This window comes from Lolium perenne, chromosome 3 (genome assembly GCF_019359855.2).
Source record: "Lolium perenne isolate Kyuss_39 chromosome 3, Kyuss_2.0, whole genome shotgun sequence".
Lineage (NCBI taxonomy): Eukaryota > Viridiplantae > Streptophyta > Magnoliopsida > Poales > Poaceae > Lolium > Lolium perenne.
In genome coordinates, this window is record NC_067246.2 from 241,777,872 (window position 1) to 241,849,960 (window position 72,089).

The following is a 72,089-nucleotide window of genomic DNA, read 5'->3' on the forward strand; positions in this document are numbered from 1 at the left end:
AGCAGTTTTAATGATGCACTCGCAAGAAATAATATTTGAAGCAAAAGAAAGCATCAAGAGGCGAATTCAAAACAAATTTAAGCCTTACATGCTTCCTATGAAAAGGAATCTTGTACACAAATGAATTCCTGAAGAACAAAGTGACAAGCATAAGAGGATAAAACACGAGTAACTTCAAGATTCTCAACATAAAGAGGGGAAACTTAATATTATTAAGATGCGTATAACCATGTTTCCCTCTCTCATAATAACTTTCAGTAGCATCATTGATGAAATCCACAATATACCCATCACTTAAAACATTCTTATCATGGTTCATATGCATAGAAGTATCATTAATTTTGGCATAAGAAGAGTTCTTCTCATTAATAGTAATTGGAGCAAGATTATTATCAAGAATTTGAACATGGTAAACAAGTTGCATATTAAGGGAATTGTTTTTGGCAATCCAATCATAACTATGACAAGTTTCATAAGGATAGTTATAACCTATATCATAGCATTCTTTATAATAATCATTAAAGGTCGGAGGCACAGTGTCATCATAAGAAATAGAATAGTTATCTTTCACAGTCGGTTTATCTGTGACCATACCATCATTGTTATTAGAAGGAGATGTATCAAACACATAATGATCAGTAGCAAAAGGATTTTCAAACACCTCTTCCCCAAGCTTAGAGCTTTCTATATCATTATGGGAGGAAGCATGGATAGTACTGATACTATGGTAATTATTAACATCATCATTTTCAGAATTAGTTTCCCAGAGATTTGCAATATCAAAAGTAGTGTGCTCTCTCAAATCATGATCACTAATGTATGTAAAGGGCATAGGAAGATCATTGTATTCAGATTCATTATCATAATAATCATCAGGAGCAACATACTTACGGTTACTTATCGTTATCTCATACACGCGGGGATATGTTGTTACCTCTTTCTTTTTATTCCCCTTCTTCTTCTTCTTCTTCTTCTTATTCGTTCCCTTCTTCTTCTTCTCATTCTCCTCGTTCCTTTCTTTAGGGGGGAGAGGCTTGATGAGAGGCTTCTCCTCATAACCTGTTTTATTTCCAGAAACAATAGAAGAAACTTGGGAGGATTCCTCCTTTTCATTAATAAGTTCAAAGCACACAGCGGTCCTATCATATTTTGGCAAAGTGTCATCTTCTAAAATATTTTGTATGTAAGTATTTGTATGGCTATTATCAATGCAATAAGAAAAACACCCATGCAGGACATCATCAATATCAAGATCACTCATATGTAACAAAGAGATTTTCCTTGATAACTCTTCACACCACAAAAATAAAGCAAGTTCATCATGCTGATTAGGAGTAATTTCATCATCACAATACAAATTTGCAGCACTCATGGGGTTCAAATTATCATTGGAGGAGCATTGAAAATTAAAATGTCCCACTCCATGGCAAAGTTCACAAATAAAAGGATAGAGGGCACAAACTTTTTTACCAAGATCATCTAGAGCCCTAAACCACTTTCTAGTTTTTTCATTAATATGATGGATGCAATATTCATCTTTGATTTGATTAACTCCACAAGGTCTATGCATTCCACAAAAATTAACATGCTTATAGGAAATAGCATTCTTAGGAGTTTGAGCATGCTTATTGCAATCATTAACAACAATTTCATTCTTCATGCAAGCCTCTTTAAAAGGTTCATGACACTTATCGAAATTCTTCTTAGGAAATTCAAAATGAGAGGCAAAAGCTTTATAAAGATTTGCAGCAACTTGAGAGTCAAGACCATAAGTAGCACTCATATTTCGGAATTTATCAGTATCCATAAAAGCTTCAATGCATTCATAATCGTAATTTATACCTGACTCTTTACCTTTGTCGTTCTCCCAATCTTCAGCGTTCTCCTGAATCCGATTAAGAAGGTCCCATTTAAACTCTTCTTTATTGCGCGTGAATGATCCAGAACAAGCAGTATCCAGCAACGTTTTATCTTGGAAAGTAAGTCTTGCATAGAAATTATCAATGATGATATTACCAGGAAGCTCATGATTGGGGCATTTGAGCATTAAAGACTTCAATCTCTCCCATGCTTGGGCAATACTCTCTCCATCATGAGGTCATAAATTATATATTCGGTTTCGGTCTTTGTGAATTTCACTTGGAGGATAGAATTTAGAATAAAATAGAGGCACAATATCCTTCCAATCAAGAGAATGCTCATCCTTCAGCAGTTTATACCAATGCGTCGCTTTACCAGACAACGACATAGAGAATAATTTCTTCTTCACTTCATCCATAGAGATACCTGCATACTTGAATAACCCGCATAATTCATGCAAAAAGAGTAAATGATCTCCAGGATGGACAGTTCCATCCCCTTCATAGCGGTTATCCACAACACGTTCAATAATTTTCATAGGGATTTTATATGGAATACTTTCAGTAGGTGCATTTAAAATATCACAAGCATCATTAGAGTTATCGCATATGGGAGATAAAGTATTATCAGAGCAAATTTTCTCCCCTAAAGATGGGAAGCTAAAAAGATCACAAAAACTAGCTTCCCCAAGCTTAGACTTCTCCATAGCATTAGCAGTAATTGCATTCATACTAATAACATCGCTACTAGCATGCAAATAAGGTTCCATAGGTTTTTTAATTTTCGCATCAAACAATTCTAACTCAGGAAAAAGATTAAGAAGCTCATTGTTATTTTCCATTATGCCTTACTAGTGTAAAACAAGAAACAAAAAGATGCAATTGCAGGATCTAAAGGAAATAGCTTCGAACACTCACACAATGGCAACATAAAAGTACTTGGTTACCTGGGACCGGAGTATGAATGCCTTTTACCTTTCCTCCCCGGCAACGGCGCCAGAAAAGTGCTTGATGTCTACGTGTGCTTCTATTCTTGTAGACAGTGTTGGGCCTCCAAGAGCAGAGGTTTGTAGAACAGCAGCAAGTTTCCCTTAAGTGGATCACCCAAGGTTTATCGAACTCAGGGAGGAAGAGATCAAAGATATCCCTCTCAAGCAACCCTGCAATCACAAAGCAAGAAGTCTCTTGTGTCCCCAACACACCAAATACACTTGTCAGATGTATAGGTGCACTAGTTCAGCGAAGAGATAGTGAAATACAAGTAGTATGGATGTATATGAGTGGTAATAGCAATCTGAATAAAATATGGCAGCGAGTAAACATGCAACAAAACAGTAAACAAACGGAGATTCGATGCTTGGAAGCAAGGCCTAGGGATCCTGCTTTCACTAGTGGACACTCTCAACTTTGATCACATAATAAAGCCACTCTACACTCCTTTGTTGGATGATGAACACCACTACTTGTGTAGGATTACACGAACCCTCAATGCCGGAGTTAACAAGCTCCACAATATTCGATATTCATGTTTAAATAACCTTAGAGTGCACGATAGATCAACACAACTAAACCAAGTACTAACATAGCATGCACACTTTCACCATCACACTATGAAGGAGGAATAGATCACATCAATACTATCATAGCAATAGTTAACTTCATAATCTACAAGAGATTACAATCATAACCTACGCCAAGTACTACAGGATGCACACACTGTCACCATTACACCGTGGAGGAGGAATAGAGTACTTTAATAACATCACTAGAGTAGCACATAGATGATATTCAACTAGATCACATAAAGAGAGAGATGAACCACATAGCTACAGCGGAGCCCTCAGCCTCGGGGGAGAATTACTCCCTCCTCATCATGGAGACAGCGATGGCGGTGAAGATGGCGGTGGAGTTGCGTTCCGGGGGCACTTCCCCGTCCCGGCAGGGTGCCGGAACAGAGACTTCTGTCCCCCGAATTAGAGTTTCGCGATGGCGGCGGCTCTGGAAGGTTTTCTCTGGTTTCGTCAATCCGGCTCGAGGATTTAGGTCAGGGACGACTAAATAGGCGAAGAGGAGGAGTCGGAGGGGCCACGGGGTGGTGACACAATAGGGGGGCGCGCCCCCCCTTTGGGCCGTGATACGTCTCCAACGTATCGATAATTTCTTATGTTCCATGCCACAGTATTGATGTTATCTACATGTTTTATGCACACTTTATGTCATATTCGTGCATTTTCTGGAACTAACCTATTAACAAGATGCCGAAGTGCCAGTTGCTGTTTTCTGCTGTTTTTGGTTTCAGAAATCCTAGTAAAGAAATATTCTCGGAATTGGACGAAATCAACGCCCAGGGTCCTATTTTGCCACGAAGCTTCCAGAAGACCGAAGAGTCAACGAAGTGGGGCCACGAGGTGGCCAGACTATAGGGCGGCGCGGCCCAGGTCTTGGCCGCGCCGACCTGTAGTGTGGGGCCCTCGTGTGGCCCCCTGACCTGCCCTTCCGCCTACTTAAAGCCTCCGTCGCGAAACCCCCAGTACCGAGAGCCACGATACGGAAAACCTTACTGAGACGCCGCCGCCGCCAATCCCATCTCGGGGGATTCAGGAGATCGCCTCCGGCACCCTGCCGGAGAGGGGATTCATCTCCCGGAGGACTCTACGCCGCCATGGTCGCCTCCGGAGTGATGTGTGAGTAGTCTACCCCTGGACTATGGGTCCATAGCTGTAGCTAGATGGTTGTCTTCTCCCCATTGTGCTTCATTGTCGGATCTTGTGAGCTGCCTAACATGATCAAGATCATCTATCTGTAATTCTATATGTTGCGTTTGTTGGGATCTGATGAATAGAGAATACTTGTTATGTTGATTATCAAAGTTATGTCTATGTGTTGTTTATGATCTTGCATGCTCTCCGTTATTAGTAGATGCTCTGGCCAAGTTGATGCTAGTAACTCCAAGAGGGAGTATTTATGCTCGATAGTGGGTTCATGTCTCCGTGAATCTGGAGGAGTGACAAGAACCACTAAGGTTACGGATGTGCTGTTGCCACTAGGGATAAAACATTGGTGCTATGTTCAAGGATGTAGTCACTGATTACATTACGCGCAATACTTAATGCAATTGTCTGTTGTTAGCAACTTAATACTGGAGGGGGTTCGGATGATAACCTGAAGGTGGACTTTTTAGGCATAGATGCATGCTGGATAGCGGTCTATGTACTTTGTCGTAATGCCCAATTAAATCTCACAATACTCATCATAATATGTATGTGCATGGTCATGCCCTCTTTATTTGTCAATTGCCCAACTGTAATTTGTTCACCCAACATGCTGTTTATCTTATGGGAGAGACACCTCTAGTGAACTGTGGACCCCGGTCCAATTCTCTTTACTGAAATACAATCTCTTGCACATCGTGTTCTCTTTTCTGCAAACAATCATCATCCACACTATACATCTAATCCTTTGTTACAGCAAGCCGGTGAGATTGACAACCTCACTGTTTCGTTGGGGCAAAGTACTTTGGTTGTGTTGTGCAGGTTCCACGTTGGCGCCGGAATCTCTGGTGTTGCGCCGCACTACATCCCGCCGCCATCAACCTTCAACGTGCTTCTCGGCTCCTACTAGTTCGATAAACCTTGGTTTCATACTGAGGGAAAACTTGCCGCTGTACGCATCACACCTTCCTCTTGGGGTTCCCAACGGACGCGTGTTGTACGCGTATCAGGCCGCACCGCCCTGGCGTCTGGTGGCCCTGTGGGCCCCCTCTGGTTGCTCTCGGGTGTTCTGGAAGCTTCGTGGGAAAATAGGATGCTGGACATTGATTTTGTCCGATTCCGAGAATATTTCCTTACTAGGATTTCTGAAACCAAAAACAGCAGAAAACAGGAACTGTCACTTCGGCATCTCGTTAATAGGTTAGTTCCAGAAAATGCATCAAAACGATATAAAGTGTGTATAAAACATGTAGGTATTGTCATAAAAAAAGCATGGAACATAAGAAATTATAGATACGTTTAAGACGTATCAGTACGCAACTTTCATTAAATTTGATCCTTTTCATCTGAGCAAGTTAAGTACCCCAGAAAAATTCGTCTTTAAGGACTATTCTGTTTTGACAGATTCTGTCTTTTATTTCGCATTGCCTGTTTTGCTATGCTTGATGGATTTCTTTGTTCCATTGAATTTCAGTAGCTTTGTGCAATGTCCAGAAGTGTTAAGAATGATTATGTCACCTCTGAATATATGAATTTTCAATTATGCACTAACCCTCTAATGAGTTTGTTTCGAGTTTAGTGTGGAGGAAGTTTTCAAGGGTCAAGAGAGGAGGATGATACAATATGATCAAGAAGAGTGAAAAGTCTAAGCTTGGGGATGCCCCCGTGGTTCATCCCTGCATATTTCAAGAAGACTCAAGCATCTAAGCTTGGGGATGCCCAAGGCATCCCCTTCTTCATCGACAACTTATCAGGTCACCTCTAGTGAAACTATATTTTTATTCAGTCACATCTTATGTGCTTTACTTGGAGCGTCTGTTTGCTTTTGTTTTTGTTTTTGGTTGAATAAAATCGGATCCTAGCATTCTTTGTATGGGAGAGAGATACGCTCCGCTGTTGCATATGAACACATGTGTTCTTAGTGCTACTTTTAATGTTCATGGCGAAGGTTGGAAACTGCTTCGTTCATTGTTATATGGTTGGAAACGGAAAATGCTTCATGTGGTAATTGGTATAATGTCTTGAATAATTTGATTCTTGGCAATTGTTGTGCTCATATAGATCATGTTTAAGCTCTTGCATCATGTACTTTGTACCTATTAATGAAGAACTACATAGAGCTTGTTAAAATTTGGTTTGCATGATTAGTCTCTCTGAGTCTAGATATTTTCTGGTTAAGGTGTTTGAATAACAAGGAAGACAGTGTAGAGTCTTATAATTCTTGCAATATGTTCTTATGTAAGTTTTGCTGTACCGGTTTATACTTGATTTTGCTTCAAACAACCTTGCTAGCCTAAGCCTTGTATTGAGAGGGATTACTTCTCGTGCATCCAAATCCTTGAGCCAAAAAACTATGCCATTTGTGTCCACCATACCTATCTACTACATGGTATTTCTCTGCCATTCCAAAGTACATTACTTGAGTGCTACCTTTAAAATTCTATTCTTTGCCTTTGCAATATATAGCTCATGGGAAAATAGCCTTTAAAACTATTGTGGTGAAGAATATGTAGCTATGTATCTTATTTCTTATAAGTTGCTTGTTGAGCGGTAACCATGTTTCTGGGGACGCCATCAACTTTTACACCTTTGTTGAATATCATGTGAGTTGCTATGCATGTTCGTCTTGTCTGAAGTAAGGGCGATTTTCATGATCAAATGGTTTGAGTATGCATATTGTTAGAGAAGAACATTGGGCCGCTAACTAAAGCCATGAATCATGGTGCAAGTTTCAGTCTGGACACAAATCCTCAATCTCTTATGAGAATATTATCTGTTGTTGAATGCTTAAGCATTAAAAGAGGAGTCCATTATCTGTTGTCTATGTTTTCCCGGTATGGATGTCTAAGTTGAGAATAATCAAAAGCGAGAAATCCAATGCGAACTTTCTCCTTAGACCTCTGTACAGGCGGCATAGAGGTACCCCTTTGTGACACTTGGTTGAAACATATGTTATGCAATGATAATCCGTGTTAATCCAAGCTAATTAGGACAAGGTGCGAGCACTATTAGTATTCTATGCATGAGGCTTGCAACTTATAGGATGTCTTATACATAACACATATGAATTATTACTACCGTTGACAAAATTGTTTCTATGTTTTCAAAATGAAAAGCTCTAGCATAAAAATAGTAATCCATGCTTCCCTCTGCGAAGGGCCATTCTTTTACTTTATGTTGAGTCAGTTTACCTATTTCTTTCTATCTTAGAAGCAAACACTTGTGTCAACTGTGTGCATTGATTCTTACATGTTTACCTATTGCACTTGTTATATTGCTTTATGTTGACAACTATCCATGAGATATACATGTTGAAGTTGAAAGCAACCGCTGAAACTTATATCTTCCTTTGTGTTGCTTCAAAACTTTCTACACTCCGTCACCAACAACCTTCACGTGTTCCTTGACTCCTACTGGTTCGATAACCTTGGTTTCTTACTGAGGGAAGACTTGCTACTGTACGCATCACACCTTCCTCTTGGGGTTCCCAACGGACGTGTGTTAACTGCACGCATCAAGAGCCTCACAAATTTCTGCTCTAAGAAGGACATTAGTATTTGGAGAGAAAAAAAATACTAGATTTTTCCGAGCTAACCATTTGTCCTGAGTTTTCACAGTACGTATCCAAGACACGTTGTAAGGAAGTTGCATTGTTCATATCAGCTTTCATGAGGATTAGAGAATCATCAGCAAATAAAAGGTGTGAAACTGATGGTGTGAAACTTGATATCTAACCGACCTAACACAAGCTATCATAATAGAAATCCATCTTTCAGAGAATCCCATCTTCTGCATCATATTTTCAAGGAAAACTCATTCAACTATGTCATAAGCTTTGTGCGTATCAAGCTTGACTGCACAGGACCCATTGCTCCCTGATCTCTTATTTTTTATAGTATGAATGCTCTCATATGCCACAAGGACATTATCAGTAATAAGGCGGCCGGGGACAAATGTACTTTGCGTAGGATAAATAACCTCAGGTAAAATTTGTTTAAGACGAAGGGCAAGCATCTTTGAGATAATTTTATAGATGACATTGCATAGACTTATTGGACGGAATTGAGTGATAAGCTTAGGATTTTCTACCTTGGGAATTAGGGCCACCGTGGTATCATTCCATCCATTAGGAATCAGCCCAAAATTCATAACTTGCAATATCTCTTGTGTGATCTCTTTGTTGGAGATATGCCCAAGAGGCAATAATAAAGTGGTTATTATAATATATCTTTGTGTTTATGATAAATGTTTGCATACCATGCTATAATTGTATTAACTGAAACATTGATACATGTGTGTTATGTAAACAACAAGGAGTCCCTAGTAAGCCTCTTGTATAACTAGCTTGTTGATTAATATATGATCATGGTTTCGTGATCATGAACATTGGATGTTGTTAATAACAAGGTTATGTCATTAGATGAATGATATAATGGACACACACCCAAATAAGCGTAGCATAAGATCACGTCATTAAGTTCAATTTGCTATAAGCTTCCGATACATAGTTACCTAGTACTTCGACCATGAGATCATGTAAATCACTTATACCGGAAGGGTACTTTGATTACATGAAACTCCACTGCGTAAATGGGTGGTTATAAAGATGGGATTAAGTATTCGTAAAGTGTGAGTTGATGCATATGGATCAAGAGTGGGATTTGTCCATCCCGATGACGGATAGATATACTCTGGGCCCTCTCGATGGAATATCGTCTGATTAGCTTGCAAGCATGTGACTAGGTCATAAGAGATGACATACCACAGTACGAGTAAAGAGTACTTGTCGATGACGAGGTTGAACAAGGTATGGAGATACCGGTGATCAAACCTCGGACAAGTAAAGTATCGTGTGACAAAGGGAATCGATATCATATGAAAATGGTTCAATCGATCACTAAGTTATCGTTGAATATGTGGGAGCCATTATGGATCTCCAGATCCCGCTATTGGTTATTGGTCGGAGAGAATTCTTGACCATGTCTACATAGTTCACGAACCGTAGGGTGACACACTTAAGGTTTGATGCCATTTTAAGTAGATATGGAATATGGAATGGAGTTCGAATATTGTTCGGAGTCTCGGATGGGATCCATGACATCACGAGGAGGTCCGGAATGGTCCGGAGAATAAGATTCATATATAGGAAGTCACTTTCCAAGTTTGTAAATGATCCGACGCATTTATGGAAGGCGCTAGAATGTTCTAGAACCTTCCGGAAGAAATCACCATGGAAGGTGGAGTCCCGGTTGGACTCCAGCAACCCTAATCAACCAACCAAGTGGGAAGGTGGAGTCCATGGTGGACTCCACCATCTTGGCCGGCCAAGAAGGAGGGAAAGGGAGGAGTCCCTGTCCCTCTAGGTTTCGTCCATATGGAAGTTTTTGAATTGGGGTCTTATTCGAACACTTTGGGCAAACCCTAGGGATTTCACCTATATAAAGAGGAGGAGAGGGAGGGGGCCAGCTACACCAATCCAGCCGCACCCCCCAAGGGCTCCCAGTCCGGCGCCCCCTCTCCCCAAACCCTAGCCGCCTCCCTCCTCCCACTTCTCCCGTAGAGCTTAGGCGAAGCCCTGCCGGAGATCTCCACCGCCACCGACACCACGCCGTCGTGCTGTCGGGATTCCGAGAAGGATCTACTACTTCCACTGCCCGCTGGAACAGGGAGAAGGACGTCGTCATCAACACCGAACGTGTGACCGAGTACGGAGGTGCTGCCCGACTGTGGCACCGTCAAGATCTTCTACGCGCTTTTGAAAGCGGCAAGTGATCATCTTCATCAACAACGAGATCTAATCTCGTAGGCTTTGGAAATCTTCGAGGGTTAGTCTCATGATCTTCTCGTTGCTACCATGTTCTAGATTGGATCTTGGCTTGTTATTCGTTCTTGCGGTAGGAATTTTTTTGTTTTCTATGCTATGAATCCCATCACTCTTCCCCACATATACTCCAGATTTTTTTTTTGTAGAAGATAGCATGCAGCCCATCCTGACCAGATGCTTTATAGTCACCACTACTAAACGCTGCCTTTTTAACATCTTCAGCAGTAAACGGGGCATCTAGATTCTCATTCATTAAGTGAGTAACTCTCGGCCGAATCTTCTCCAACACGGCTGGATCAATATCCTGTACGTCAGAGGTGAAAAGATTAGTAAAATAATTGAGCACAAGCGGTTTTAGCTCATTTGTACCTTCCACCCAATTATTATTATCATCCTTCAACTTCTTGATTGAATTCTTCTTTCTTCTAGCCGATGCAAAATTGTGAAAAAACGTAGTATTTTTTGTCACCATGTTAGATCCAATTAGCCCTTGAACAATTTGACCAATAAACCTCTTCTTGCTCGAGAAGGAGTTCAATAAGGTTCGCCATCTCCTTAGCTTTAGCCTCATTTTTATCCATCAATTGACCTATCATTGCCTCTTCTAGTTCACGTTGAGCTTTACGTAGTCTCTTCTTCGGTTTTTTGAGAACATTCGCATCCCACTCATGCATGGCTGCATGCATGCAGCTTAGTTTGGCTAAAACTCAACCCGGATTTGAGACAGCAGCCTCCCACGCCTGTTCAACCACTTGCCGGAACCCAGGCTCCCGCAACCATTTTGCTTCAAACCGGCGTGGTCCTTCTCTGTGTGCCAGGTTCTCTGGTTTAAACTCCGTATCTAACAGTATAGGACGGTGATCAGATTTTATATATCCAAGATGTTGCACTATGGCACCCAGATGCATAGTAATCCATGCACCATTGGCAACCGCCCGATCAAGTCTTTCACGAATCCTCCCCCGCTTCCAGGTAAATGCATCACCAATGAAACCCAAATCATCCAAATTACAGTCATCAAGGACATCTCGGAACGCCTACATATAGGAGTCAGGCCTTGGATTACCTCCTTCCTTCTCATGAGAAAAAGCTATCTCATTAAAATCACCAATAATAGTCCAAGGAAGTGTAGAATTTTTGTTCAGTTCTCTAATTTTATTCCACGTTTTATACTTGTCCTCCCATCCGGGTTCTCCATAAATACCGCTTAGTCTCCAGACTTTCTCTGGTGATTCAATAACTTTGACATCAATATACTTTGGATCTGAAAAATCTGCTGTATAACAATCTCTTTTCTCCAAAGAAGCAACACGCCAACACTTCTAGTAGAACTAGGATTAACAATTTTCGAGTCCATTTGCATTCTCCTTCTCAAACATTCTTCTGGATAATCATCTAGATGTTTCTCTGACAGGAACATTACATCGGGATCATATTGCCTTCGTAGGTTCGAAAGCGCGTGAACTGTTGGGTCGTTCCCTAAACCCTGACAATTCAAAGATAATATTTTCATTGCGACTAGACAGACTCCTCTCGGGAACCCGCCGATCCTAGTGAAGTGGAGTTAGCTCCTACCTTCTTCGAACGCTTCTTCCTTTAATTATCAGCCACCCCTACTGGAGGTTTCTTGGGTGGTATAGTTTTTCATCTATCAACATCGCAGCTAGTGCCCCAGTACTAGCTCCATTCTTCTCCTGCTCTTCTTCTTCTGTCTCGGTTGACATTTGCAACCTCCTTTTTGCACCGGGATCAGAGATATGATCCTCTGTCATCACCACATCAGGAGTTTTAATGGGGCTTGTTGTTGTATCCTGCAGATTTTCATCTACCTCTTTATCTCTCAACTGTCGAATAGCATTATGCCGCCAACTAGCGGGCAGTCCAGACCCACGGCCACGACTAGGGGCAAAGGGTTCATTGGGTTCCATGGCATGTCCTCCCGCATCATACATCCCACGGCCACCCATCGAACGTCCTCTACCGCCCCGGTTGCCTCGATTACCACCAAAAGCTACCCGGCCATGCCAGGTATCTCTATCAGCTTTCAAAAAGTCTCCCCACTTCAATTTGCTTTCCTCATGTTCACCAGTACCACATTCAAGATAAGTATGACCGACCATGCCAAAAGCCCACAAAACTTAGGTATTTTCTCAAATTGGATCTTGAAAAATTCTCTTTGTCCAGCTCTCGATATGAACCTTGCTAAGGGTTTACGGAGATCAAGTTTTACTCGCACTCTGATGAAATCTCCCAAACCATGCGGTGTTTTGTCCACCTCAGCTTCAGATCCCACTTTACGTTCTACCAAGTTTTTCACCAGGGATTCTCCACGATATCCATCCGGTAATTTATGAACTTGAACCCAAACAGCCAGGAAATTCAGATCTACAGTCAGGCGATGCCAAACCGTCATATTCTTCAAAAGTGACTGCGTTTTGGCAAAACAGCCATGGACATCCATTTGTAATCTTCGCCAATCTCCCAAGCAAAAGCATTGAATTGTGAATAGATTATTCTCTAAAGATCTGAATTTTCCGTTTGATCAGGCAATCCCTGCCACTGCCAAACTCAACGAGTCTCTAACTCATCGATCATCCTGCATGCAGGGTTCGCACAATTGGCACGTGTGGGTGAAGAAGCTACACGGAAAGGCGAGAGAGGCGGTCAAAATACGTAGCCCTCGCAGCAGTCCTCGCAGGCCCTGCTCGTGCAACTCACGTCACATGAGCACATGACATTCTGATGTAAAACCCCGCCGGGCCTACGGCCCTACCACTCATAACTGGGCCGATTGGACCTACTAATCAATGGGGCCGAGTGGACGGAAGCATGGGTCGATCATAAAATTATTTTTGGGCCATTTTTGTAGACAACACACATTTGCACACACCAAAAATCTGATATAATACCACTCTTTCTTGAATACAAGGCCACTACCAAAAATATGATTCTCATCTATACAAGAAAACTACTTCATGAAAAGAATTAATCAGATTTCTCTCTCGTATAATGATGTTTATTAATGTGAAGGTTACATGCGGCCATAGAGATCTAGACACCACACGCATATGTTTAATTAGCCCATAACATGATAGAAATAATAATAGAGATATCTACTATACGAAATGCATGCATTATGAAATATATTTCACGATAATTCTAAAAATATTAGTTTTCATTGTATATAAAATTTGACTTTAACCAAACTTTATATGCAACATACTTCCTCTGTTCTATTTTATTCTATGTTCAACAAATTTTAAGATCATTTACCAAATTATTTAAGAGTACTATTTTGATAAGTGAACAACCAATACCTGCTACATTAAAAGTAATGGCATCCAATTGAGAGGGCAAGACTGGTTTAGTTGTTGTGTTGTCGTTGATTACAATGCTAAAATATAGACTAATTCAGAACAAATTTTAGACCTAGGACTTAGAGTAATCCATAATGGGGGAAGTAGTTTTGGCAGGAGATAGTATACAAGAATGGAGGGAGTAGTGGAGTACTACATGATCAAAGGAAAATATAATCTTTTCCATACTCCTTCCGTCTCAAAATATAAGGTGCCCTTAAATTTCGCTGATCAACAGTTTACAACTTTGACTATGATTTGCAATTATAATATGTTCACAAAATTTGTAAATATATATATGAAATGCAGCAAGATGGATGCAACAATACTATTTATACATTCTCAGTTCATATATTTTAGTATGTATCAATAGTCAAAGTTATGCATTAGATACTATGCGAAAAAATTTGTGCCTTAGTAGTACTATATCTTAGGGAGGAGGAAGTAAAAAGGGGAAAAACATAAAAGATAGTGGGAAGAATAGTGGTACTCCATGTCTGGTAAACAAAGCAAGCAATAGCTTCAGCTCTGTTCCCCATATCGCCAAGTTCTTCCCTTCGCAGGGTCCTTTCCTTTTAACACAAGCAAAATCTGGCAAAGGTCGGAAAGCTGAGCTGCTATCATAATAGTTTGGGGAAAGCAAATATGGTGCCTTGATGTTCGTGTATGGCCAATCAAAGCTATTCCCTTTTCTTGTCGACTCTCGTGCAAGTGCAACCAACAAATTTTGTGTGAATGTTGACCGGCTACTGACGAGAGATTCCTCCGATTTTCACTGGACGACACGCTCGCGAGAGCGAGTAGTTTTCTTGCCTTTCATTCTTCTTCATCTCCATCGCCTTACGTCTGCCTTTGCTGCTTGCCACTAAGCCGCTGTCAATTGATGCAAATCCATGCCTTGTTCCTTCTCTTTTGTTTCTCTTTCTTCATCCTCATCTCGCTAAATACATGCATGTTCACATTCGGGTTCGTCGCCCGTATTTTATTCCCGTTCTACGAAGGCAATCCATATCGGCATCGTAGAGCTCACATCCAGCCAGAGTGATGAAGGCAAGAACCAATCTATGACGCCTCCATGCTAAACTAACCATGCGTCTTTTCAGAAACAAGAAGGCAATACATATCCTCTTTGATGACTCGATATTGGCCTCTACCTCAATTTATGTTACGGTTTAGCTTTGTTCAAAGTTAATTATAAACAAATTACTGCATATAATAAAAATGGCAATATTATACAATGCGGATTCAGTATTCTTAGAATCATTATAAATTACACATTTATTCTGTAAGAATCTGATATTGCAGATGTGGAATTTTTTCTCTATATAGCTGATTGGTTTTTATAAATTTTGACTTTCACCTAAAATGCAGGTAATTTAAGAATTAAATGTCATAGCATCAACATGTCCGAAGGATTTAGATCGAACAACACCAGAGACCCATGTGTCGGCATGCCCCGCGTGGTGTGTATGTGGAAGAACGGAATAGGCCCTTGACATGGGTGTTTGTCTCACGGAGGCCGCTTGCTCTGCGAGTGGGGCACGTGTAGTGACCAAAGACGGTAGGATAGTCTTGGTCAGTTGTTATGTCATGTTGTTGCGGGTACACCTCACGCCGACATCCAATTTGGCTCACAAGTAAATATAAACGTATTATGTGAAAACATTTTATAATGTCAAAAAATCTAAATTATTATCTATGACATTAAAAATATTATCTATGTTGCTCAAAGCTTTTGAAAAAAACAATAATGCCATCTACTGAACGCAACATATTTTAGGACCCATGTTGGTGTCAGAAGCAACCCCTGCAATGGTAAAAATGATGTTGCAGTGGCACTGTTGATAAAAAAAAATACATAAACACGTTATTACTAAGACAAACATGTTGTCTATTTTCGTTAATTTTTGGCTACCTCACCCAACATCCATCTGAATATATGCAGCTACAAAACACGTACTAGCTAGGCTCATTTCTTTCTGAATGTATTCACCTAGCTGCCAGTTGGAATTAATGGATTAAATACCATTATATTTATCATGATGTATATTTTCATATGGTATACCTTTTTTAAATTGTAAACATAGATAATATTTTTAATGATCAAACTTTACATTATTCGACTTATAAAAAACTTGCATGCACTACATTGTGACAATGAGGGAGTACTTACCATTTTTGGCACTCACTTTTTCCTCAAAATCGCTGGAATTTTTTAAATCCATGAGACACTTTATTCATTCGTTGACAAAAGTGCAATAGATTGGATAACTCAAAAACAATAGAAAGGACGAACTACTCGATAAAATGAAAAGCTCCATCAAGACTTTTTTCACGAAAACGCAAAAAGCTTTGCGTTTCGATGCATTGATAGAAAAGAAGTTGTATTTACAAGTCCAAAGAGTGGACTGACACCCACGCCATACAACTCAACCCAAGAAAACTAAGGGAGAAGTTGACTTAGCCCTCGTGCTCCCGCGTCCGCCCATAATCTCGCCTCAGCTTTGATTGTGTCGACTAGGGAGGCCACCGAAGGAAGCTCGTTGTTGAAGACAATCGCGTTCCTATGCTTCCAGAGCCACCATGCCGTGAGCATAACTAGCGACGAGGTTCCTTTGCGCATATGACGTGGGTTGGATCGCACCACCAGCGACCACCACTCCGCGAAATCCCCTTCAACAACGGGAGGTCCGACAGTAGATCGAATCCAGGATAGGACCTCATGCCAGATAGTTCGTGAGAACGGACACCCAGTAAGAATGTGTGACATAGTCTCCTCTGCCTGGTCACAGAACACGCAACGCGGCCGATGAGGTAACCGGCGGCGCACGAGCCTTTCACCCGTCCAGCACCTGTCTTGGCAAGCAAGCCAGATGAAGAACCTCACCCTGGGTGGCGCCCAAGATTTCCAGTTCAACTCCCAAGACCCTGACACTAACGATCCTTGGAAGAGGGCGTAGTAGCAAGACTTGGAAGAATACTGGCCATCGGTCGCCCACCGCCAGACAAGCTTGTCTGGCACATCCGTCAACTGCACTCTCTGCACCCTAGACCAAAGCTGAATGTACTGCCAGAGTGCCAAAGGGCTCACGGCTGCCACAATGTCTGTGATCCAACTACGTTCGGTAAGCGCCTGTTCCACCGTACGGCTCTTCCTGAGACGTCGTGGAATCAACGCCAACAAGTCAGGCGCTACTTCCCCAACTGACTTCCCATCCAGCCACCTATCCTCCCAGAACAGAGCGGAGGATCCATCACCTACCACCATGACGGTGGAGGCGAAGAAGATGTCATGCTCGCTCCTAGAGAACTGCATATCGAGCCCGCGCCAAGGTCGCAAGGGGTCTGTACGCATCCTCCACACCCAACGGGTCCTAAGACTGATGGCCGTTCGTGCGAGGTCAGGGATACCGAGACCGCCGTAGCACAGTGGCCTACACACCCTGTCCCAGTTGACATGGCAATGCCCACCATTCACCTCCTTCCTGCCCACCCATAGGAAACCGCGCAAAATCTTGTACACCTGCTTAAGGGCCTTCTTGTTTAGAGAAAGCACCATAAGTTGGTGAAGAGGGATTGCAGCGAGCACCGAGCGGATTAGGGTGAGGCGTCCCGCTTTGGGCATCATGGATGCCTTCCACGTCGGCAACTTATCCCCAATCCGATCGACCATCGGTTGGACTGCATCAGCCGTGAGTCGTCGAATAGCAAGGGGTATGCCCAAGTACTTCACGGGGAAGGGTGCCAACTGGCACTCCATGATAGCCGCTGCACCCGCAGCTACCTCCTCTGTGCATGCAATATGGGATACCGAGCATTTCGCAAAGTTGGTGCGCAACCCGGAGGCTTCGCCAAAAACCTCAAGGATTCCACGAACCGCTCGCAGATCCGCCTCATCCGGGTGACAGAAGATCACCACATCATCCGCGTAGAGCGAGACCGCGGTCGTCAGCTCCCTACGGGCTAGGCGCTTCAGCAAGCCCAGCTCCATGGCTTTCGCCATGCTCCATCAAGACTGTGAAGTCAACATCTTTTGACCCGATGTATGTTGATTTTTCTTCAATGTATCAAGTGATGAAACTGCATAATACCAAGCTTTTGACAAGCTGGACTAACCATATATATGTCTTGACGAACTGCTTGTGCCACATACCTCAAGAAGTGATTTGAATCCATTCATAACGGCTCATAACCATGTTTTTGTTTTTGTTATGAATCCCATGCTTTCTCATACTCGCCGTTTCTCAAATTTCCGGCCTCTTCGCAAGTAAAACTGCCACCGGCATCATCGAGCAGTTGGCGATGCGAATATCCATAGCTAAGCTCGTGGTAACAAAATGCTGTTGGACGCGCAATGCTCTCAACCTTTCACGCGTGTAGGGTAAAAAAGGAAGCTTCGTAGCAGGCTCGAAGCTAACGGCCAGGAACGAACGTAATCCCGATCAACCCGTCCCCTAATCGAAATTACCACCACGTGACGGCACCCCACACAGAACAGAATCCACCTGCCTCGTCGGACAGGTTTATACTACGTAATAACACGTTAGGAAGACAGCATGAATCTACCATTCCACGCCGAAACTCCAGCTGGGGTTGCAGGTGCGTCGCACGAAGCGCGATCGAATATACTTGGGCGGAGACGAGCATAAACCGTAAATAGATTAGGTTTATATGGTGGCTAAGTAAGTAACTTTTCAAGTTTTACTGCCGATAACAAACTTGGCTGGCTGGTGTCCTGGAGAAAGTACTGCTGCCACACCAGGGACTAGTAGGAGTCAGTGGCTCTCGCAGCTCGGCGCTTTATTTACTCCTTAAGAATCGTTCCCTGCAGCTGACCTCCTCCTCCAGAGCTCCACGCCAATTAAACCCTACTCCACCTCCCCTCTCCTCGCGCACACGTTGTTGAAACACCAAACAAAAAAGCGCCGAGTAACGCATAGCCGCAGATAGATACCAACTGCGTCTACCGCTAACTCTCTCGCGCGGCGGACCGGCGCACCCATGGAGTCGACGGCGGCGGCGGAGTATGACGCGCACGGCGGCTACTACGGCCGTGACAGTAAGCCCTGCGCGGACATCTTCGTCGTCGACGACCTCCTCGCGCTGCCGTGCGACGACGACGACGACGACCAAGGGGAGGCCGCCGAGGCGCCGGCGTTCCAGCTCGGCGCCGCCGCCGTAACCGTCAAGAAGGAGGAGGTTGGGTTCGGGAACGTGTCCGCCGACTCCTCCACCGTCACCGCCCTCGACAGCTGCAGCAACTCCTTCTCCGGCCTCGCCGACGGCGACTTCTCCGGCGGCCTCTGCGAACCGGTAATTTCTAATTCCCTCTGGACCGTTGATTATTCCTCCTTCATTTTCGTACGTAACTTTTTCCATCTGAATTTCTTTGGTTTTTGTCGCGGAAACTAAATTACGGGCAGGAGAGAAACGAACACCGATTTTTCAGCGGTGGCTGGCGATATTAACTGCGAGATTCTATAATATATTCCTTCCATTAAACCGCTCCAAAAATTGCCTCACCCCAGAATTATGCAACTCCACTTCAGTTTTTCTTTCTCTCCTCCAAGCAGTAACCGAAATGGGAAACAGCTGCCCCTCGTAAATAGCACTGTGCAGTACCAAAAATAGAAGCTTTCTAGTGCAGCGCTAGCTGGACACACTGTAATGTACACACACACACAAGAAGAATTCTGTTTGCCAAACTGCTAAAAGACGAATTCTGTTCTCCCAAGTTTACTTTTTTTTGTAGAATTCCAAAACGAAGCAAATAATGCACTCATGATTCAGTTTGCTAAACTTGGTGTGTGAATTCATCCTGCGCAGTACGATCAGCTGGCGGAGCTGGAATGGCTGTCCAACTACATGGGCGAGGGCGAGGAGAGCTTCGCCACCGAGGACCTGCAGAAGCTGCAGCTCATCTCCGGCATCCCCTCGGGCGGCTTCTCCTCCTCGGCCAAGTACGGGCAGCCAGCTGCTCCTCCAACGGCCGCCACCGCCTCTGCCTCCGCGGCGGCGCAGCCCGGCATGTTCCTGCCGGAGGGCCCCGTGCCCGCCAAGGCCCGCAGCAAGCGGTCCCGCGTCGCGCCAGGCAACTGGTCGTCCCGCCTGCTCGTGCTCCCGCCACCCCCGGCCTCCCCGCCGTCCCCGGCGTCCATGGCCATCTCGCCCGCGGAGTCCGGCGTGTCCGACCACGCCTTCCACGTCAAGCGGCCGTCGAAGCCGGCCAAGAAGAAGGAGGCCGTGGCGCCGCCGCAACCGCACGCCCAGCCCGCGACCGCGACCGCGCCGCCGTCGGGCGTGGCGGCGGCGGCCAACGAGGGGCGGCGGTGCGTGCACTGCGAGACGGACAAGACCCCGCAGTGGAGGACGGGGCCCATGGGCCCCAAGACGCTGTGCAACGCGTGCGGGGTGCGGTACAAGTCCGGGCGGCTGGTGCCGGAGTACCGGCCGGCGGCCAGCCCCACCTTCTCCAACGCCAGGCACTCCAACTCCCACCGCAAGGTGCTGGAGCTGCGCCGCCAGCGGGAGATGCACCCGCACCTCCACCACCACCACCACCAGCACCACTTCAACGCTGGCGGCGGCGTCGGCCCGGCGGGCGGCGTCGGGGGCCTGATGCACATGCAGAGCTCGCTGCTGTTCGACGGGCCGTCCGCGCCGCCCCTCGTCGGCGGCGGCGACGACTTCCTCATCCACCACCACCACCACCTAGGGTCGGACTACCGGCAGCAGCTCATGTAGACGTGTCGATCGTGTGGTAGAACTGATCGATTAGCGCAGGCCAGGAATAATTAAGAAGCAGCTAAAACCCCAGGAACCAGAAAATTCGGAAGAACTGCATGCAGAACTTTTTTTTTTCTTAGGAGTTACTTTTCCCAGCCTTTTTCTTTCTCTTCAGTTTGCTTAGACTGTATGCTTTTTTGTTTGTTCAGCTCGAAATTTTCGTGTCAGTTTTGTTTATGCTCCTCTCCTGTTTCGCCGGTTTGTTAGTTTCCTCCTAATTAGTACACCTCAGAAACTAATTCTAGAGAGCTGGTTTGTATTTATTTCTTAGATTTATGTAATACAAGAAGACTCTCATTTTATTTCTTTTTCCGCGCCTAGAATATGAAAACAAGCTTTTTTTTGGGTCCAATTCATGAGACAAATTCTCATTCATGCAATGTCCACTATTAGGCGTGATCAAGGAGGATGAATGTCATCAGCTATGGCATGCAGTTGCACTCATGTCACATCTGTTGTGTGCGCAACCAAACTGAAGTATAGCAAAGTTACCCAAAGGAGGCAAGAGTGCCATTGCCCACCCACCGTTCGTCAGAACCTGCACGTGATCGTTAGAATCTGGCGTCAAAAATTAGATGCCCAGCCTACCTATCAGCTGTTGGATCCAATCGGACGGTTCCCCCGCTGTAAAAATTTCTGCATAGTTAAGTTGGGTTTCATCATTGCGCTGCACCTCGCGCGGGCACCACCACACCTTTCCGTGGATTTCCGGATAAGCAATTTTGCAGTTTGCACACACCCTGCTGCAGCCTTGCCTGCCATAGTGTGCATTGCCAAGTGGCCAGGTGAAGCTTCGTTTTACCCTTGGCGTACCTGACGTCGTAACTAGAAGTGACAGTCAGAAGTCAGAAGCGGCAGCACAGAAGACAGAACAAGGCCAGACAAGCAGAGCAGGCTACCGTCCGCAAGCCACACTGGCGTATGCACCCGTTTGTCTGTATTAAACTGGCGATTTATATAGAAATAACTCTTTTGTGAAACTATAGTACACAGACTGACCTCTCGGGTAAACTATTTCACCTATCTAATCTTTTTGTGTGGCGCCCCTCCCATGGGCGCCACACATGCCCAAGTGGCGCCCGTGCTACTGGCGCCACACACCCATCCGACGTGGCGCCGTTGACACTGAGGTATGCTCTAATCTGACGTGGCAGGATGTGTGGCGCCGCTCTCGCAGGCGCCACACTTTGAAAGTGTGGCGCCCGTGCCATCGGCGCCACACATCGACTTATGTTTGCACAAACCATACTGTAAGACTTTTCTCCAGGGACTTAGCCGTTTTGACGACCCTGTTTGTGTGGCGCCCTTGGCGTCGGTGCCACACTTCACTATGTGGCGCCCGTGGCAAGGGCGCCACACATCCACTTATGTTTGCACAAAACATACTGTAAGACATTTCTCTAGGGACTTAGCCGTTTTGGCGATCCTGTTTGTGTGGCGCCGACGCCATGGGCGCCACACGTCACCATGTGGCGCCGAAGGCACAGGCGCCACACAAAGAGGGTCGCCAAAACGGCTAAGGACTAATCGTCCGCAGCCCCTGGATGTTTTCGACCTGAAAGTTGATATAAGTTGATATGTGTGGCGCCGCCGCCATGGGTGCCACACAGTGCAGTGTGGCGCCCATGGGAAGGGCGCCACACATTGACTTGTGTTAAACCCATGAAAAATCCTACCATATTCCAACAGTTTTGAATACAACATTGCACTAAATATGTACGACACAGCATAATGGTTCAAACAACAAATAAGGTTCGACGACATCAAGGCTCCAATTACAATAAGGTTCAACGACATGAAGGTTCGGGAAGATCAAGGTTCACACAACATCATGGTTCGACAACAAGAACATAGCCAAAGGGACATCACTGCGTGGCAAAGGCTCCCTCCCCCCTCTCCTTCTTCTTCTTAGATTCTTCAGCCAGTTCTTCCTTAGCCGTCAAGCCATCCTCGTCAACCTCCTCTTTGGGTCCATCATCATCCGAGTCCGACGCATAGCATCGGGAATAAGGAATGGAGTGGTCCATCTCCTCTTGCGTCAAATATTTATCCAAATCACCGACATTGTTTCCATTCATCTCGAAACCATCATCACCATCGTCATGCTCGTCATACTCATTATCCAATGGAGGTTGTTGGGCAATGGGAGATTGGACAATGGGAGATTGGGTGGCTTCTTCTTGGCTCATGGGTGGTGGACTCCTCTCTCGAACGGGGGAGGAGGGCCGGTTAAGGTCAAGCTCGATACGAGCATCAACCGTCTTGGTTGCAAACAACTCCAAAGCCTTGTCTTGTGACCCGGCCACCGTCTCCTTGTAAACGGACCAACGTTGCTCGGAGTTGATACGCATTGTCTTCCAACGGGTGTGCATTCCAAACCCCACATTATGTCTTCCCTCTAGCTCAACACCATCATTTGGCTCATTCCAATTCAACTCAACCCTCACTTGTGCTACCACCTCCGCAAAGCTAGGGCTAAGGTCAAACACCAAGTCAACCTCTTCCGGGTCCGGCTCTATGTTTCCCTTCAAGAAAGCATCCTTGTCCACATGATGAACATGAACAATTCTTTCCACCCCCCTAGCATAATGGGAACAACACATACACACATGTGTTCATTAGTTACCATAATCAACATAATCTACCCATACAAACTAGCACACTACCATTTCTCCTACTTCAACAACCCTAACATCCAACCAAATCCATCTCCACCCTCAAATCAACCAAATCCACATCTAGGGTTTCACATGTAGATTCAACCAAATACACAAAATCAATGGATGAAAAGAAGGGGAACGGAGGAGATTACCTCAAGGAACGGGTTGGGAACGATCTCCACGGGCAGATCTGACGAAATCCAAGAGATTTGAGTAGGGATTTGAGGGGGGGGGGGGAGAGAGAGAACCGGGCGCCTTCTTGAGAGGAAGAAGAAACATAGAGATGAAATGGCTGGGTCGGGCTGGGGTGGGCTCGTGCGGCCACACATAAGTCGATGAGTAGGTCACCGGAGCAGCTCGAGGAGTCCGTCGGTGTAGAAGAGGAGGAGGAGGAGGAGGAGGAGGAAAAGAGAAGAAAGAGGGGAAAGTGAGGACCGCGGGTTGGTTTGCAGTATATATAGTATAGGTTACCGGCGGCGCACCAAATATGGTGATGCGCTGGCAATAATTTTTCCTATTTTTTCGGCCAAATCTTAAACATATAAAAAAGTTATATGTATGTTTTTAATTTGACGAATCCAATCTTTGTCCAAACAACCGTAGGTGTTTGAATTCGGATACAAAATTTCGTGTTGATAGATTTTGATATAAAAAAGTTTTTCATCGGAGGTCGTATGCAACCAGAAATCCCGATTTACCGAAACATGACACCATTTTGCATAATATATCGAAAAATTCATGTTTTTAAATTTTCACTAAAACTAGATGACATAATACATGGACATTTCAAAGGATTTTATTTTTTTAATTTTCTATCATTTTCTTTGATTTTTCCGAAAACTGAAAAGGCGGTCCACGCGCGGGGATTACCGCCCGGTGCACCACCATGGTTCATCATTTCAAACTCCGATTTCCAGTTTGGCATGGACCTGGTTCACCCTTATCCCATGCACACTAATTTTTTCTGCGCCGACGGTGTTGGGTCATCACCGGCGTGCCCGAAACATGGTGCGCCGGTGTATTTACCACCGGTGGGCACCTTTTTTTGGTGCGCCGACAATAATGTTTGCGGCTATTGGTCTTTTCCTAGTAGTGCAAGTATTGACACAATCATGTGGTTGGTATGTTGGCTAGAGGAAGATAGCATGCAACAGCACGTCTTGGTGTCAAACCCTAATTTTCTCACTATTTTCCTACTTTTGTTAGTATTTTTTTCATTTTGAATACCCATTTATAAAGTCCTGGGCCCGCCCATGGCCTTGTTGCTCCATGGATGCATGCTTTGCACCTCCGTCTTTGGTTCCGTTAACTCTTCCTTAACCTGTTTCACCCGCTCTCTTCTAATTAACACAACCATATTTTGATTCAGCATAAGTTATACATGAAAAAGATGCGGGGCGATGGTATGTGTGCATTCCGACAGTCGGTTTTGAGTTTTGTTAGGTGTAGATTGTAAATTTCGTATTCGTGTTTACACTTTTTTTGAGCGGACTTTTCCTCAAATTCTCTGCACACGGTTGTGCGTTTAAAATTTTCTTTGATGAGTAGCTTCACCTCACCGTCACCGTTACACACAGTTCTTGCGTCGTAAGTATTTTGTTTTGCTGGATGCGGGTGTATAGATAAACAACTCGCTAGTATACTTTACCTTGTACATATGTGGGAGTTCATTCGGGCTGCGACAACGTCAAACTTACCCACTACGTTGAACGGGGCGTAGCGATGATATGTGAGAGGTGGTAATCCATTGCGGTAACCAGCCTCATTGAGACATTGACGGTGGCATTGTGTTATTTCTGCGCACCGTTGTGGTAGGTCTTTGTTCCCGGCTTCTTGGATGGAGTGTAGTTGAGGGGTGGTAATATGTGACCTTCCACTGCGGGCCTGCGGCGGTACTGGTAACCGTTGTGGCCACCGTCACATCGGCTGGGGCACGGTGGTACAAACGGCTCCACAGGTCACTGCGTGCATTTTTCCTGTCTCGTACGCATGTCTGCATGGACGCTGACCGAAGTAATGCAAGCGGTGGAGTGGGGAATTCGGTAAGAGCAGCGGGACTGTCAAGTGCGAGGGGTCGCTGGGCGACAAGTGGATGCTCGTATAAAACTGTGGCGCCGTGCTCGATCGGGGCGGCAGGGCGCCCGGCGACGCGCGGAGGCGCTCCGTCGCTCACATGGGAGGTGGCAATAGAGAAACCCGAGATAGAGGAGAGAGACGCCCGGGGGAAGGAACGCAGGAGCGAGAGGCTCTGAATTCTGACCGGAGCAGAGTATAGAATACTGCGTGGATCCAAGGGCTCTCGCGATCCCAGACACGCAGGCGCAGCGCAGGGCAGGGCAGGAGTTGGCGATCCAAATGGAAGGAAGGCTATTATACTGCACATTCTGCCATCGGGTGCCGTGATTACGCTGCTGCCGGGTTGACGTACAAGGTTTTACTGGCACCGGTGAATATGCTCCTGGCGCCGGAGCATGTGTGCGCCCCCGGCCTCGGTACCGCGGACTCCTGCGCCTTGGCCACCGGCAGAGAGCTGTGTGAGCGCTGTAATTCTGCGTGCGAACCGAGTACCAGCGTTGCGTTGCGCAATGTAACTGTCTGCTGCTGGTGTGCGGTGGAGGAGATCAGGCGGATCAAACATCGAGCTGGACTCACGCGCGCGCGCATCTTGTGCACGCACTGACGTCCGCGCTGGCCGTTTGTGCGTGCGTGCATGCATGATTCCTCTCGCATATGTATACGGTCAAGGCCACAGCGCCTCTAGCTAGTAGTATAATACTGATCGATCAGCCAAGCTAATCAGTGAGAGAGAGAGAGAGAGAGAGAGGTCCCTCCGGTCCGGTCCTGATGGATCAAGGAGCACAGATTCGCGACGAGTTAATTAAGCGAGAGGGGGCCGTGCGAAGCGGGCAAGCGTAGTGGGGGGTGTCGAGCCGACTCACATGCGCGCGCCGTGGCCGGCCGGCCGGGGTAGCGCTGCCGTGGGCTTTTGCCGGGGGGTAACGTGCTCGCCCCCCGCCCGCCTAGTACGTGCACCTTGCTAGCTAGCTAGCTGCTCTTCTTGCCTTGGTCGCCGGCGAGTGAGGTGAACAGTGCGGCTCACGACTCCGGCCACGTGACGCCACGTGCGCGTGCGCGAGTGAGACCACCCACCGCCCACCACCATGACCATGCGCCCTCGCTACCTCCGGGGCCGGCTTTTCCGTGGGGCCGGCCGGCCGCGGCGGTGGGAAGCCTGATGCGTGCGCACCCAAGGATGGCAAAGCAGGCAAAGAACCGGCGAATGAGCCTAGCCAAGCCATATATCTTTTTTAAACATAAGGCCAGACGGCCCGGCTTTATATATAAAGCCATATGGCAACCACGAGTTTCATCGAATACATGTCAAACACACCGGCTCTCAAGCCCGACACCACGCATTAAGACATACAAACCGCACATCCAACCTCCCCACAACGAGTCCAACTCGACTAGTACATAAGATACGAAGGAAGATACAGCAGCAGGCTCCTCCCGCTACGTCCAGGTCTCAGGCTCCTGCTCGAAGTCTCGACTGCAGGCTCCTAACCTCGCCCATCAGCACGTCCAGCATCTCTCGGTCCCTTGGCTTGACGAGGACCCTCCACCTCTGCATATAGGTAAGCATGTGAAAGAAGGCATCAGCGGGGTTGTTGATTGTTTTCCCTTCCATAGCTAGTTTGTTCCTAATGTTCCAAAGCGCCCAACATTGAGCCGCAAAGGTGAACCAAGCTAGCCTACGCAAGGACCCCGATAGATTCTGGACAAGACCAATGAACTGACCAGCCCCGGCTGGGTTCCAATCACATTGCAGGAGCTCCCTAGCTCCCGCCCACATAAGCTTCGCAAGGTGGCATGCGAAGAAGATGTGATCGCAGTCCTCCTGCTCCCCGCAGAGAGCACCAAGCCATATATCTCCTGCTGCTTCTTCATTCTTGCAATTACATCCATCTGCTTCCACCTGCTGCCTGCTTGGGCCTAACCAGCCTGCTTTCAAAATGGGTGTTACCAATCACTGCCAACTTGTTTTTTTATATTTATTTTCATCGTAAAAGGATTCAAGAGCTCTGCGACAACCGACAGTTTAATTCATAGGATAGAAAAAACATAGAAATATGAAAAGCATAGGATTAGGATGTCATGCCTTGTTGAATCACATGTAACGACGAGTTCTCTTTGATTGTGCCAAAGAATTTTTTTCATGCGGTATAACCTAATGTTTTTTTCCTATAGGATTTGCACTACAAAATTCTTATAAGACTAGTTTCTATGAATCGAACAACCACTGTAGGAAACATTTCCATATGATCCAAATCATACACATTCATATACCAATCCTATGAATCGATCAAAGGAGAGTGTACCATCGTAATATTCAGGTGGCGCGTGTTGTAATTTTTTTTAAATATGCCCAGCTATTGTGGTGTAATAAGTCAACAATTTCTCCCAATTGGCCCATTCATGCATCAGCTCCTCATCCTATACTCAATGGAAAAAGGTACAAGCCCACCGAGCGAGACCATCAAACAACATCTCATTTCTAAAGATCTGGATCAAACTGAGGCGGGAAGGACAAGTCGTTGTGTAAAAAAAATGTGTTTGCGAGTGTGTGAATGCAGCCCATTTACTCTTGTTTTGTTTTGGGGCTTTGCTACATCAAGGTCGACCTAGTTTTGACCTTAACGCGAGGTCAGTCCGACCATGTTAAACATGCCGTTTCCGGCCGGACGAACTTTCCAGAAAAAGGCACGGCCTATGGGGCGTGCGGGGTGGAGGACTTCGCGCTCGCGATATTTCTACCTACCCCCGGCTGGCCCACCTTTATTTGTATGTGTCCACGATAGCGACTGCTGCATCTATTGGATTCCCCTTTCTACACTGAACCAAGTAAAACGAATGCATGCACGACTCAAACGACTGTTAGGCTGGTGCCAATGCATCACCACACTATAGCCTCGCCACGTCAGCTCTCACCCCCACTCTCACCCCACTCTCACCCCACGGTGCCAGTGCACGGGCTATAGTGCCATCTCTCACTTCCTCTCTCCTCTCTATCGCCTCCCTACCGCCCCCACTAGCACCGCTATCGCCCCTCTCTCACCTCGCTATCGCCCCCAACGCGGGCGGTAGCCGGGCGGCAGCGGGCGGTAGCGCCCGGCGCCAGCCCCAGCGCCCCGCGCTAGCGTCCCCCCCCACTCCCGCCCCACTCCCGCCCCAAACCGGGCGATACCGCCTCCACTCCCGCCTCCACGTATTCCTCTCCGTCGCTCGTTTTCGGCACGTCGTATTCGCAGAGGAAAAGCTGCCGTCACGCATCCCCACACACAATTCGACGGTGCAGATATAGGGATCATCTAGACCCATATTCCAAAACGCCTCTCCCGACCTTTGGTCTAGGTATGGCGGCCAGCTCATTGAAGGGATGAGCCCGAAATAAATGATGTTTCGAGACCGATCCAGATAGCCGGCCCTCCCTCCTTCTGTTACCTTCTTCCTCGCGTGCGGCTGCCGGAAAGATTCTCCAAGGGCGCCACCATGAAGAGACGATTTGTGGAGGCATGGATTTTCCGTTGGATCAGGTCAGCAGGTACGCAGTTTTCTCGGAATCCTGGGCGCAAGCGTGTCATCTATTTGGAGGCAGTAGGAATCATGGGATGAGGCTAATGTACGATTGCACAATTGAATCGCAGTACGACTATCTATGCGCCGTATCCAGCTGAGGCAGCAATGCTGAGTTTGCAAGGAGAGGACTCGGTAAGCAGCGACGCTTGTCCGGCGGCGGCGGGTGTGTCGATGCTTGGGAACCTTGTGAGTTGTGACCGGGACTGGTATGTACGATGGAGCTGACGGCATGGCTGGCCTGGGGGAGCTGGTACCCGCTGATTCCGCGGAATCTACTGGGCACGACTATCCACAATCGCCCGGATGGAGGAAGAGGTTAGCTGTTCTAAATAAACTTTTAGTGTGGATTCCGTTATCTGAACTCAAGTAAAGTTGTCTTCTGAAAAAAAATTAAGATAGCTGTGTGCAGACATCCAAAATGTGTGTTATGTTTCTAACATCGAAGTAATGAAACTACTCCCTTCCTCTCACCAAAGATGTCTTAGATTTGTCAGAAACTAGATATATGTAGACATATCTAGTATCTGTAGATACATCCAAATTTAGTCAAATCTTAGACAAGTTTCATGAGACATAGGAAATATTTTGAATTAGTTTGGATACCATAGCAATCGAATAAATAATAGTTGGATTCCATAGCAATCGACAAAAATTAGTTGGATTCCGTAGCAATCGACAAAAATTAGATGTAATGATTTTTTTTTTAGATCGTATGTGGAGTTCAATTAAATTGTGTTGCTGGACTTTCAATTTCTGAGAGAAAAGAAGATGCGACTATGTCTCGGAATTTAATTAGTTTGGATTCCCTAGCAATCGACAAAAGTTCATGTTCTGTGTCTATGCTTGTAACCTCGTAGTAATGAAAATTTCAGGTCGTATGTGGAGGCCAAGTAAATTCTGTTGCTGGACTTTGTTTTCTGAGAAAAAAAGAAGATGCAGCTATATGTCTCATGATTAGTTGCCCCATATGCTAAAACTAATGTGTGTGTGGCTGTATCAATGTGCATCAACTGGTGTGGATGTTGTTCTAACCAGATGTCGTTGGTGGTCTTTATTATCGAATTTTTTAAGCATATCTGTACCGAGTGTGTGAAAATAACTCTGTTTTGTAGAATCTGTGTCGGCCGTGCACCTCCATATAGAACTTATTGTGCGGACCGGCAAAGCGCACTGGAGAAATCGGTCCGGTGTTACACAGAGATATTGGGAGACGAAGTCATTGACACCTGCCTTGGTACAACTTTTGACTCGCTAAGTGAGGCATACGATTTCTGTAATCTGTATTCCTGGGAACATGGGTCTGGGATCAGATATGGAAAGAGACGGTTAAATTCAGAGAACACGAAATGCATGCAAGAAATCGCCTGCGGGTACTCGGTGAGGGTCTAGATTGCACATTTGTTTGCTTTGTGCTTGTGGTGGTGTATAAGACATTGATGTACAATTGATGGTGTCATGTGCTGCAGGGGAAGCCCACATCTGAAAATACAACATCTTGTCGCCGTGAATGCACTGCGATGATCCAGATGTTGTGCGTTGACTGAGACATGCGGTGAGACAGCATTCTAGCCGTCACGCAGGCACGTAGATATGTTCACTAAAGACTTGGCAAAACAGCTTAGGGATAACAAGATAGATATGTTCACCAAGGACTTGGTAAAACATGTAATGGTTGGTACATTACATGGGTTGTCACATTTTGAAAAAAACATAGGTTGTCAGCATTATTGGACTCTTCTTTGGAAGTGTTGACAGCCGCCCTTTCGCAAAGTGGTCTCTGCGGAATTTGTGTGGACAGATTAGCCGAATTTGTGTGGACAGATTAACCAAGAAGAAGCCGACGATGATGTAAGAAAAACAATTGAAGTTTTTTATCAGGTAGGTGCGAAGGACCCAGATTTCTTGTTTAGAGTCCAGGCTGATTCAGATACCACGATCAGGAACCTCATGTGGACAATAGGAGCAGGCCGGCTGCAGTATAAATATTTTGGTGATGTAAAAGCCTTTGACATGACATACAAAACAAACTTGTATGACATGCCATCTGGTCTATTCGTGGGGGTTAATAACCACATTCACAGCGTAATTTTAGCTGGGTTCATGGTCCGGGATGTCAAGTAGAGAGCTCCGAGTGTGTGTTTACAGAATTCGTGCGCATGATCGGAGGTGTTCATCCTCAAACCACACTCACAGGTAATTTCACTTTGTTTTCTGTATTGCAAATAATCTGGTTTCCTTTTGATCATTGTTCTGATGTGGGCAAAAAAATGTGTGTGCAGATCAATGTCGAGCAATGGAGGTCGCGATAAAGAAAGTTTTGCCGAACATAACCCACCGTTGTTGTAAATGGCATGTATTGAAGAAGGCGAAGGAGTCCCTAGGCCCATTGTTCACGAGATGTCATATGTTTTGAGCAGAGTTCCACAAAGTTGTAAATCACATGTTGACGTCGATGAGTTTGAGGAGGCATGGGATTTACTTCTGGACAAGTATTGGCTGAGGGCACATGGTTATATGACGCACTTATATAAGATCAGAGAGAAATGGGCTAAGCCTTATTTTAAGGGATTTTTTGTGCAAAAATGTCAAGCTCACAAAGAAGTGAGAGTGCAAACAGTACATGAGATTGCTGTATGACAATACATGAGGTTGTTGTATGATCAGGAAGTAGATGAGAGCTACGAAGAGAAGTGAACCAAAGTTGTAAGTATCTTTTTATTTGTGCAATTGACTGAACTAGTGATGCATAGGATGTAGCGAGATGTTATAACTTTTCTGGTCAGAACGGGGTTGTTGTCGATATAATTTTACAATTGAAAGACATGCTAGTAAGATATACACGAGAGCAATGTTTGAGAAATTTGGGAAGATGATCTTCCAAGCATGTGCATACAAGGTAGAGGAGGTAAGAGAAAAACAAGCTTTACATGACCACACACACAGGCGCCTCGCGGCGGGAGAAGTGGAGCACAGTTGTCTTTGATGTGAAGATGCTAGTTGATGGGGAGGAGTTCGAATGCGAGTGCGGAATGTTTGCACACATGGGAATGCACACAATTGTGGGCATGCATTGAAGGTATGTCCCCGTCAATTTGGAAACTGGATTGGTTTGCATTACTGTTTTGTACCGATTGGTCTAGCCATGATGTCTGAATCTGAGCTTTGCATTGTAGGTGATGGACTATGTTGGAGTAAGGGAGATACCTAATAAACATATTCTGAGATGGACAAGGGATGCCAGGGATGTGCTTCCGGAGAATCTGCGGCACTACCAGCTTGACCAGGCTGCAGGTAAACATTTGACATAGATGCATTCCACTCTATACATACAAGCATTGGAGCTTGTGAGGCTGGAAGATACAAGCTTATGAGATGTTGGCAGGGCTGTTCAAGGAAAACCTTGCTGTGATGGCTCCATTTGAGGAAACCAGGGATGACCTTGGCTCGTAGGACAGACCGGCCAGTGGTGCTAAAGATGGTGACGAAAGAATGATGACTGCTCAGGGGAGAACGGTGGGTCACTCTCTGGGCATGCCATGGCTGGATTAATAGCTCCAAGTAAGAAACAAAAGACAGGGAGGCCAACTTCTAGCCGTGACAGAGCTCCTTACGGGGGTTGTAGCAAGATAACTAGATTTTGCGGCATCTGCAAGCGCCCTGGGTACAAGCGAACAACTTGCACAGACAGGGGTGATGAGCCTAAGCAACCAAGGAAGTCAGGAAGGTGCAGTGTTTGTGGTGTAGGCCGTGTAGCTGGCCATCGTAAGAGCAGCTGCGTAAAACCACTCCAGGTGTGACAAAAAGACGCATGTTTAGCTGCATGATTATGTATAACTCGTATAGTGTGTAGCATTCCATGGACTGTAATTCTGAAGAATTATAAATTATCCAGTGTGTGAATTGTCTAGGCATTTGTCAATGTGCCACACCAACAAGAAGCAGAGAAATATACTTCGAATGTGAAATTTGTGCATTTTTTTAGGCTGGTGCGCTGGTGCCACACTAAATCAATTGTGTGCGTAATGGTTAGATGGATTGTATGCAGGGCAGGATGGAGCAATTGTATGGAACGCAACCATGGAAATGTTCAAAATTTGAATGTGGTGACTAGTTGGACATTTGAATCTGTGTGAAGGAAAGTTTGGCTTGCGGTCAGACATGCTTTAGTAGCACTAGCCGCACAAGCACTTTCTCCCCCAAGAAACAGAGCAGCTCAGAGCACAGATCAGGTTGGATAGGAGATGACACCTACGGTTCAGAAGCATGGCCGAGGTTGCCAGTTTTGACAAGTTAGTCCACCACGGTCCAGATCGTCGGGCCACAACTTAGACCGAGAGTGGAACAACAGTTAAATGGGCTTTAAATGAGGTTGATACGTGGGCCATGTACTGTTCCATAATTGTCATACACTGTGAAATACTGCATAGTATACTCAGTGAAGCTCAGATCCCAAAAAAACTGAATGGTCCAGATATAGGGATCATCTGGACCCGAGTTTCGTTTTGAATTTCCGGATTTAACACTATAGAAAATTAATTGTTCCATCTAGGTAGGTTCACTACAGGAATGGACGCATACGCCGACGGCCAGCTGCCCTCGGCGTAGCCACGCCTGACCCTCGGCGTATGGCGTCGGCGTTTAGGTCCCTCGGCATAGACAATATTGCCGTCGGCGCCCGGCCCTCGGCGTAGCACGCTACGCCGACGGCAAAACCGTCGACACACAAATTTTACAAATTTGAATTTTCTTTTTTCCAAAAAAAAGTTCAAAAAAAAAGAAAATTCGAAAAAATAAAAAATTATATGCCGACGGCAAAACCCTCGGCATAGAGTTCTAATTTTTTTAAAATTTTAGTTTTTCTACACCATTTTTTTCTTTTTTTACTTGTTTATCTTTAACCCATACACTTTTAACTCTAAGTACACTTAATCTTAGGTCAAATTACAATCATGGTTAAACTTCACAGTCGGTCACCCATCCTCACACTACTCCAACCTCAGCACGCTTAACTTCTTGGTTCCATTCGGATGAGCTTCCCTTAAAGTATTGACACCTTACTGATAATAATAGCCTATCAACCCTATTAACCCTTGGACCGTGATGTCACAACTCATTATTTTTGAATTCCAAACAATTACTTAAGTAAACAATAATGAATATGAAAGTAACAATGAATAATAATATTGAATTCAAATAACAATAAAATGATTTTATTTTTTGGTCTTTTTTCTATTTAATATGGAACAATTAATATCTTTAAATCAGAAAATCGAAATTCCACAAATAATAAATCGATCAGAAAAATGAGAGGAATCTAAATATAACATCCATATCATCATTTGAACCTAAAATTAGAGGAATCCAAATATGACGCCCAATTTGCCATGTGGCCAAAACGGCCCCCTCGGGAGATGCGAAATGGCCGTATCGGGCGGGCTGGTGCACCGTTCGCCAACACGCTAAACGGAAAAAATTAGCACATAAAGTGATGTGTTATAGACCTAAAAACATTTTTTGCGGAATTTATTGAGCGATGGAAAGTGTACCCCTAGTTCAAATTCGGTCAGTTTTCAGCGGATTCGGCGGGACACCGCAGGAAGCCGCAGGGATTCCCAGATAGCTAGCGCGTACATATGGCATGTGATATATGGTGTGGAGACGGTGTCCTACCACTACGCTGAGGTCTCGCGCAATACTAAAATGCGCCCCATGTAGCTGCTTCAGAAAAAAACGTTTTAGCACCTCGAAAATGAAAAACCATCGCCCATGGGTCGGATTGGAAATCCGCTCCCGGGGCCTTGCTTCCCATCCTAGGAAACACGCACGTGTCAAATATGGCCTCGTTCGGACAAACTATGCGGTATCACGGGCCGTTTCCTACTCATTTGCCCTAAAAGCAATAGAACTCCGGAGGTGATAGCCCTTTTTGTGAAGGGTTTTCCAAAATAATTATCGTATCCTAATTCCGACTTTTGGAGTGGTTACTAGGACACATAAAATGACGCCATGCGGCTCCGCGGGATTTTCTGACTTCGTTTAAATTGCCATTTGGCCAAAACGGCCCCCCACGGAGATGCGGTAAGGCCGTACCGGGCGCGCTGGTGCACCCGTTTACCATCGCGCTAAACGGAAAAAAATTCACAGATAAAGTGATATGTCATAGACCTAAAAACATTTTTCCCGGAATTTATTGAGCGACGGAAAGTGTAGCCCTAGTTCAAATCCGGTCACTTTCCAGCGGATTCGGCGGGAGACCTCAAGAAGCCGCAGGGATTCCCAGATAGTTAGCGCGTACATATGTCATGTGATATATGGTGCGGAGGCGGTATCCTACCACTACGCGGAGGTCTCGCGTAATACTAAAATGCGTCTCATGTAGCTGCTTCACAAAAAAAACCCGTTTTGGCACCCCGAAAATGAAAAAACCATCACCCATGGGTCGGATGGGAAATCCGCTCCCGGGGCCTTGCTTCTCATCCCAGGGACCACGCACGTGCCAAATATGGCCTCGTTCCGACAAACTATGCGGTGTCACGAGCCGTTTCCTACTCATTTGCCCTAGAAGCCATAGAACTCCGGACGTGATAGCCCTGTTTGTAAAGGGTTTTCCAAAATAATTGGCGTATCCCAATTCCATCTTTTGGAGTGGTTACTAGGACACATAAAATGATGCCATGCGGCTCCACGAGATTTTTTGATTTCGTTTAAATTGCCATCTGGCTAAAACGGGAACCTAAGGACATATAAGAAAGTGATTGAATTGTTTCTATATTAACATGGTACTGTACATGATTTAAATATGCAATATTTTGACATAAACGGATAGATGATGTTTTTCTGAATATTTTGATACCTCATACGCATTTTTCTGACATCATATGAATTAGTTATGATTTTTACAAAATTAGTCAAATTTGAAAAATGGCTACGCCGAGGGTGGCCGTCGGCGTAGCCCTGTCTACGCCTAGGGCCAAAGATATGCCGAGGGCTGCCCTCGGCGTAGACCTCGCTACGCCGACGGCCGCGCTACGTCGAGGTTCAGATGAGGAGGCTGGCCAGGCCAGGCCATACGCCGAGGGCCCCGACTTTTGGCCGTCGGCGTATAAAAGGCCCTCGGCGTATCGCGCCATTCCTGTAGTTACATGTATCTGGGTGTAAATTGGATACATCCAGGGTAGGTTCTATCTAATGGAACATATTATTGGCTATTGTACTCTATGGTTAGATATATTTGGGTAGGTTCTATCTAATGGAAAATATTTTTGGATACATTTGGGTAGGTTGCATGTACCTGGGTGTCAATTGGCTACATCCAGATTAAGTGTATTTACCAAACATCCATTACCAGGAATAGATTAGCATGAAAAAACTTTCATGCACCTGGTAGGTTACATGTACCTATACTATACATCATATTGAGCTGCAAGTACAAGAAATACTACTAGTCTCACCCTACTTAGAAGCAATTACATGTAGTGAAGATCGGAGTGATTTCAGAACATGATAAACTGTAGTATTGTAAGCATGAAAATTATCTTTAAAAAGATACATCTATTAACTGTAGTGTCTTCAACTGCATAACTGCACGTAAAAGACCGAACTTTATTGTTGGTAGCATATTTTGTTTTTCATTACATCTAGGGGACTTTTGAGGGACAGAAATAGTAATCATTAGTAACATATTGGAACTCTGGTTCCGTCCAAGCAAGAAAATCATAGGAAGGCAAAACATGCACATAAAAAGAACAATCTGCAAGTTAATATTCACTTGCTAATTGGACATCACCAAGGTAGACAACTTCTTCATGTAACTGGAAAATAGATTGAACCCATGATGGTTTTTTGTTACTTTCATGTTGCATTATATGATGAGGATGAGTGTTCGCATTATTAAACTACTTGCTGCATTGCACCTCTTTTGAAAAAAGATCCTCCCCAGTAGAAACATAAATCTGCAGTGTAAAAAAAGTGTGAACATCTATATATAAGTGAGAAAAGTAGGTGGATAACTTGACACGAATTACATAAGACAAATAACTCGTCATTACTTTACATGGAACTTTGTTTTGGAGAAAAAGTAACTTTTTGTTCTATATTTCTAGGAACATTACACCTAGAAAAACTTGTCCATGTGTTACATCTACAGTTCAGAAAAATGCATACCTAAAAAAGATTACACCTAGAGAAATTACGCACCTGTTACATCGACGGTTAAGAAAAATCGGATCAGTTATATTGACAATAAAATAAGCTACCATCCCAAGTGAGTCACATCGCGGCTATTTAACTTTCCCCGGTGAGTTACATTGATGATAAAAATAAACTACCTTCCCAGGTTAGTTACATCACAATAAATTAAATAACACACAGGTGAGTTACGCCGCGGCAAATATTGCACTAACATCCCTGCGAGTTGCGCCGCAGTGAATATTCAACCAACATCTACAAATAGCTTTAGTTCCTTCACTAGAATTACAAATTCCATACAAAACTTATTGTTGCAATGCATTTTGAAAAAAGTCTGTTGAAAAAGGGGAAATGAAGACGATCCTGGTCACGATGTTGACAGTAAAATAGACTAACATCCCGGTTATGATGTTGACGTAAAATAAAGTATCATCCCAGGTGAGTTACATCACGATAATTTAACAAACATCCAGGATAGTTACGTTGGCAAATAAAATAAACTAACATCCTGGTAACTGGTCATTTACGTTGATGATAAAATAAATCACCATCCCAGATAAGTTACGTTACGATAACATGAACTTAACTAACATTCCGGTGAGTTATGTTGCGATAAAAATTGCACTAACAGCCCGATCAGTTACATCATGGTGAAAATTCAACCAACATCTCATGGGAACTGCGCCGCACTAAATTTAACTACATCCATTTATCTATCATCGACTTACATTCTGCGAACAGAAAAGAGATCAAATGAACTGCACCGCACTAAATTTAACTACATCCATGTGAACTGAGCCGCACTAAATTTAACTAGATCTAGTTTTCTATCATTGACTTCATTCTGCAAACAGAAAAAGTAACTGCTCGTCGCTAGGCCCTACTATTTTGCTATGAGCTACCGGTGAAGTCTGAAATTGCATCACCATCAGTCAACGCACCAGCAACAAGTCATCCCGACAGCCATCTCTCCAGGTCCTATGACAAGTCATCCCGGCAGCCATCTCTCCAGGTCATGTAGCACCACCAGGTCACCACGATGCCGATGGACACTTCTCCGCCGCCGCGCTGTCTGACAACAACCGTCTGCTAGTGGATATCCATGGTGAAGGCTGATAGATCATGTAATAAGGTTGGACGTTGAGAGTTTAGTGGTGGTGTGTTACTAAGTAGAGTCCGGACCTGCGTGTCGAGACCGGCTTGGGTGTAATCCAAATTCAGTTTCTTAATTAATACATAACCACTTTTCAAAAAGAAAGAAAAAGAAAAGAAACACGCAGAAACTAACTCTCCACTAGATGTGTGTTCCCTGTCAAGCTTATATGCCGCAAATGGCTGAGTAGGTCAATTGCAAGTCAATGCTTTTTTAAGTCCGAGAGAAAATCTAAAGCAAAGTAAAGAGAATAGAAATTATCCAGCACACCTCCTATTTTTAGACTGATGCAAGTTATGGGATTTTCAAAACCAATAGGTGAAAAATCTAAATTGCAGACAGGACAGGACTGGTTGACATACAGGTGGTTCTAGACTCCGAGCGGTGTACGAGCGCCGGCGTCGTCGATTAGTTTGATCAGGCTGGCGGCGCTGCTCCGTGGACTTCGGCTTCCACCACGAGCACGTCGGCAAACCGAGGAACTGAGGGAGACGTCGGTCGCCGGGGCCTCGACCACCCAGTCTCGTGATTTTGGTCACTCCAGATGCTTCTTTCCTTTCTCTTTTTTGGGCAAACCATGCGCCGCCCCCGTTTTGTTACTACATTGGCTTGGGCCTTTGAAATTGTTGTCAATGTACTTGACCAAATCCAAGCTCTCTTTCTCCTGTTTGTTATGCTCCAGAGAAGGCACCTGTCAAGACAATGAAAGTACATAAGTGTGGATGAATATTAGAGAGATAATGGACTGCATCCTGAAACAATGTAGCATATTGTACACGTGAGACAGAATTGAGATGAACCACACCTTGTTCCTCGAGTAAACCTTCTCCTTGTACCAAACCGGCCAGTCTGCCAGATCGACCTCAACTATCTTGATCTTATACTCCAAACTCTGGACAAGAAAGCATGTACCAAACAGAAACAGTCAATTTGGCTGCAAAAAATTCATTCAGTTTTTCTCAAAAGTATGAATGACATAATTCCTTGTAGTTCATGGCAATCCAGACATGTAAGCTATTTTTGACTCTTATGTGTAAAAACAACAAGAAAAGTAAAATAAAAAGTGGGATACGACCATACCGGCGAACATAATGATATGAAATGTAACACACAAATTAACATCTAATGATCGGAAAACCACATGTACAACACTACCACCTATCATCGTCTATGTTACAACTAGTGTTCACTGGATACATGGGCTGAGAAGTTCCATTCTAGTATGACATGGGGCCTAAATATTGGTTCACCCTAAGCTCCCCAGGTAATCTATTTAGGGCTTGTTTGGTACTAGAGTTTTAGTGGGGATTAGCGGGGATAATCCGCTCCAAATTTCAAATCCCCACTTATCCCCAATACATGTTTGGTGCTAGAGTATGAGCGAGTTTAATCCCCACTTATCCCCACTTTTCCCCAAATTTTAGTGTAATTTTTTCAATCCCCAATACTCTACCCCTACCTAGTGGATTGGGGTTGGGGTTTTGGGGGGATTGGGTGACAAAAGTGATTCACCCAATACTCTAGAGTATTATCTCCACTAATCCCCACTAAAACACTAGTACCAAACAGGGAAAAATATACTAGGTTACATCTACAAAGCACATACAAACACAAAATGTACAGAGAAACACATGTTCATCATCGGCAGAAATCTCTCCTAGCATGAATCGAAAAAAAACCACACAAATCTACTAGATCAAAAAGTTTTCAGTTAGATCGAAGATTACCTTACCGTGGATGCAGCCGGAGACGCGGCTGATTTAGCAGGAGGCGTGGGGATGTAGCCGGACAACGCGGGGAATTAGCTGTCGATGCGAGAAGGTAGCTGGAAACCGGCCGCTGCCGCGGTGAGGTAGCCGCTGAAGCCGCCACGAGGACCCGGCCGCCGCCGGCACGAGGTAGCTGCGGACGCCGCCGCGAGGAAGCAACCTCTGCCACGATGTAGCAGCCGGCACGAGGAAGCAGCCGCCGGCATGAGGAAGCGGACTCCGGGGAGAGGAAACAGCCGGCGCCGACGAATCTCTCCCCCGGTGCTGTGAATCGCCGGCGAGATCGAGCGAATCGACTAAAAGAGGAAACAGCTCGTCCATAGGTAACAACTGGATAGGCTTCTGCGCGCTGGGGCCAAGAGAGTGAAACGCCCCGCTCGCGTCGGGTCGTCCGATCGCGATCGCGCGGCCACGAAACGTGACCTCGCTGTAACCCTTGAACAAGGTCGACTGAGTAACAGAAATTGCGTTTGTTTTGAGAAGAAGATGCATTTCACTCTTGGTTTCTTTTTTTCTTTTCGAGAAGATGCATTTCAATCTTGGTTGAAGGCCCACCCGAGCTATCGGGCAAAAGCCTGATCTGTGGGCCCAAACATCTTCTCTTTTGAGGGGAATGGGCCCAAACATCTCCGCGCGGTCCTGATTTATGTGGCCGAACATTCCTGTCCGGCCCAGGAACTTCCAATCTTCCGCAGTACGCAACCTTTCCCGCCCCTCCACCGCCCAAACGGCCAAAACCAAAAAATTCCCCACACGGCGATGGAGGCCGCCGCCGAGGACCTCCTCGCCGCCCTCTCCTCTCCGAGCCCCCGCGCAGGACTCCGGTACCCTTTCTCCGCCTACCTCCTGCCCGGCGCGAACCCTAACCCCACCAACCAACCGCCCAAGAGGACGGCGAAGCAGCCCAACCAGCAGCCGCCGCCGCCTCCCGACGCGGCCACCGTCCGCCCTCTCGCGAAGAAGCTCCTCCCGTTCCTCGACCGCGCGCTCCATCTCCTCCCGCCGCTCCTCCGCTCGAACCCTAGCTCGGCCGACGCCGATGAGCTGCTCGAGATCTACGGCCTCGTCCTGGACTGCCTGGCGCGCGGCCATCTCGAAGCGCGTGCCTCGCCGGGAAGCCCTATTCCGTGCTGCTCCAGCGCGGGCCGCTTCGTGTGCTGCCTCGAGTTGCGCACGCCGAGGCGGAGGCTGCCGCCGCCACCCTCGACGCCCTCCGCTGCGCGCTCTCGCCGACGCGGACGGCCGCCAAGCCCTCGCCGTGGAGCCGCGAGTGCGGCTCCCCTCCTCCCCGAGCCTGGCGTTGAAGGGGAGGCTGGCGCCGACCCTGAAATCAGCACGCTCGCGATCGAGCTCACCGCGTGATTGTGCCAGCAAGGTCAAGGTGAAGGAAGCGGCCGAACGGGTACTCGTCCTTGTTGAGCAGCTCCGGCCATGTCTCCGGTGAGATTATGCGCTCTGCTAACTCTGCACATTTTTATTAAAGAAGGCAGATACGGTGTGTGACCATAAGGCTGTCATTTTGCAGGATTCTGACTGAGGAGTGCAGCAGGAAGTATCTCACCTTGCTCGTGGATGCACTGAGCCGCTGTACCGTTTTCCTGGCTGCTGAGTCTGCATTTTTCAATGCTAACCTGTGCGTGAATTCTGTGTTGCAACCTTAGGGGAGTGTGAGAAGGCGCAAATGAAGGAGCACTTGCCTACTGTAGGTGTCACTAGCAGATTATTTGCCATAACACATAGTATAACTTAATATTGGTTGGTTAACGGTTTTACTGTTTATTCTGGTTGAAGGTTGCACGCAAGATTTGTTCTTCTGTAGATTTGAGCTGATAGGGAGCATACAGCTTTTGCATGACGTGTTGAAGACTGCAATTGAATCTGTTTTACGTGTCAAGGTAATGCATCCTTGACACATATTCTATTTCACTAAAATTCAGAAGAACATTAGACTTCACAAAGTTCCGCAGTTAAAATAGCGACTTGACTATACCACATTAATGTGAATCTAGAAATATGGTTCCTAATTTCTCAAAATTCAAATTATTACTGCGATTACTTACTTTGGAGATGTGTGTGTGTGGTGATTTTAAAGGTGGAGCAAGGCTTGTCAATAGTAGGACTTTGTATATCTGTATTACCAAACATTGTTTCCTAGCTATGGTTTACACTTATTTGTAAACCACATTTGGATTGTCAAATTTTGCTCAGGAAACTGTTTGTATGCGTCATATGCCCGAGTCCACTGCTCTAGATGCAACTTAAGTGTAGCAGTAAACTGGTGACTTGACAAAATTACATGAACGTGAAGCTAGAAGCATTGGTTCCTAGATTTTTCACAATTTAAACTATGTGTGGTTCCTTGTTTTGGAGACGTGCGTGTGTGATTTGAAGTGAATAAGGCTTGCCAACAGCTGAACTATGTAAATCTATCTTAGTATACATTGTTATTGTTTCCTACCTAACTTTCGTGTAAGTTATTTACTGTTTTGTTGCTTAAACCATCTAGAGCTCCACTCCCCTATGACTGAGCAAGTCCACACAGATAAAACACATTGTCTTTCACTCAAATTCAGTTGCACATTTATCTGCACTAATGCTTAGTTTGCGGCTACTGAACTGTGATGTGCTATGCTTATTTAATAATCTCTTCTATACAAAGTTAGACACAAAAGTACGCAGAAGCGAGTCAAAGAAACATTAAAATAAACAAAAGTGGGTTGGCAAAACAGGTTTATGATAATCCACTGCAGTAAGTGGCAAATGTAACTTATGTTTAGCAGTAAAAGTGGCGACTTGACAAAATCACATAAACATAAAGCTAGAAGTATGGTTCATATATAATTTTTCAAAATTTAAACTATTAGGGCGATTTCTTTGTTTGGAGATTCGTGGTGTGATTCAAAGTGAATAAGACTTGTCAGTTTATGAACTTTGTAAATCTATCTTCCTAACATTGTTATTAGTTCCTACATATGGTTTACACTTAGCTATACACTTAGCTATTGACAGACAGAGTTCCCTCATCTATAGCGTAAACCTGTTAAACTTGCACCGCATGAATACCTTACCATGGGCTTGTGGTATTCAGTAGCATTACACACCTCATTGTGATTACTGATGGCCCAAGTCATTTTCGGGGAAATGACAATTAAGTCACCTGAAGCAGATTTCTGGTTCACTTTAGGTCTCACATATTGTTTGCACTTGATGTACCCATTTCCACACTGTGAAAATTATAAGGCAGTGAGTTTCTCTACCAAAAAACATTGTTAACCGTTGTAAGATCATGGAGTACATTTTTTCAGGTCGACTTGCCTAAAACTGTAAACAAACTCCTGGAATTTGCAGCATATTTTCTCCATAGATGTGGCTCAAAAGTGATACGAGATATTATTGTGAAGATCCTGTCTGAATTGTTGGCTTATGGTGACACATCTGATTATCACAAAAGCTATTTGGTTCTGATCAAGTTATGGGTGGAGGTATTGACATTAAAAACTAGAGAAACTATCCCGCTTCAAGTACTTTGTTGATGTGTTTTTCGTTTATTTTCTTATGCAAATTCAGATAACACTGAAGATTTTGGGGATGACCAACGTGTTGATAGTGATCCACTTCTCTATCACTCTATTACGGGCTACCCGTCACCCTTGCCAAAGAAGTTGATAGGCTTAATCTTAGAGCAGGTATCAGAGTCTCTTTTGTGAAGATTAACAATGGTGCATCTGTCTTTTTTTTTCTCTCTTTTTGATGCGAAGTGCTTTTGACCTGCACTGGTTTTTACAGGAATTATTAGCATATGGAGCATTGGAATCTCGTGCCACCATGCTCTGTGCAAATATGTAGAATAGAATAATAGATATTCTCTTGAATGAAATATATTGTTCAAAAGAATATGACCTGGACAGATCAAAGGTTTTACTTAGAAAAGCACGTGCAGTCTGTGCATCTGGGATGCAAAACATAAGCAGCTGTCTTGATTCCTTATCTGAAGCCATATCTTTACTGGTGAGCACCCCATACCCCTCCCTGCTGCCCCCTTCCGCCCTATTTCCTTATGCGTACCACAAGGGAGATCAAAGATTCATTTTGCCCCACCGAACCAGAAAGACAACTTACACGATTCATCTCGAGGCGATGCAAATGCGATTGTGATCCATGAACTGGCTACTGTGTACTGCTTGCATGCACATTGTGCCCTGGAGGCCAATCATGGCGGCAAGGTACAACAACAACACCAACATCAAAGTCTTTTTCCCAAGCAAGTTAAGGTATGCTTAACAAAGTTAGCCTTGTACAGTTATTTTCCTTTTCTCTGAACTTTTTAGTAGCTTTGCTATCACCCTGTATGCTCTCGTCTTCTTGACGGTTTCTTCTAACTATAAATACAAATACACTGCCTAGTCTCTGTTCAAATTCTTGGTTCAATTTTCTAGTGCATTAATCTTTCATGGTATCAGAGCAAAAAAAGTTCTACGCCCTGCACTGAACCCACACTAAGGATTAAAATAGCCTAGATGTGAGGGGGAGTGTTGAATATAAATACACTGCCTAGTCTCTTTCATCAGTTCGGACTTTTGGTTTAATTGGTTAGTGCAACAATCTTTTATGGTATGGCACAGTATTAAAAACAAAAAGAAAAAAGATTATGCGGTCTGCACCGAACCCACGCTAAGAACTAAAGTAGCCTAGACGCGAGGGGGAGTGTTAAATATAAATATACCGCCTAGTCTCTTTCCATCAGTTCGAACTTTTGGTTCAGTTGGCTAGTGCAGCAATCTTTCAATTACAATGACGCACGCTTAGGCGTGTGTTCAAGGAAAAAAAAAGTTAAAGTACGCTAACTGCTTCATATGAATTGCTTGTATAGTCATTTGTATATTAGTCATAACATGCCTTTTTTTGTTTGCTTATGGTTTATTTGTTATTTCGAATAGGAAATCTTTGATGGTGTTAGGAGTGCTGTTGACTTGTGGTCAAGATGGGTACTTCGCATCATTGTTCTCCCGGTGTGATGTTTCAACAGCCATCAGAAACTCTTGTACCACTTCTTTATTCTCTGGTTGATTTGTTGGGGATGAAGTTAAGGCCATGCTAAAACTTATTAGGTTTGATAAGATGCAACTGCTGGCCTTTAGCAAGATAATTATGTGCTCTTTTACTCTATATCAGGGCTGCTTTGAGATTCAATTTGAGCTTTGCAAGCTTATCACGGTGACATGGAAGGAAGCAATCTTACCCCTAGAAAAGTTATTCTCCATGTTATTTATCAACGGGCACCTTAATCAGGTCAACTATAGTGCAAGAGACATCTATGGGGTGCCAAACCCTGGTGAATTCGGATGTAACTTTTTCCCACGATCATTTTTATATATTATACGCTTTTTTCTGACGTCGTATGCAAAAGTTAATGCAATTTAACCTTTTTCTATGCAAAAAAAAGTCAAAATTCAAATTTGAAACAGCGCATGGTCATTTGTCCATATACGGTTGTTCGGTCATGAATTACAGACCACACGATCGTCATCGCGCGCGCGACGCTCGTGAGCGCGCATGAAGCCAGAAAGTGGACAGGTTAGTTAGTTACCAAAAAATTTGTTGCGTTTTATGATCTCCTTTCTGATTCTATGGGGTCCACATGAGCATACGAGACTCCTATAAATCATTTGACTCGTCTTCTTTTCCTTCTCCCCGTTCAACCCTCTAGCCCTCCACTCTCACCCACCCACGCGCCATGGCGTATGTTGTTCCTGCAACCGGAGCACTCGCTGCGCCCAACTCTAAGGGCCAGCCCCTGGCCGGCCGAAAGGATTTGAGGTTCGAGCGCACTGGTACCTTCAACAGATTCATCGTTCTGGCCGGCGAGGACGGCGAGGAGCACATCGCAGTCGCAGCCGCCGCCAGGACGACGAGGAGCACTACGCAGCTGCCGCAGAGGACGGCGAGGAGTTACCAAAAATAGGCTAACTGGGTAAACCCTGGTGAATTCGGATGTAACTTTTTCCCACGATCATTTTGATATATTATACGCTTTTTTCTGACGTCGTATGCAAAAGTTAATGCAATTTAACCTTTTTCTAAGCAAAAAAAGTCGAAATTCAAATTTGAAACGGCGCGTGTTCATTTGTCCATATACGGTTGTTCGGTCATGAATTCCAGACCACACGATCATCATCGCGCGCGACGCACGTGAGCACGCAGGAAGCCAGAAAGTGGTCAGGTCAGTTAGTTACCAAAAAGTTTGTTGCGTTTTATGATCTTCTTCCTGATTCTGTGGGGTCCACATGAGCATACGAGACTCCTATAAATCATTTAACTTGCCTTCCTTTCCTTCTCCCCGTTCCACCCTCCAGCCCTCCACTCTCACCCACCCGCGCGCCATGACGTATGTTGTTCCTGCCACCAGAGCACTCACTGCGCCCAACTCTAAGGGCCATCCCCTGGCCGACCGGAGAGATTTAAGGTTCGAGCGCACTGGTACGTTCAACAGATTTGCCGTTCCGGCTAGCGAGGATGGCAAGGAGCACGTCGCAGCCGCCGCCGAGGATGGCGAGGAGTTACCAAAAATTGGCCAACCGGGTAAACTCTGGTGAATTCGGATGTAACTTTTTCCCACGATCATTTTGATATATTATACGCATTTTTCTGACGTCGTATGCAAAAGTTAATGCAAGTTAACCTTTTTCTATGCAAAAAAAGTCGAAATTCAAATTTGAAACGGCGCATGGTCATTTGTCCATATACTTTGTTTGGTCATGAATTCCAGACCACACGATCGTCATCGCGCGCGCGGCACGCGTGAGCACCGAGGAAGCCAGAAAGTGGTCAAGTTAGTTAGTTACCAAAAAGTTTGTTGTGTTTTATGATCTCCTATCTGATTCTGTGGGGTCCACATGAGCATACGGTACTCCTATAAATCATTTGACTCGTCTTCCTTTCCTTCTCCCCGTTCCACCCTCCAGCCCTCCACTCTCACCCACCCGCGTGACATGACGTATGTTGTTCGTGCCACCGAAGCACTCGCTGCGACCAACTCTAAGGGCCAGCCCTTGGCCGGCCAAAGGGATTTGAGGTTCGAGCGCACTGGTATCTTCAACAGATTCATCGTTCTAGCCGGCGAGGACGGCGAGGAGCACATCGCAGTCGCAGCCACCGCCGAGGACGACGAGTAGCACTTCGCGGCCGCCGCAGAGGACGGCGACGAGTTACCAAAAATATGCTAACCGGGTAAACCCTGGTGAATTCGAATGTAATTTTTTCCCACGATCATTTTGATATATTATACGCTTTTTTGTGACGTCGTACGCAAAAGTTAATGCAATTTAACCTTTTTCTATGCAAAAAAAAGTCGAAATTCAAATTTGAAACGGCGCATGGTCATTTGTCCATATATGGTTGTTCGATCATGAATTACAGACCACACGATCGTCATCGCGCGCGCGACACGCGTGAGCACGCATGAAGCCAGAAAGTGGTCAGGTTAGTCAGTTACCAAAAAGTTTGTTGCGTTTTATGATCTCCTTTCTGATTCTATGGGGTCCACATGAGCATACGAGACTCCTATAAATCATTTGACTCGTCTTGCTTTCCTTCTCCCCGTTCCACCCTCCAGCCCTCCACTCTCACCGACCCACGCGCCATGGCGTATGTTGTTCCTGCCACCGGAGCACTCGCTGCGCCCAACTCTAAGGGCCAGCCCCTGGCCGACCGAAGGGATTTGAGGTTCGAGCACACTGGTACCTTCAACAGCTTCATCGTTCTGGCCGGCAAGGACGGCGAGGAGCACATCGCGATCGCAGCCGACGCCGATGATGGCGAGGAGCACTTCGCAGCCGCCGCAGAGGACGGCGAGGATTTACCAAAAATAGGCTAACCGGGTAAACCCTGGTGAATTCGGATGTAACTTTTTCCCACGGTCATTTTGATATATTATACGCTTTTTTCTGACGTCGTATGCAAAAGTTAATGCAATTTAACCTTTTTCTATGCAAAAAAAGTCAAATTCAAATTTGAAACGGCGCGTGTTCATTTGTCCATATACGGTTGTTCGGTCATGAATACCATACCACACGATCGACATTGCGCGCACGATGCGCGTGAACACGCAGGAAGCCAGAAAGTGGTCAGGTTAGTTAGTTACCAAAAAGTTTGTTACGTTTTATGATCTCCTTCCTGATTCTGTGGGGTCCACATGAGCATACGAGACTCCTATAAATCATTTGACTTGCCTTCCTTTCCTTCTCCCCGTTCCACCCTCCAGCCCTCCACTCTCACCCACCCGCGCGCCATGGCGTATGTTGTTCCTGCCACCGGAGCTCTCGCTACGCCCAACTCTAAGGGCCAGCCCCTGGCCGACCGGAGGGATTTGAGGTTTGAGCGCACTGGTACATTTAACACATTCGCGGTTCTGGCGGCGAGGACGACGAGGAGCAGTTCGCAGCCACCACAAAGGACAGCAAGGAGTTACCAAAAATTGGCTAGCCGGGGTAAACCCTTGTGAATTCGGATGTAACTTTTTCCCACGATCATTTTGATATATTATACGTTTTTTTCTGACGTCGTATGCAAAAGTTAATGCAATTTAAACTTTTTCTATGAAAAAAAAGTCGAAATTCAAATTTGAAACGGCGCGTGGTCATTTGTGCATATACGGTTGTTCGGTCATGAATTCCAGACCACACGATCATCATTGCGCGCGCGACGCGCGTGAGCACGCATGAAGCCAGAAAGTGGTGAGGTTAGTTAGTTACCAAAAAGTTTGTTGCGTTTTATGATCTCCTTTCTGATTCTGTGGGGTCCACATGAGCATACGAGACTCCTATAAATCATTTGACTCGTCTTCCTTTCCTTCTCCTCGTTCCACCCTCCATCCCTCCACTCTCACCCACCCGTGCGCCATGGCGTATGTTGTTCATGCCACCGAAGCTCTCGCTACTCCCAACTCTAAGGGCCAGCCCCTGGCCGGCCGGAGGGATTTGAGGTTTGAGCGAACTGGTACCTTCAACAAATTCGCTGTTCTGGCCGGCGAGGACGGCGAGGAGCACGTCGTAGCCGCCGCCAAGGACGGCGAGGAGCAGTTCGCAGCCGCCACAGAGGACGGCGAGGAGTTACCAAAAATTGGCTAACCGGGTAAACCCTTGTGAATTCGGATGTAACTTTTTCCCACAATCATTTTGATATATTGTACGCTTCTTTCTGACGTCGGATGCAAAAGTTAATGCAATTTAACCTTTTTCTAAGCAAAAAAGTCGAAATTTAAATTTGAAACGGCGCGTGGTCGTTTGTCCATATACGGTTATTCGGTCGTGAATTCCAGACCACAAGATCGTCATCACGCTCGCGACACGCGTGAGCACGCAGGAAGCCAGAAAGTGGTCAGGTTAGTTAGTTACCAAAAAGTTTGTTGCGTTTTATGATCTCCTATCTGATTCTATGAGGTCCACATGAGCATACATGACTCCTATAAATCTTTTGACTCGTCTATCCTTTCCTTCTCTCTGTTCCACCCTCCAGCCCTCAACTCTCACCCACCCGCGCGCCATGGCGTATGTTGTTCCTGCCACCGAAGCACTCGCCGCGCCCAACCCTAAGGGCCAGCCCCTGGCCGACCGGAGGGATTTGAGGTTCGAGCGCACTGGTACCTTCAACAGATTCGCCGTTCTGGCCGGCGAGGACGGCGAGGAGCACGTCGCAGCCGCCGCCGAGGACGTCTAGGAGCACTTCGCAGCCGTCGCAGAGGACGGCGAGGAGTAAACAAAAATTCACTAACCGGGTAAACCCTGGTGAATTCGGATGTAACTTTTTCCCATGACCATTTTAATATATTATACGTTTTTTTCTAATGTCGTATGCAAAAGTTAATGCAATTTAACCTTTTTCTATGCAAGAAAATTCGAAATTCAAATTTGAAACGGCTTGCTTATTGCAATTCAGAATTGAATTGATTGTATCGTTGATGTATTTGCAATTCAATCCGAAGCAATATATCCAAAAGTTTTTCTCTCCCCGACCCCCTTTATGACTTTTTTAGAGTATTTAAAATCATACTATAACGCTTGATATTAATTCTTTTTTTTTTCTAATCAGAATTAGCAATTTTATTTGCTATGACTCTATGTTCTCCTTAGTTAAATAGGATTCTCAAATTATTTACAAATAAAAAAATATCTTAAAATAAAGTCGATAATGATCGAATGAAAATGCCAATAAATTTGTATTTTCTCTTTATTATATCTTTCATATATATATTATTCTTTTCTATGTATTGGATTATTCGTCCGAGCCATATCAAATTGAAAATATCTGAAATCCAATTCCATTATAGAAATTGGAATCAAATCCATTCTATATAGAAAAATGCATTTGGCGTGGTCGTTTGTCCATATACGATTGTTCGATCGTCAATTCCAGACCGCACGATCGTCATCGCGCACGTGTGAGCATGAAGGAAGCCAGAAGGCGGTCAGGTTAATTAGTTACCAAAAAGCCTGTTGCATTTTATGATCTCCTTTCTGATTCTTTGGGGTCCACATGAGCATACGGGACTCCTGTAAATCATTTGACTCGTCTTCCTTTCCTTCTCCCCGTTCCACCCTCGAGCCCACCACTCTCACCCACCTGCGCGCCATGGCGTATGTTGTTCCTGCCACCGGAGCACTTGCTGCGCCCAAATCTAAGGGCCAGCCCCTTGCCGATCGGAGGGATTTGAGGTTCGAGCGCACTAGTACCTTCAACAGATTCGCCTTCCGGCTAGCGAGGACGGCGAGGAGCACGACGCAGCCACCGCCGAGGACGGCGAGGAGCACTTCGCAGCCGCCGCAGAGGACTGCGAGGAGTTCCCAAAAATAAGCTAACCGGGTAAATCCTGGTGAATTCGGATGTAACTTTTTCCCATGATCATTTTTATATATTATATGCTTTTTTCTGACGTCGTATGCAAAAGTTAATGCAATTTAACCTTTTTCTATGAAAAAAAAAGTCAATATTCAAATTTGAAACAGCGCATGGTCATTTGTCCATATACGGTTGTTCGGTCATGAATTACAGACCACACGATCGTCATCGCGCGCGACGCTCGTGAACGCGCATGTAGCCAGAAAGTGGACAGGTTAGTTAGTTACCAAAAAATTTGTTGCGTTTTATGATCTCCTTTCTGATTCTATGGGGTCCACATGAGCATACGAGACTCCTATAAATCATTTGACTCGTCTTCTTTTCCTTCTCCCCGTTCAACCCTCTAGCCCTCCACTCTCACCCACCCACGCGCCATGGCGTATGTTGTTCCTGCAACCGGAGCACTCGCTGCGCCCAACTGTAAGGGCCAGCCCCTGGCCGGCCGAAAGGATTTGAGGTTCGAGCGCACTGGTACCTTCAACAGATTCATCGTTCTGGCCGGCGAGGACGGCGAGGAGCACATCGCAGTCGCAGCCGCCGCCAGGACGACGAGGAGCACTACGCAGCCGCCGCAGAGGACGGCGAGGAGTTACCAAAAATAGGCTAACTGGGTAAACCCTGGTGAATTCGGATGTAACTTTTTCCCACGATCATTTTGATATATTATACGCTTTTTTCTGACATTGTATGCAAAAGTTAATGCAATTTAACCTTTTTCTAAGCAAAAAAAAGTCGAAATTCAAATTTGAAACGGCGCGTGTTCATTTGTCCGTATACGGTTGTTCGGTCATGAATTCCAGACCACACGATCATCATCGCGCGCGACGCACGTGAGCACGCAGGAAGCCAGAAAGTGGTCAGGTCAGTTAGTTACCAAAAAGTTTGTTGCGTTTTATGATCTTCTTCCTGATTCTGTGGGGTCCACATGAGCATACGAGACTCCTATAAATCATTTAACTTGCCTTCCTTTCCTTCTCCCCGTTCCACCCTCCAGCCCTCCACTCTCACCCACCCGCGCGCCATGACGTATGTTGTTCCTGCCACCAGAGCACTCGCTGCGCCCAACTCTAAGGGCCAGCCCCTGGCCGACCGGAGAGATTTAAGGTTCGAGCGCACTGGTACGTTCAACAGATTTGCCGTTCCGGCTAGCGAGGATGGCAAGGAGCACATCGCAGCCGCCGCCGAGGATGGCGAGGAGTTACCAAAAATTGGCCAACCGGGTAAACTCTGGTGAATTCGGATGTAACTTTTTCCCACGATCATTTTGATATATTATACGCATTTTTCTGACGTCGTATGCAAAAGTTAATGCAAGTTAACCTTTTTCCATGCAAAAAAAGTCGAAATTCAAATTTGAAACGGCGCATGGTCGTTTGTCCATATACTTTGTTTGGTCGTGAATTCCAGACCACACGATCGTCATCGCGCGCGCGGCACGCGTGAGCACCCAGGAAGCCAGAAAGTGGTCAAGTTAGTTAGTTACCAAAAAGTTTGTTGTGTTTTATGATCTCCTTTCTGATTCTGTGGGGTCCACATGAGCATACGGTACTCCTATAAATCATTTGACTCGTCTTCCTTTCCTTCTCCCCGTTCCACCCTCCAGCCCTCCACTCTCACCCACCCGCGTGACATGACGTATGTTGTTCGTGCCACCGAAGCACTCGCTGCGACCAACTCTAAGGGCCAGCCCCTGGCCGGCCGAAGGGATTTGAGGTTCGAGCGCACTGGTATCTTCAACAGATTCATCGTTCTGGCCGGCGAGGACGGCGAGGAGCACATCGCAGTCGCAGCCACCGCCGAGGACGACGAGTAGCACTTCGCAGCCGCCGCAGAGGACGGCGACGAGTTACCAAAAATATGCTAACCGGGTAAACCCTGGTGAATTCGAATGTAATTTTTTCCCACGATCATTTTGATATATTATACGCTTTTTTGTGACGTCGTACGCAAAAGTTAATGCAATTTAACCTTTTTCTATGCAAAAAAAAGTCCAAATTCAAATTTGAAACGGCGCATGGTCATTTGTCCATATATGGTTGTTCGGTCATGAATTACAGACCACACGATCGTCATCGCGCGCGCGACGCGCGTGAGCACGCATGCAGCCAGAAAGTGGTCAGGTTAGTCAGTTACCAAAAAGTTTGTTGCGTTTTATGATCTCCTTTCTGATTCTATGGGGTCCACATGAGCATACAAGACTCCTATAAATCATTTGACTCGTCTTGCTTTCCTTCTCCCCGTTCCACCCTCCAGCCCTCCACTCTCACCGACCCACGCGCCATGGCGTATGTTGTTCCTGCCACCGGAGCACTCGCTGCGCCCAACTCTAAGGGCCAGCCCCTGGCCGACCGAAGGGATTTGAGGTTCGAGCACACTGGTACCTTCAACAGCTTCATCGTTCTGGCCGGCAAGGACGGCGAGGAGCACATCGCGATCGCAGCCGACGCCGATGATGGCGAGGAGCACTTCGCAGCCGCCGCAGAGGACGGCGAGGATTTACCAAAAATAGGCTAACCGGGTAAACCCTGGTGAATTCGGATGTAACTTTTTCCCACGGTCATTTTGATATATTATACGCTTTTTCTGACGTCGTATGCAAAAGTTAATGCAATTTAACCTTTTTCTATGCAAAAAAAGTCAAATTCAAATTTGAAACGGCGCGTGTTCATTTGTCCATATACGGTTGTTCGGTCATGAATACCATACCACACGATCGACATTGCGCACACGATGCGCGTGAACACGCAGGAAGCCAGAAAGTGGTCAGGTTAGTTAGTTACCAAAAAGTTTGTTACATTTTATGATCTCCTTCCTGATTCTGTGGGGTCCACATGAGCATACGAGACTCCTATAAATCATTTGACTTGCCTTCCTTTCCTTCTCCCCGTTCCACCCTCCAGCCCTCCACTCTCACCCACCCGCGCGCCATGGCGTATGTTGTTCCTGCCACCGGAGCTCTCGCTACGCCCAACTCTAAGGGCCAACCCCTGGCGGACCGGAGGGATTTGAGATTTGAGCGCACTGGTACATTTAACACATTCGCGGTTCTGGCGGCGAGGACGACGAGGAGCAGTTCGCAGCCACCACAAAGGACAGCAAGGAGTTACCAAAAATTGGCTAGCCGGGTAAACCCTTGTGAATTCGGATGTAACTTTTTCCCACGATCATTTTGATATATTATACGCTTTTTTCTGACGTCGTATGCAAAAGTTAATGCAATTTAAACTTTTTCTATGAAAAAAAAGTCGAAATTCAAATTTGAAACGGCGCGTGGTCATTTGTGCATATACGGTTGTTCGGTCATGAATTCCAGACCACACGATCGTCATTGCGCGCGCGACGCGCGTGAGCACGCATGAAGCCAGAAAGTGGTGAGGTTAGTTAGTTACCAAAAAGTTTGTTGCGTTTTATGATCTCCTTTATGATTCTGTGGGGTCCACATGAGCATACGAGATTCCTATAAATCATTTGACTCGTCTTCCTTTCCTTCTCCTCGTTCCACCCTCCATCCCTCCACTCTCACCCACCCGCGCGCCATGGCGTATGTTGTTCATGCCACCGAAGCTCTCGCTACTCCCAACTCTAAGGGCCAGCCCCTGGCCGGCCGGAGGGATTTGAGGTTTGAGCGAACTGGTACCTTCAACAAATTCGCTGTTCTGGCCGGCGAGGATGGCGAGGAGCACGTCGCAGCCGCCGCCAAGGACGGCGAGGAGCAGTTCGCAGCCGCCACAGAGGACGGCGAGGAGTTACCAAAAATTGGCTAACCAGGTAAACCCTTGTGAATTCGGATGTAACTTTTTCCCACAATCATTTTGATATATTGTACGCTTCTTTCTGACGTCGGATGCAAAAGTTAATGCAATTTAACCTTTTTCTAAGCAAAAAAGTCGAAATTTAAATTTGAAACGGCGCGTGGTCGTTTGTCCATATACGGTTATTCGGTCGTGAATTCCAGACCACAAGATCGTCATCACGCTCGCGACACGCGTGAGCACGCAGGAAGCCAGAAAGTGGTCAGGTTAGTTAGTTACCAAAAAGTTTGTTGTGTTTTATGATCTCCTATCTGATTCTATGAGGTCCACATGAGCATACATGACTCCTATAAATCTTTTGACTCGTCTATCCTTTCCTTCTCTCTGTTCCACCCTCCAGCCCTCAACTCTCACCCACCCGCGCGCCATGGCGTATGTTGTTCCTGCCACCGAAGCACTCGCCGCGCCCAACCCTAAGGGCCAGCCCCTGGCCGACCGGAGGGATTTGAGGTTCGAGCACACTGGTACCTTCAACAGATTTGCCGTTCTGGCCGGCGAGGACGGCGAGGAGCACGTCGCAGCCGCCGCCGAGGACGTCTAGGAGCACTTCGCAGCCGTCGCAGAGGACGGCGAGGAGTAAACCAAAATTCACTAACCGGGTAAACCCTGGTGAATTCGGATCTAACTTTTTCCCATGACCATTTTAATATATTATACGTTTTTTTCTGACGTCGTATGCAAAAGTTAATGCAATTTAACCTTTTTCTATGCAAGAAAATTCGAAATTCAAATTTGAAACGGCTTGCTTATTGCAATTCAGAATTGAATTGATTGTATCGTTGATGTATTTGCAATTCAATCCGAAGCAATATATCCAAAAAAAATTCTCTCCCCGACCCCCTTTATGACTTTTTTAGAGTATTTAAAATCATACTATAACGCTTGATATTAATTCTTTTTTTTCTAATCAGAATTAGCAATTTTATTTGCTATGACTCTATGTTCTCCTTAGTTAAATAGGAATTCTCAAATTATTTACAAATAAAAAAATATCTTAAAATAAAGTCGATAATGATCGAATGAAAATGCCAATAAATTTGTATTTTCTCTTTATTATATCTTTCATATATATATTATTCTTTTCTATGTATTAGATTATTCGTCCGAGCCATATCAAATTGAAAATATCCGAAATCCAATTCCATTATAGAAATTGGAATCAAATCCATTCTATATAGAAAAATGCATTTGGCGTGGTCGTTTGTCCATATACGATTGTTCGATCGTCAATTCCAGACCGCACGATCGTCATCGCGCGCGTGTGAGCATGAAGGAAGCCAGAAGGCGGTCAGGTTAATTAGTTACCAAAAAGCCTGTTGCATTTTATGATCTCCTTTCTGATTCTTTGGGGTCCACATGAGCATACGGGACTCCTGTAAATCATTTGACTCGTCTTCCTTTCCTTCTCCCCGTTCCACCCTCGAGCCCACCACTCTCACCCACCTGCGCGCCATGGCGTATGTTGTTCCTGCCACCGGAGCACTTGCTGCGCCCAAATCTAAGGGCCAGCCCCTTGCCGATCGGAGGGATTTGAGGTTCGAGCGCACTAGTACCTTCAACAGATTCGCCTTCCGGCTAGCGAGGACGGCGAGGAGCACGACGCAGCCACCGCCGAGGACGGCGAGGAGCACTTCGCAGCCAGAGGATGGCGAGGAGTTACCAAAAATAGGCTAACCGGGTAAACCCTGGTGAATTCGGATGTAACTTTTTCCCACGATCATTTTGATATATTATATGCTTTTTATGACGTCGTATGCAAAAGTTAAAGCAAGTTAACCTTTTTCTATGCAAAAGAAGTCGAAATTCAAATTTGAAACGACGCATGGTAGTTTGTCCATATACGGTTGTTTGGTCGTGAATTCCAGACCACACGATCGTCATCACGCGCGCGATGCACGTGAGCACGCAGGAAGCCAGAAAGTGGTCACGTTAGTTAGTTACCATAAAGTTTGTTGTGTTTTTGTTATCACCAGAATTTGACCGGATCAGAGGTGGGTCGCGATTGGAGATGGGCTTGAAGGATGTACATGGAAGAAATACATGAATCGGCCTTATATGCAAAGTTTGGGCTAGTTTGCCCGTGTATCTGTAATATAGTAGGATATGTGTCGGTTAGATAGAGTTTGGCTCGTGCCCGGTTGGGATTATTCCCACGTTAGAAAGTCTACGGACTATAAATATGTATCTAGGGTTTATGAAATAAACAACAATCACGTTCACCACAAACCAATCTAGGCGCATCGCCAACTCCCTTGTCTCGAGGGTTTCTTCCGGGTAAGCATCATGCTGCCTAGATCGCATCTTGCGATCTAGGCAGTACACGTTTATTCGCTGTTCAGCGTTGCTCGTACTGAAGCCTTTTTGATGGCGAGCAACGTAGTTATCTTAGATGTGTTAGGGTTAGCATTGTTCATCGTTTCATATGCTGTCGTCGTGCAACCCTTAGACGTCTAGCCACCCTTACACCTATCTTAGGTGTAAGGGCGGCACCCCGCTTGATCGTTATTTAGTAGATCCGATCCGTTATGATTGCTCCTTGTTCTTCAAGGATTAGTTTAATATCCGCATAGTTAGGCCTTACAAACGGGTTGAAGGATCCAGTGGCGCGTAGGGTGTAGTTTGCTAGCCCTAGACAGGATGTTCCGGGGATCAACTTCGTGTTGGTTTTTAGGCCTTGTCTAGGGTTGGTTTATGATCACCGTGCGTGGCCGCCAGGCTCAATCACGAGTAGGATGTTCCGATTATGTGGTGAAAACCATAAATCGTAGTAGGTCGTTTTAGCTTCATATTGATCAAGCAGGACCACCATATATTCGTACACCTCGTACGGATCATGGGTGGATCGGCTCTTTGAGCCGATTCACAGGACAACCTGAGAGCCGATCGAGGCTCGTATTTAATGTTTACGTGTATGCCATGCAGGAAACTAAGCGAGGCATATCCATCACCTTCCTGACCAGGTATAGGTCAGGTGGCACGCCCTTGCACCAGCATCGGACGTGCGTGCCGAGTCTTTGCGGTCCGTCGCTCGGAGGGACCAGGGTCAGCCGCAGTCCTGGGAGCCTCCCGGCTCTACTGTGTTGCCCGTCGCTGCTCGCCGGTGGGTTTCTGACCGCAACACATTCTGGCACGCCCGGTGGGACCGTCTTCGACATCAACCGCATCGCCATCTACATCTGAGATGGCGGAAGGCACTCTAGTCACGTACGAGGATCTGACCGAGGAGCTCAAGAAGAAGTATGACGAGGTCAAAGCAATCCTCGAAGCCGACCTCATCGGCTCTTTTCACAGAACCCGCTCACATGGCATCAGGTGGAAAGGGTTCTCACCTGAAGGCGCGCTCGATGGAGTGGACTTGTTCGCCCCGTCAGAAGAACGCACCAGGTCCCTGCGTCAGGAGATTAACTTCATGGTAGCTCACTCGCTGCACCGCCATTCTGAGAGCCTGGTGAACACTTTGGAGCGTGTCGCTCTTCGGGTGATCCGGGGAATCATGAGGCATCAGTACTCTCCGTCAGGACCAGCTCTAGGGACTTACCAAGGAGAGATGCCACTCCAGTCCCGTCCACCGCTGCCATTCGTGTTGGCAGCACCAGAATTGCCGAATTCACCGGCATACGCCGTTGACATGGTGGAATGCATGTACCCTGGGAGGTGCCAGCCAAGATTCTCGTTCAACATCAACATGGTAGGACTTGGGCGCCACCCTGGTAAGGATAGAGACGAGGGCAGCTGCTCTCATAGCGAGGACAAGGAGGAAGCCGTTCCACGCGATCGGCTCCGACAATTCCAAAAAATCCTGGTTACAATCAAGATGAAGGCCGATTCCAGCAATCGGCCCGTATTATCCTTACCACACGTTCTCCCTGTATTTAGTGTCGACCTCACAGGTGACGGAAAGCTAGGGTATGGGTTTACATCGGCTGATGAGCTAGAAGAAGTCGACATAGGTCCTGGGGATAAGCCGCGACCAACTTTTATCAGCAAGAAGTTAGATCCACATCTTAGGGGTCAGATGATAGCTCTGTTAAAAGAATACCCAGATTGCTTTGCATGGGATTACACAGAGATGCCTGGGTTAGACAGGAGCATCATTGAACATCGGCTCCCCCTTAAGAAGGGATTTCGGCCGTTCCAACAATGAGCACGTCAGATGAAGGCCGAAATTCTGGAAGAGGTCAAGAAAGAGATCGAGAAGATGTTGGCCGCCGGGTTCATCAGGCCATGCAGGTATGCTGAATGGATCTCCAGTATCGTTCCTGTAGAGAAGAAGGACGGCCGATGGCGTGTGGCCATCGATTTCTGAGATCTCAACAGAGCCACTCCGAAAGATGAATATCTGATGCCTGTGGCAGAAACGTTGATCAATGCAGCTGCTGGCCACAAGGTGTTGAGCTTCATGGATGGCAACGCCGGCTATAACCAAATCTTCATGGCTCCAGAAGATATACACAAGACCGCATTCAGAGTACCAGGGGCAGTAGGCTTGTTTGAATATGTGGTCATGACCTTTGGGTTGAAGAATGCTGGTGCAACGTACCAAAGAGCCATGAATTATATTTTTCACGACCTGATCGGCAAGTTGGTGGAAATCTATATTGATGACGTGGTAGTCAAATCTGTCTCCATGGAAGGACACTTGGATGATTTGCGACGCATCCTAGACCGAACTCGGAAGTTCGGACTGAGAATGAATCCAAAGAAGTGTGCTTTTGGTGTGACGGCCGGTCAGTTCCTAGGTTTTCTGGTTCATGAACGGGGAATTGAGATCAGCCTGAAAAGTCAAGAGGCAGTGCGTACCATGCAGCCGCCCACCACGAAGAAGGAGCTCCAACGTCTTATCGGCAAGATCAACTTTGTCCGACGATTCATCTCTAACCTGTCTGGACGAATCGAGCCGTTCATAGCGCTGGTGAAAATTAAATCTGATGACGAATTTCACTGGGGGGCAGAACAGCAGCAGGCGTTTGATGAGATTAAGCGGTATCTGACAACGCCGTCTGTGCTAGTTCTGCCCCAACAAGACAGGCCGTTCTATATCTACTTATCAGTAGCTGACACGTCCATCGCTTCGGTGGTGGTGCAACTCTATGAAGGTGTTGAAAAGGTCATTTTTTACCTCAGCAGAAGGATGTTGGACGCGGAGACAAGGTATCCTGAGGTCGAGAAGCTTTGCCTTTGCCTGTTCTTCACCTGCACCAAGCTTCATCACATCCTTTTGACGGCAGAGATCATCATCATATGCAAGTCAGACGTTGTCAAGCAGATGCTGTCGGCCCCTGTTTTGAAAGGCCGACTTGGTAAGTGGATGTTTGCGTTGTCGGAGTTCGATCTTCGGTATCAGCCTGCGAAAGCAGTCAAGGGGCAAGCGTTGGCCGATCTTATAGCTGAACGGATTAATACTAATATAGCAGCACTATCTGTACGTGCATGGGCTATGTTCTTCGATGGATCGGCTTGTGACGATGGTTGTGGCATCGGCATTCTGCTCGTGTCGCCTCGGGGGGCAACATATTCTTTCGCCATTAGGCTATCTACCCCTTGCACCAACAATGTTGCTGAGTATGAGGCAATACGCAAGGGAATGGAGTTGCTTTTGGAAGCCGGGGCAGAGGCAGTGGAGCTTTTTGGAGACTCGAAGTTGGTGATCTCCCAACTCACGGACGAATACAAGTGCGAGAGTGAGTCACTTTTTCCATATTGGATGGAATGTCGTGAGCTGATGACACATTTTCGGTACATCAATTTCAATTGGGTCCCAAGGTCTCAGAATACCGACGCCAATGATCTCGCACAGATGGCGTCGGGATACAAGGACGTACCAGACGGGTCAGAAGTTCAGGTGCAGTTCCTGGAACAGGATGATTGGAGAGCCGATATCTTCAATTATTTGAAGGATTCGGCTCGGGGGGCACCTAAACGGATAAGATACAAGGCTATGAAATATGTCCTTATAGGAGATGACATGTTCTACAGGACGTTGGAAGGGTTACTACTCAAATGCCTGGGACCAACTGAGTCTAATCGGCTCTTACATGAGGTGCATGAAGGCGCCTGTGGAACTCACCAATCGGCTCATAAGATGAAGTGGTTAATTAGGCGATCAGGGTTTTATTGGCCTACCATGCTCGAGGACTGCTTCAAGTACTACAAGGGATGCCAAGCGTGTCAGATGTTCGGAAAAATTCAGATGGTACCCGCATCAGCGATGAACCCCATCATCAAACCTTGGCCATTTCGAGGTTGGGGCATGGATATGATCGGCAAAATCCATCCTCTGTCGAGCAAAAACCACGAGTGGATTCTGGCCATTACAGATTATTTCACCAAATGGGTGGAGGCCGTTTCCATGAAGAAGGTAAAATCGGAAGATGTTATCCAATTTGTCAAAGAACATGTCATTCATAGGTTCGGGATTCCCCAAACCATCACGACCGATGGAGGTTCGGTTTTTGTCTCTAAAGAATTCAGAAAATTCTGCAATGACATGGGGATTAAGCTAATCCGATCATCTCCATACTATGCTCAAGCCAACGGGCAAGCCGAAGCATCCAATCAAAGCCTGATCAAGCTGATTAAGAGGAAGATTGACGAGAACCCTAGGGTGTGGCATGAGACGTTGTCAGAAGCTTTGTGGGCCTATCGCATGTCATGCCATGGAGCTATAAAGACTTCGCCGTACCAGCTTGTCTATGGGCAGGAGGCCGTATTACCTTGGGAAATTACGGCTGGATCGAGACGTGTCACGTTTCAGAATGACCTGACACCTGAAGAGTATGCAACCCTGATGAGTGACACTATTGAGGATGCAACGGAACTCAGACTTTGGTCGTTGGAGAAGATTAAAGAGAACAAAGCCAGGGTAGCTCGGGCATACAATAAGAAGGTGAGACCAAAGGAGTTTCAAGTTGGTGATCTAGTATGGGAAGCCGTGTTGCCACTAGGAACCAAGGATAAAGCATATGGCAAATGGTCTCCTAATTGGCACGGTCCTTACAAAGTCATCCAGGTTCTGAAGGGCAATGCCTACATGCTTGAACAGTTGGATGGTGTGAAGTTCCCAGTGGCCGTCAATGGCCAACATCTCAAGAAGTATTTCCCAAGCATGTGGGATGATGGACAGTGAGATATGGGGGCTGATTTTAAATCGGCCGGTAAAAAAAAATAATGTGTGTGTACATACAAATCACAGCCGATGCACAGACATCGACTTGAGAAAATATGCGAAGACAGCAGTATGCTAGTACAGCCGATGCACGGACATCGACTTCAGAATAATAAAAGCCGATGCATTGTTATCGACTCTAGAGGAACAAGTTCAATTGAGCAGGCTAACAGATCGGATTCAAATCAGAGATCATGATATTTGGGATAAAGCTCCTAGTGGATTTACTGAGGAGTTGAATCTGTGCAGTTAAGGTTGGAGGATGGTTTGGACATGGGCTGGACCTGTTTGACCATGTGAATAGGCAACTAGTGCGAGCCGATGCCCTGCCATCGGCTCTCTGTACAGCGACTTCGTTCGACAATCAGAAAAGTTGACAAGAAAGCAAAATTAATGGGGAAATACTTCTTCATTGATAATGGGATTTCTTACAAAGAAAGAGCCGATTGCTCGAGGAAGGAAGAACAAAAGAAAGGTCTACTGACCAATCTACTAGTACTAGGCCTATACTAGTAGATCCTAGTCTACGGGCCGTCGCTGCCCTCGTCGTCGTCCTCGGAGCTCTCGTCGGCACTGCTGCCGACGGGCTCCTCGTCGCTGCTCCCGTAGCCCTCTACGGGAGCTTCATCCTCCTCGTCGTCGCCGCTGTCATCGTCATCCCACCAGGTGCGGAGGCGTTTCGCCAGCGGGTAACCCTCGAGGGAGTCGTCGTCGTCGTCTTCCTCTTCCTCTTCCTCAGAAGAGGTGTAACCGTCCCAGGAGAACGAGTCGTCCTCGCTCTCCAACTCCGGCTCCCCATCAGCAAGGAACTGGAGGTCTTCATCTCCGCTGGTCAAGGACTTGTCGTCCTCGGACCCGACGGAGGAGGCATGGTCCTCCTGATCCCACTCCTCCGGGGCGCGTATGTCCTCCGGCGTCGGCTCGCGGGAGGAGGTTGACCGGTAGGAAAGACCAGAGGAGGAAGAGGAGGAAGAGTCCATGGTGGGAGAAGGTTTCTCGAGTGCTACAGAGAAATAAAGGATGAGGAGGGGATAGAGAAGCGAATTGCTCAATGCGGTTAAATCAAAAGGATACGGTGGAGATTCAATGCCACAGCAGTTTCCGAGGAAGTGGTGCCCAAAGAAAAAAATTTGCCAGGTCACGCGGAGAAGCGGAGGAGGCAAGGCATCATGATGAAGGATACTGCGACGGTTCTGCTCTGCCACGACATGACCCGATGAAGAAAAGCAGAGTGATTTTGGAATTGTCATTTCCAAAACCAGGGGGCATGTGTTATCACCAGAATTTGACCGGATCAGAGGTGGGCCGCGATTGGAGATGGGCTTGAAGGATGTACATGGAAGAAATACATGAATCGGCCTTATATGCAAAGTTTGGGCTAGTTTGCCCGTGTTTCTGTAATATAGTAGGATACGTGTCGGTTAGATAGAGTTTGGCTCGTGCCCGGTTGGGATTATTCCCACGTTAGAAAGTCTACGGACTATAAATATGTATCTAGGGTTTATGAAATAAACAACAATCACGTTCACCACAAACCAATCTAGGCGCATCGCCAACTCCCTTGTCTCGAGGGTTTCTTCCGGGTAAGCATCATGCTGCCTAGATCGCATCTTGCGATCTAGGCAGTACACGTTTATTCGCTGTTCATGCGTTGCTCGTACTGAAGCCTTTTTGATGGCGAGCAACGTAGTTATCTTAGATGTGTTAGGGTTAGCATTGTTCATCGTTTCATATGCTGTCGTCGTGCAACCCTTAGACGTCTAGCCGCCCTTACACCTATCTTAGGTGTAAGGGCGGCACCCCGCTTGATCGTTATTTAGTAGATCCGATCCGTTATGATTGCTCCTTGTTCTTCAAGGATTAGTTTAATATCCGCATAGTTAGGCCTTACAAACGGGTTGAAGGTTCCAGTGGCGCGTAGGGTGTAGTTTGCTAGCCCTAGACAGGATGTTCCGGGGATCAACTTCGTGTTGGTTTTTAGGCCTTGTCTAGGGTCGGTTTACGATCACCGTGCGTGGCCGCCAGGCTCAATCACGAGTAGGATGTTCCGATTATGTGGTGAAAACCCTAAATCGTAGTAGGTCGTTTTAGCTTCATATTGATCAAGCAGGACCACCATATATTCGTACACCTCGTACGGATCATGGGTGGATCGGCTCTTTGAGCCGATTCACAGGACAACCTGAGAGCCGATCGAGGCTCGTATTTAATGTTTACGTGTATGCCATGCAGGAAACTAAGCGAGGCACATCCATCACCTTCCTGACCAGGTATAGGTCAGGTGGCACGCCCTTGCACCAGCATCGGACGTGCGTGCCGAGTCTTTGCGGGCCGTCACTCGGAGGGACTAGGGCCAGCCGCAGTCCTGGGAGCCTCCCGGCTCTACTGTGTTGCCCGTCGCTGCTCGCCGGTGGGTTTCTGACCGCAACAGTTTTACGATCTCCTTTCTGATTCTGTGAGGTCCACATGAGCATACGGGACTCCTATAAATCATTTGACTCGTCTTCCTTTCCTTCTCCCCGTTCCACCCTCCAGCCCTCCAGTCTCACCCACCCGCGCGCCATGGCGTATGTTGTTCCTGCCATCGGAGCACTCGCTGCACCCAACTCTAAGGGCCAACCCCTGGCCGGCCGAAGGGATTTGAGGTTCGAGCGCACTGGTACCTTCAACAGATTCATCGTTCTGGCCAGCAAGGACGGTGAGGAGCACATCGCAGTCGCAGCCACCGCCGATGACGGCGAGGAGCACTTCGCAGCCGCCGCAGAGGACTGCGAGGAGTTACCAAAAATGAGCTAACCGGGTAAATCCTGGTGAATTCCGATGTAACTTTCTCCCACGATCATTTTGATATATTATACGCTTTTTTCTGACGTCGTATGCAAAAGTTAATGCAATTTAACCTTTTTCTATGCAAAAAAAAGTCGAAATTCAAATTTAAAACGACGCGTGGTCATTTGTCCATATACGGTGGTTCGGTCATGAATTCCAGACCACACGATCGTCATCGCACGCGCGACGCGCGTGAGCACGCAGGAAGCCGGAATGTGGTCAGGTTAGTTAGTTACCAAAAAGTTAGTTGCGTTTCATGATCTCCTTTCTGATTCTGTGGGGTCCACATGAGCATATGGGACTCCTATAAATCATTTGACTCGTCTTCGTTTCCTTCTCCCCGTTTGTCGAGGGTGCTCCTCGGCAATGCCCTCCGATAGGGGCTTAAGGTTGATGGAATCCTGCAAGCTGACACGAGACATCGGTACACAGACTAGCGGGGAGAGCGATTTACCCAGGTTCGGGGCCCTCGATGAGGTAAAACCCTTACGTCCTGCCTGTCTGTTCTTTGATTATGATGAAAACAGGTTACAATGGGGTGCCGAATAGTTCGGCTGTGATCTCGTCGAGATGCTAGTTGCTAGGGTAACCTAGTTCTAAGCTTCTGCTGGCTATTGTTGCTAAGATTGATTGTATCCCTCGATAGCCCCTCTCCTGGCCTTTATATAGGTGGCCAGGTCCCGAGAGATATAATCGAGTACGAGTAGGTTTACAATAGATCTATCTCCAAACTTTCTTTGTTCGGCTCCTTCCTTGTCTTGTACTTCAAGTAATCTTCCGTCGCACCGTCCTAGTGGCCCATCTTGCCATCGGGTACCTTCATGGGCCTCCAATTGGGCTGTGCAGGGTAGAGCAACGTTGGTTACCCGAAGGGTAATGCCCTCGTCAGTAGCCCCCGAGTGTCTAGCCGAACATAGTTCGGGTAGAGACTAAAGCATGTCTCCTTCTGAAGTCCTTCTTGATCATTCTTGCATTTCTTCTGTCTTTTATTTTCTATCGGGTGCGCGTCAGCGCTCCCGATGGGAGTAGCCCCCGAGTCTAGGTATGGATGCTTGCAATCCGTGCGTAGACTCAAGTTGTACTACTCGAACATTTTCTTCACCCGAAGCTTTTTCCTGCAAGTCTTTGTAGTTCATCCGATACATTTTTCTTCATGCAAGGGATAACGAATAACGTGCCCAACTTCTGTTGGTTAACTGCCGATGGCAAAACATCGTTACCCTACGCAGAATCAAGTCCCGGGCATGATCCTGGAGTGCGAAAAAAGTTTTATCGGGTGCGCGTTCAGCGCTCCCGATGGGAGTAGTCCCCGAGTCTGAGCACGTGCAGACTCAAGTCAAGCTTTTCCTTCGAACCTTTATTCTATCGAGTGCGTATCAGCGCTCCAGATGGGAGTAGCCCCCGAGCCTAGGTGCGGATGCTCGCAATCCGTGTATAGGCTCAAGTCGATCACCCGATACTTTCTTATCTCTTCGTATGCAATCATTCTCCATGGCCTCATTGATGGCGTTTTTCTGTCCCCTTGATTCTGACTGATAAGACACGACCTGCCAGCCCTGTTTTCGAGCGATTCTGCTCCTCTTTATACGGTTAACGAGGCACCTCCTCGATTTCCGCAAACATTAACTGGAGAACAGGCCCATTAACAATACGAAGCCTTCCTTAAGTTCCCCAAGAGATAAAAATCCCTATCATTCTCCTTCATTCATCTATTTGCCGTTCTCGCTCTCCTCTTGTTCACAATCGCTCGCGCCGCCACCACTGTCTTCTGATTTCTCCCAGATTTCGCGATGGTGAAGAAGAAGATCCCCAGCGCCACCGCCAGCTCGACGAGTGGAAGCGTCGCCGCCAAACCTTCCTCGATCCTTTCGAAGGAAGGCGCCCCGAGCGCTCCTCCCCCAGCTCCGGCGCCGCCGGCGCCACCGAGCTCAGCAGCGAGGCCCGGTGATTGGATAGCCTCGACCGTCACCAAGCGTGACGAAAAGAGATCCCGAAGTCTGGGATTGATTTCCTCCGATGAGGGGAATATGATCTTTCCAGGTGCGATTTCTCGACCTAACCCTCCTGCCGGTTTTACCGTGATGTTCTTGTCGTTCTTGTACCGAGGCCTTTCACTTCCTGTTCACGAATTCCTCCTCCATCTCCTGCGAACCTATGAAATCCAATTATGGCAACTCACTCCCAACTCAATCCTTCATGTTGCTGTGTTCATCACCCTCTGCGAAGCATATCTGGGCGTTGAGCCTCATTTTGGGTTATGGAAAAAGATCTTCTATGTGAAGAGATACGGCAGTAGCAATGGATCTTTTGTCACCGGAGGAGTAGGATTTGTAGCTCGTTCGGATATCAATTACTTCAATTTCCCAATGAGAGAGTCCGTGCAAGGGTGGAGATTGAAGTGGTTCTATATCAAGGATTCCTCGTCACCCGAATCTCAGCTTCCCTGCTTTGTCGATGTCCTTGAGGCCAAGCCTAAGAATTCCTGGAAGAATGTTCTCTCTCCCGACGAAAAAGTAGCAGCCGACGAATTATTTGCCAGATTCCTTCGGATCAAGGAAGCTGACGAGCAAACCATGGTTGGCACCGAGGTAGCGGCAGTGTTTCTGAAACGTCGGGTCCAACCAGTCATGGCTAGGGTTCGCCCAATGTGGTTGTACTCAGGTCTAAAGGATGAGACCAGAATTAATGCTGCCAAACTGTCGGAAAAAGAGCTGCTCGATGAAGTCCGTCGCCTCACTTTCTTTAGTCAAGAAGACTCGATCCCACTGATATCCCCGTATGCTCCTTTCGATGCCGATCATCCACCACCAACGGTAATTTCCCTCCTTGAATTCCTGTTATATTGCTGTCGACATTTATCACTATTATCCTCATTTGTCTTTTCTTCGACAGACCCTTGTAGCCTTCGAGGACTTACACGATTTGCCAAATGACACTTCCGAAGGAAGAGGCTCTTCAGAACCCGTTGACCTCCGTACTGTTGAGCATGCAAACCCATCAAACGATCATGATGACCCGATAAATTCTGAAACTGCTCACACCAATCTCCCCCCGTCAGCCGATGATACTTGCGACACAGAGGGATCAGTGCGTGATGATGGTGCTGATCACGATACCTTTGTTAATGCAGCTGCGGAGGAGACCAGGGCTCCACCTACGAAGAGGTCAATCGGCGGTTTTGCCGATGAAGATGATCTCCTTGACATGTAAGTGTTTTTCTTCTTTTTACTACTTTCAGCTCCTTGGACTTTTCGCATTTGTCTCATAACTTAGTCGATCAAACCTTTCTTGCAGTGATGATGATTTCATTGAGCCTCCACCCAAGAGGGTCAGATCTGATGCTGTCTCGCCAACCGCCGCAGCTTCCGAAGCTTCGGCTCCCAAGACGACTCCTACGGCGCAAGCATCGACTGCCTCCTCCCTTTCCAAAGGGAAAGATGCTCCTGCTGCTGCCGCAGCTCCTCCTTCTGTAAGTCTTCATTGAGTCTAGCAAGAACCTTTTTGGAATGTGTCTTTGCTTAATGATTTTTGTAAAACATTCCCTTTCTTCAAGGATCTACGAGGTGTAATATCCTCTTTAGAGGCTTTTGCCTCTCAATTCACCTCTCTGGAGGCGGACAAAATTCGGCTGCAAGAGGAGGCTAAGTCTTCCTCTTCAAAGCTGGATGGCGCCATCAAAAAGGCCGCCATAGCCCGCCAGGAGGTCGACTCCCTGAAAGAAGAGCTGAACAAGCTGAAGGAAAGGCTGAAGGAGGAGGAAGCTCGAGCGGCAGAAAAGGATGAACTCCTTCGTCAGTCTGCCTTAGCCCTGCTTGGTAAGTTCCTACATCTCTTCTAGATTACCATTTTCTATGGATCTGTTTCTTCGTCAACGATTTCCTTTAATCTCTTTGCAGAAGCCGCCAGCATCCCTGCTACTGCCTTGGACAAAGTTTCAGGCAACTCCCCGGCAAATGGTGTGTCAATGGTTCTTGCCACCCACCAGCTTACCCGGGAGCTGCTTGACAAGGGAAAGGGTGCTCTGACGCGGATGCATTCAATGATATTCCCCAAGGCCAAGCAAGAGAAGACTCTGGGACAGCTGATTGATGCCTTCGCAGTCGACACCAAGGAGGTCATCGAGGTATTCAAGCGCACCTCACGTACCTATGGTGCCCTTCTTGCCTTCCAACTTATGATGGGTTACGGCTTTAAGGCTGACATCGAAGAAATGACCAAAGAGCTGCCGAAAGAGAAAGATGGGCGTCTTGTTAACTTAAGCGCTTTTACAGCGTCCGCCCGTACTTGTGCTCGCCAGCTCCTTGATTTAGTTTCGTCGGGAAAGGCATCGGCTGGCCCCAGCCTGTCGACTCAGACTCAGGCTCCTTGATTATTGTAACAATTTTATCCTTGGGCCAGTATGAAACATTATTCTGTGGCGAGAATTCAAGTTTGTAATGAACACTTGTGCTGGCAATGTTGCCAACATACTTTTGTCATAATATCTTCATTTGTACTTCTCCTGATAGGAATTTCTTGTACCTCTCCCGATGGGAGTTATGTTGGATGCTTGATTTGTCCATGACCGTCATCCTTTTGACGCTGTTGCCTGCAGGTTTTCCCGGTGTCCTCGTTTGTTGATGACTCTTCGGGCGTTCTTCCCGAAGGTGATCGGGTCCAACGAATGAAGGATCGGATCACACAGATGGAGAAGGACCTGCGCAGCACTTACGCCTTGGCGGCAATTGTCAACAAGAAGAGCGAGATTGCAGCCGATGTAGAGCGGTATGCTCTTACCGAGCTGCATAAGGCTACCGAGAGCTTGAACTGTGAGTCCTTTGATCTCTGCGCCCTTTGATTGATAGAATCTTAACTGATCCTTTGCTTACTTCTGTGCCAGTCATAGCTCTGAACCGTGCAGAGGAGAACAAACGGATTCACGAACGTGTGAATGCATTGACCCAGCTATCCTCATCTGAAGAAATTTTCTGGCGGGAGCACTCGAAGGCTTCGGCTGTCGCACGTTTTCAAGATCGAGTTCAGCAGGTTCATACCTTTTTTGACAAGTGCTATAAGGCTATGAGGGTGGTTTGGAAGACAATGTTTCCCTTGAACGCAGTTCCTCCAACTCTCCTTGCTTTGATGTCTGAATTTGGTAACGCCAAGAAGGTCCGAGAGTTGGTACGCGCGCAAGTTTTTGCAGGAGCCAGGTTTACGCTTGCCCTTGTACTTGCCCGTTATCCTTCGGCAGGTTCTTGTCGCCGATTGCCAACGCTACTGGAGACCTGGAGGCGCTGTACCCGAATGTATTGTTGCCTGCCAACATAGTTGTCGACAGACTCGAGGAAGACTCAAGGGTACCTGAAGAAAGAGGGACTCCACAAGGGTGATTTCAGGGTTTTAATGTCCATTTTGTAAATAGAGAATTTGGCTACTTTATCCAAGTGTCTGGATTATGTAATGATGCCCTCTCGTTTGGTAGATACATGCATATGTACTTTTACCATGTTATTGCCGTTGGCAAGTTTTGAGCGAATCTTAGTTGCTCGTTTTAGATGTATGTATATTGGTTGGCTAGCAAATCATGTGAGTGATCAGCTCGTGTTGCAGGTCTTGCTAAACCTGTTGTATGCGCAACTTTGCTTTCAACCGTTTTAAATTTCGACAGGCACTCCCGAATATTTCGGGTTTAGTGATTCTGCCGATGAGCCCGTTATTCTTTGATATTTCCATAAGTAAAATATCGAACGTGGGTTGTTGTTTATGTGTATTTCCACACTCTTGCTATTTTCGGCACTCGTAGAGGCATCTATAGCAGAGGGAAAGGTCAAGGTCGTTTTAGCACTCGTAGAGGCTTTTTGGAGCACGATCTTCTGCCACGTACTATTTTTACATAGCGGTGAGGCTTTAGAAGTTTTGTAGTTACTGCAATGCTTAGCAAAGAATCAAAGCTTGAGTTTTTATTAATAAAGGTAAGCACGATGCTAGAGGGCGAAAATTGGAAGGCCCTGTTTATAATGAAGGAAAAAGGAAAATAAAGGCTAGTAAACTGCTTAGTCAAGGAAGGGGTTCTTCTCTTCTTCTGGCTTCTTCTCCGCGTTAGTGATTCTTTGCAGCGTTCTTTGGTTTCATCAGGTGTTTGAGCGGTGGTTGCCATCGTCTTGCTTTCTCCTAAGCCTTCTGTGCCATCAACTGCCGAACCCTTTGCTGCCGAGGCCTCTGCTGCCGAAGCTTCTGCTGCCGAAGCTTTAAGGGCGAGAGCTGCTGGCTTCTTCTTGGTTTCCCTGCCATCTTTTTCTTCCTTTATCTCTCGTAAGGACAGTTTGGGCGGAGGGCCGACGATTTCTCGTTGTGGCCCGAACTTTGCGGCAATCCTCTGAAAGTCGCGATCACAATTATCCGAGCGTGAAAAACTTCCATAGACCGTGATGTTTGTCCTATTGTTCCCAGGCATTTTCAGTTTGAGGTATGCGTAATGTGGCACAGCCATGAACTTGGCATACACTGGTCTCCCGAGTATAGCGTGATACTGTGATTCCCAGTTCACCACTTCAAACTCGATTTTTTCCTTCCTGAAATTATCGGCTCTACTGAAGATACCATTCAGGTAGACTTTGCCAAGAGAGTGGCCCGGTGCAGTTGGAAGGATCCCGTGGAAGCAAGTGTCTGTTTCTTCCAGCATGTTCATGGTGATCCCCATACTCCTGATTGTGTCGACGAATATCAGGTTTAGCCCGCTTCCGCCATCCATGAAGACTTTGCTCATCTTGAACCCCCCAATACGTAGCCCGACTACCAAGGCGGTGTGTCCTGGTTTTGGTATGGTCATCGGGTGATCTGCTCGACTAAACGTAATGTTCTGAGAAGACCAGTCGACGTATTCAGGGATATTTGCCATGATGCTTTCTGCCAAGTTGATCTCTCGGGTGAGCTTCTTCATCTCCCTTTTCGAAACACCTGTCCTGTGGATCATGCTCATCTGCCCACGTGGTGGTGGAAACGCCTCGTTGGGTTGATGGGGTTGAGCTTGCTGGACTTGATGCTGCGGTGGAGGTGGGGGTGGTGGTGGTAGCTGTTGCTGGCCTGACTGCTAGATGAGTTTGTGCATGTCAAGGAACTGCCGACAGTCCCTGAGCCGGTGACTTGACTTCATTTTACCGTCCTTGGAATCAATATACGAATGTAGGTAACAGGGGGTGTTGACCTGTTCAGCGTAGGGTAGTTCAGGAGTCCTCTGCTGTCGTGGTTTATAATTACCACGGTTTCCAGAGTTATTCCGGTTACCATCGTGCCTGTCGTCTCGCTCATCCTGCCGATCGGAATACCCTGCGGCTACCAGATTGTTGTCATCATAGTTGCGGTTTTTCCTTCTCTTGTGACGATCCCTTCGGCCACCCGAATCGTGCTTCGGCTGGTCATCGTCTTCGTCATCACTACGCTGTCGTGGCCTTCGTACGTTATCCTCACCA

The 72,089-nt window shown here is 46.3% G+C and overlaps 1 protein-coding gene and 2 long non-coding RNA genes across 6 annotated transcripts; 2 read left to right on the forward strand and 1 right to left on the reverse strand.

The window, feature by feature from the left end:
- Nucleotides 1–18,566: 18,566 nt before the first annotated feature.
- Nucleotides 18,567–20,711, forward strand: LOC127343821 (GATA transcription factor 9). Its single transcript, XM_051370016.2, has 2 exons — nt 18,567–19,063; nt 19,577–20,711. The coding sequence occupies exons 1-2, from the start codon at nt 18,752–18,754 to the stop codon at nt 20,492–20,494; spliced, it is 1,230 nt and encodes a 409-aa protein (XP_051225976.1). The 5' UTR covers nt 18,567–18,751; the 3' UTR covers nt 20,495–20,711.
- A 7,889-nt stretch (nt 20,712–28,600) lies between these two features.
- LOC127343820 (uncharacterized) lies at nt 28,601–32,798 on the forward strand. 3 transcript variants are annotated; one of them, XR_007877510.1, is made up of 8 exons: nt 28,601–28,798; nt 28,902–29,148; nt 29,946–30,210; nt 30,300–31,026; nt 31,113–31,536; nt 31,777–31,909; nt 32,007–32,124; nt 32,216–32,798. It is a non-coding gene; the product is annotated as an uncharacterized lncRNA (long non-coding RNA). The 3 variants fall into 3 exon arrangements; XR_007877509.1 differs by having other exon boundaries at nt 31,113–31,909; XR_007877511.1 differs by having other exon boundaries at nt 28,601–28,790; nt 31,113–31,909.
- Nucleotides 32,799–36,415: 3,617 nt separating this feature from the next.
- LOC127343818 (uncharacterized) lies at nt 36,416–40,277 on the reverse strand. Of its 2 annotated transcripts, none has more exons than XR_007877506.2 (4): nt 39,901–40,276; nt 38,979–39,065; nt 38,536–38,864; nt 36,416–36,785 (listed from the first exon to the last, which is right to left on the reverse strand). It is a non-coding gene; the product is annotated as an uncharacterized lncRNA (long non-coding RNA). The 2 variants fall into 2 exon arrangements; XR_007877508.2 differs by lacking the exon at nt 36,416–36,785 and adding an exon at nt 37,619–38,106 and having other exon boundaries at nt 39,901–40,277.
- Between the last annotated feature and the right edge of the window lie 31,812 nt (nt 40,278–72,089).

Coding starts and splice junctions, on each gene's coding strand:
- LOC127343821 (XM_051370016.2), top strand. CDS start 18,752: ATGGAGTCGACGGCGGCGGCGGAGTATGACGCGCACGGCGGCTACTAC. Junction 19,064..19,576: donor CCGGCGGCCTCTGCGAACCG/GTAATTTCTAAT, acceptor CATCCTGCGCAG/TACGATCAGCTGGCGGAGCT.